Raw genomic sequence first — 72,089 nt, 5'->3', positions numbered from 1 at the left:
GAACCCAATGCATACAACATCTGCAATGTAAAATCTTAGAGAAAGAGGGAGATAATTGGGATGAAGGAGAGGTGAAAGGGTGGAGACAGTGTGGTGAATCAAATTAACAAAAATATAAAGAAATAAATTAATTAAAGAAACAAATTACTTAAATCAAAAAGTGATAGTAGGTAAGAGATATAAATAAAAAGTTAAATTAATTAATTAATCATAACTCCTCCAAACATCATCATCATCATCATCATCATAACCCTAATCACCAACCACACTGTCTCCAGTTTCTTTCCACCAGAATCTTTTCTCTTTCTGCAGTATTTTATATTACAGTCGTTGTATTTACCTGTTTCTCTAGAGATTTTCTGAGTGTTGTGCCTTCATCTTTAATGTTTCCTCATTCCTTAATATCTACTCAGGACTTTTGACCTCGCGACACGTCCTTCCAGACTAACCTTCTAGCACAAGATTCAATATGGTGATGGTGACGCTCAACTGGACTTTTGTCTAGTATTCTCCCTTCGTCTGTTTTGGACACATTCTGATGACGAGATACCCAATATTGAAAGCTAAGTCCTTTATTCTTTCAGTGCGCTTTTCTTCATACGCATCACGTACAGCACCTTTAATGTCACAGATCGCACACAAACATTATTCACACACAGTGGTGGCTCGTGAGGGAAGTCACAATGGTAAATGTTAAAGTTTTATCGCTTGAAACTGAGATAATAAAATTTATCTAATGTATTAATTGTTATATGCAACAATTAATACATTAAGAAAGTTGTCTTCTTTTACTTTCAAGCCAAAAAACTTAATTTTTACCGGGGCGACTTCCCTCACGAACGCATCCAAACAGTTAGTATTTCTTTTTCAGTTGTTTGGACGAAGAAGAAAGAAGAAGAAGCCTTACCACGACATATTATCTGTCTGTCTGGTTGGGTGTCTGTGCTTCTGTCTAACCTGACGCTGGGGTTCTTGATATTTGTCCTGACGCCTGAATCCTAAATGTTGATCCCGACCTGATGCCCTCTGTGCCCTTATACCCGCCCCGATGCCAGCCTTCTCTTCTGCCTGCTTTCCTCCTATTTATCTATTCTTTCAGCCACCCTATAAAGCCGGTGGGTACTTGGGGTGGAAAGCTGGTAGGGAATAGGGAGGGAGGGAACTGGTCGGTGGGACTGGTGAGGTGGGTGGAGGGAAAAAGTTATCCCTGAAAAAGGAGGGAAATAAAAAAATACATGAGTGTTTTCATTTTCTGATGTTTTGTAGTTAATGAATTGATATTATTAATATTAATTAATATACATATAAAGTAAAATAGGTAGAGTAACTGAGTAATACACAGAATTCGTCAAAGAATGTATGCACAATTTAATAACGGTATCTGTGTATTGCTTTCGGAGTTATATTGTCTTAGAATTTATAGTGTGGTCTTTCCTCAACAGATGTCTTGTAACATGTGATGTATAACAGTGAAATAAAATGGCAGGTGCACGCTTGATATTTGAGAATTGGAAGTCCGTTATAGTGGGATTTTAATATCCAAAATGTCACTAAATGTAACACCTGAGTTTAACTTTTGGGAACGTTGATGGATGTTGTGTATAGTAAAAGAAAAATACTTTTTCGGAGGGGTCCTTCGTGAAACCATTACAGGGGCACTTGCAACAATGCTTGCCAACACATTGATAGACATTGTTCAAATAACCGCTTGCCATTCTGATCTGTGTCTGACATTTAACGGCAACCACTCTGAGCACCTTTGGTAACTTTACACATGCAGGAAGCTTGTTTTGTGCTTTGTTATAATACGCATATGTACTTTGTGTTATGTGATGCATTTGGGTACAAAACAGCCTGAAGCTCGATGGCCACAATCTTGCCTGGCCAAAATCTCACAAAATGTCCTTATCGTAAGCCAACTACCTAGTGAGCTCCAGTTGGAAGGTAAAGTTGATTTTTTTCCTTTCTCTGTCCATAGTAAATTTTTGATATTTAGTATCTGACGTTACATGTTCTTATTGCCTTTTATTTAGAGTATCAACTGAGAGAAAAACACTGAGAGAGACTTTTATCCTGAAAGTTTGTCTAGGGGGGTTAATCAAAATGTGAGAGGGGATGATTTTCTGATATATTTACTATATATACACACACACATTGAAATACGTTGGATACTATGTTCGAACAACGCGGTTTTGCTCTAATAAGGCTTGAATTATTACATATGCTGTATTTATAAACTAGTAATATGCTTTCAATTCAATATTTTGCATAAAAAATGTTGTGTATGTTTTTATTATTGTTAGTTATCCCACATTTTTATAAATAGGCCTCAATCAACACAATTTTGGGTATCGCGGAAGCAATTAACTTTGTTAAGCAACGTATTCCTGTATAAATCGATTTTGGGCATTGGAGCTCCTGGGTGTTTGTGTATATAGACAGGATCCTTCCTTTGATAAAAGATGTTCCCTGAACAAGAGTAAGATGTAGTAGCAATGAAATTTGACATAGCTCAGTGGAAGCAGTGCAAAGATTCCTAAAGTACGTCAGAGAGAATCATTACTTGATAGTATATATATAAACCGGGTTCGTCATTTAGCCTATAATGTCAAACCTTGATGACGGAGAAACCAAAAGAGAGAGAGAAGCGAAACTTTGCACGAAGCAACTATACAGAGGGGCACATTGGTAGACGTATTATTTGATATCACTGGATTAACAGTGTTGCCAACCTAATATAAAGTTATGATTTTTTAAATGGAATGACCTAAATTGTATTTCATAATTTAATTCAACACTAAAAAGGAAGACGAAAGATACGCCACCCGCAGGGCAGTGTTGCAAACTTCTCGAGAAATAACGTTAAATATGTGTCACATTTAAAGGCCTTTTGCACATACAGGGAGTGAGGTACACACTAGTTTTGCACAATAATTTAAATATTGACCAGAACGGTTTAAATTGACACCAAGTTTAGATGGGTCCGTTAAACAGTGTTGACATAACAGAAAAGACAAAAGTCGAGTTTGCATATGGTGCAATAACTCGAAAAAGGCCATAAGTACATTACGGTTTAAAATTTATAGGACAATTTGTTATGTCATAAGAAGCATTCTCACGTTTATTTGAAGTCGATAAGTCAAGTACTTACCGAGATATTCGAAATTTTGTAAAAGCTGAGAATTTTGCGCTGTAGAAGTTGGTAACGCTGTTTCAAATTCCCACTTTTTCCCTCAACGTTGAGAAATTCGTAAAGAAGTGGTTGAAACAAAATATAAACATTAATAAACACACATACGATGAAAAAGAAACTTTTTTTCAGTACTTGAAATGACTAATTAAACGTAATTTACTGGATATAAAAAAAAAAGGTAAGGAAGTAATAGGACTGTATTGGATTGTTTTGATTTTGGTGTCCCAAACTTATAAGAGGATAAATAGTTTCATCGTGCGAAAATAGCTACTAGGTACCTACATGTCTTCTACGTCTTTGTATTATCTTGTCATATGAAGTCCTATTACTTCCTTACGTTTTTTTTCATATCCAATAAATTACGCTTAATTAGTCATTTCAAGTACTGAAAAGAAGTTTTTTTATCGTATGTGTGTTTATTAATCTTTATATTTTATTTCAACCACTTCTTTACGAATTTCTCAACGTTGAGGGAAAAAGTGGGAATTTGAAACAGCGTTACCAACTTCTACAGCGCAAAATTCTCAGCTTTTACAAAATTTCGAATATCTCGGTAAGTACTTGACTTATCGACTTCAAATAAACGTGAGAATGCTTCTTATGACATAACAAATTGTCCTATAAATTTTAAACCGTAATGTACTTATGGCCTTTTTCGAGTTATTGCACCATATGCAAACTCGACTTTTGTCTTTTCTGTTATGTCAACACTGTTTAACGGACCCATCTAAACTTGGTGTCAATTTAAACCGTTCTGGTCAATATTTAAATTATTGTGCAAAACTAGTGTGTACCTCACTCCCTGTATGTGCAAAAGGCCTTTAAATGTGACACATATTTAACGTTATTTCTCGAGAAGTTTGCAACACTGCCCTGCGGGTGGCGTATCTTTCGTCTTCCTTTTTAGTGTTGAATTAAATTATGAAATACAATTTAGGTCATTCCATTTAAAAAATCATAACTTTATATTGGGTTGGCAACACTGTTCATCCAGTGATATCAAATAATACGTCTACCAATGTGCCCCTCTGTATAGTTGCTTCGTGCAAAGTTTCGCTTCTCTCTCTCTTTTGGTTTCTCCGTCATCAAGGTTTGACATTATAAATGACGCACCCGGTATATATATCGGGTGTTGCAAAATAAGTGTTACAACTCTTGGGAGGTGACTCCTGCCACTGAGACAAGAAAAAAAGTTCTCTTCAACTTTCTGCTATCGGACATAGTTTCAGATCTACAAGGTGCCGAAAGCGTGGGAAAATGACTTTCGGATGCCAATAGTTCGGAAACTATCCAACATAAAGAGGGCGGGTAAAAATTCACTGAAGAAGTCATACCTGCTCTATTGAATTTTGTATGTTTCACAATCCTACCGTGCACGCGCAAGGGATTCCCCAAAGGAACGTAGGGAGTCCCGGATAATCTGCCAAATGAAACTTCGTCTAAATGGATATGAATTGATAGGCTTTCTACCAGGTAACAATAATTCATTTGTTTCAAGTCGATATCTGGAACAAATACAAAATGGCGGACACCTTTATGCCCGTTGTGTGTGGTTGCATAATCACCAGGTACGGATGCTGGCCAACAGTGACGTTCTGAGTATTAATTATAGCGAATTTGTACTCAAATGCTCTAGAAAGACATCTGGAGTGTCGGTAGAGCATAACAGATGAAGCAGGGTGATTCACATTGTGGAAACACTTAACGAAAAATGCCCAGAAATGCACTCATACTCAGTAAACGTGAGTTCAAAGCGTCGGAAATTTAAGGATTAGCGTCAAGAACATGAAAGCCATTGTCAATTCACCAATAATATTTCCTCAAACCGATGCAATATGATGTGCACGGTTGCATACCAATAAGGATGCAACAATTGAGGCCAAGTTCAAATTGTGCAATGGACTCAGTAAGAAACTGGGTAAACTAAATGAATGTCACTAGTCGGATCGCATGATCGATATTGAAATGTGGCCAATGTGTGTGTTGATATCAACATGTAGCTACTGAACAAATGTCAACATGTCGCACTACTGCTGGGACACCAACTCACGTGCAAACACTAGGAAAATAACGTTGTACATTCTGCTATTACATCTGGTGCACCTTTTGGTAGAACGTAACTAGAACACGATTGTATCAATGTCCCTCTTTCTTTGGGACATTGTTCCAATGTCAACACATATGAAAAGAAATCTCTTAATGCATGGTTCAAATTGTGATATAGCGTGAAAATAACAAACTTGTATTATGTCCCACGTCGTCTGAGACATATGACGTACTCGAAATATAGGAAAATACCTCCAGAAATTCGAATCTTACACACAGTGCACATGCCAAGGCAAAGAAAATGAACCGATTTGGCACATTTAACACTACAGCTGGAACACCATACATATGGAAAATAAAACGACATGAGAAATAGGAAGAAACGTCTTAAAGCTCTGTTTATTTACAACTGTGCAGTAGGAGTAACAAAATGAAACACACAAGTATGGCGGGCGGCTGTACAAGAGGGCTTGACAAACAAAGTGGATACTCCTCAAAGAAATGAATACAGAGAAAGTGAGGCTCCTTCGAACCTCAGGGCTAGAGCGCTCGCTTTTGCTCGCGTGGTCGCAGTTCCCAATTCTACTGGGAGCCCACAGCCTCAGATTCAAGACCCGAGTAGTTATTTTCCTATTTTTCGCACGTGGGACAATGTCCCGGCAGTAGTGGGACATGTTGACATTTGTTCAGTAGCTACATGTTGATAGCAACACACACATTGGCCACATTTCAATATCGATCATGCGATCCGACTAGTGACATTCATTTAGTTTACCCAGTTTCTTACTGAGTCCATTGCACAATTTGAACTTGGCCTCAATTGTTGCATCCTTATTGGTATGCAACCATGCACATCATATTGCATCGGTTTGAGGAAATATTATTGGTGAATTGACAATGGCTTTCATGTTCTTGACGCTAATCCTTAAATTTCCGACGTTTTGAACTCACGTTTACTGAGTATGAGTGCATTTCTGGGCATTTTTCGTTAAGTGTTTCCACACATGTGAATCACCCTGCTTCATCTGTTATGCTCTACCGACACTCCAGATGTCTTTCTAGAGCATTTGAGTACAAATTCGCTATAATTAATACTCAGAACGTCACTGTTGGCCAGCATCCGTACCTGGTGATTATGCAACCACACACAACGGGCATAAAGGTGTCCGCCATTTTGTATTTGTTCCAGATATCGACTTGAAACAAATGAATTATTGTTACCTGGTAGAAAGCCTATCAATTCATATCCATTTAGACGAAGTTTCATTTGGCAGATTATCCGGGACTCCCTACGTTCCTTTGGGGAATCCCTTGCGCGTGCACGGTAGGATTGTGAAACATGCAAAATTCAATAGAGTAGGTACGACTTCTTCAGTGAATTCTTTACCCGCCCTCTTTATGTTGGATAGTTTCCGAACTATTGGCGTCCGAAAGTCATTTTCCCACACTTTCGGCACCTTGTAGATCTGAAACTATGTCCGATAGCAGAAAGTTGAAGAGAACTTTTTTTCTTGTCTCAGTGGCAGGAGTCACCTCCCAAGAGTTGTAACACTTATTTTGCAACACCCGATATATATATATATATATATATATATATATATATATATATATATATATATATATATATATATATATATATATATATATATAATTGTGTACCCAAACAAAAGGTTTCTGTTTGACATGCCTCCGGGAGGTTTCTAACTGCCTTTTGAAGACAATTAGGCTATGTGCATTGTGGAACATTTGGACTAAAAAAAGGGAAATTCTTATGTTCTGAAGGGATTTTATGCTGCTTCAGGTTAGCAACACTGACCGGAGATCAAAGACAAAAGTTTTTCCTTTTCAGATCTCGAAACAGATCTCAAGGCCAAAACAAAAACATATGTGTTGTAATTGAATGCTCCCTTAGGCCTACCATCTACTGAGACAAAACTTTTTTTTCTGTTAGTAAGGTGCTGTCCCCTAAGGCGAAACCGTAGAATTAAGTCTTGCCTTGAATCCACTAACAAATTGCAGCATCTCCATTATTAATACGATCCTTAATAAGAGATATGTTTTCATGATATCCACATTTATGTCACTGATACGCAAGGCGTTAATCTAATATGGCTAACGCGCGTTTCGTTCAGGGTTTGATTCCCATTGAGAGAGCATCGAACACACTATAGTGGTTCAGTTCCCTCTTTTAAACTGTAGATCTCGTCTTATAGTTTCGCGTGGTGCTGACGAAGTATGTAAATTAAAAATCAATCAACCCAAAAGTGTCAAATTCTACGAAGTTTTCGCTAAAACGAACTAAATACTTATTTCTAAAAATGAAGGTTCAAGTAATTGTAGCTTTTATGTTTCGAGCCTTGCATCCCAACTTTATAGCAATCCAGATTGAATCATCCCTAAAACCAGATAGTGCAATTAATGAAGAAAGGAACAAATTAGTAAGAAGCTAAAAACTTGTATAGATGTTGAGAATGGTGTTTTAAACAACATATTTAAAGTCCCCTGAAATCCCACCTGACCTTCGCCCGCCATATTGGAAATGGCCGCTGGAATTGACAAATGAACAATACCCAGCTAATAATAGCAATATCTTCGTTATGGTTGAACATAAAGAGATAATTTTGGTGTTGTTTTATAGAACATAGATCACAATATTTTTTAAAAAGAGAAACAATTTTTCATAGAAAGTATACTGTTCTATACGCATAACGCATACTGTTCATAGAAATATTTAGCTCTAAATTATTAAACTTAGGAAATAATTATCCACAATTGAAATTTGACATAGATGTTAGTAAAAATTATTTAAATACGTAATAAAATCCCACAACTTCTTCGTTCCCCATTTGATTAAAAAAAAACTTTACCGTAGGATTTCTCGGTGCTGGGCAAAATATTCGGTACTGGACTAATACAAATCTTAATTGGATAGATGCATCAAAGATGCAAGATGCAAGTAATATAATAATGTGGTGTGGAATATAGGGCGGAAAACTTATTGGACCTGTTTTCATTTATAAGACCTTGGATCCTACACAATATAGAGATATGCTTGAAAACACTGTCATGCCAGTTTTGTTGCACAAGAAAGGGAGATTTCCTCAATATCGGCAACAAGATGGGGCACCGCCGCAGTATGGTCGTAATGTAATCGATGGCTTAATGAACAGTTTCCCGGTTGCTGGATAGCTAGGCATAGACCAGTTCTGTGACCAGCAAGGTCCCTCGACCTAACTCCGTTGGATTTTTATCTTTTGGGGCACCCTAAAACTATTGTCTATCAGTGTAAAATTATTGACATTGGCTACTTGGAAAGGATAATCATTACGACCTGTGATCAAATATCACCAACTATACTTCGCAGAATACACAAGTGCTGGGTCGCACTGTTTAGGGTGTGCACATAAAAGAACGGTGGACATGTTGAACATGTCATGTGATTGTATTTGTCTCATGTGTGTTATCTCTCTCTCTTTTCCTGGTTATTAAAGAATATGTAACGTGAAATGTTACAAAGCTTGTTTTCACCTTATCCTTCAATTCGAAACTACACACAGCACATTTCATAGCATTTCATACAATAACGTGAATAACCTATCATAAATCTATTCACAACTTCAAAACCGTTGCAGATTTTGGAAAAATAACCTTACCGTTGGGTTTCTCTTCGAAAGAAGATGTTGTTTAATACGTCATACGACCATGTTGCTATTTAATATAAACAAGTTGATTCGAAGATAGTGGCCACTATGATGGCGGACGATAACGTTAACCACGTTATAATGTTTCCCCTCCCACCAACATTTATCCCCACTGACTTCGGATCGACTGCATTTATAGTTTCTCAAATATTTAGCCCGGTCCAGATTTTGTATTTCACTTTATATATATATACACAGTGAATCTTCCCTTAACGGACACCTCTATAATACGGACAGATTTTTTGGACCCGGCAAAAATATATGTTCTCTCACAGAACAAAACCCTCCCTTTTACGGACACTCTCAGATACGGACACGGACAGTCCTTTTTTCCCAAAACGTTTCAATAACCTCTTCATAACGGACAGTAATTATTCTCGTTTCTGCGATATATTTACAGTAGAGAGAAAAGTCTTTTCCCCACAAGTGTACCTATCATGCGTCTAGACTTGAAGTATCAAACAGAGCAGCTTCAAGCTGAACTTGAATTTCTTCTTTTCTTTTCTGTCCGCAATAAACTGCTTTCTGGTGGAAATATACTAGAAAACCTTCAATAAGCAATAACACTCATGCAGGATCAGTCGTATGGCCAAGAATTCTATGCGAAAGATCTCCCTCCCCTAACAAATTTAGTTCTCTTTCTTCTGGGTCTTTCACCTTTCCCGACAATTTCATAGATAACAAAACAAAAATTGTTTCTTTTACAATAACATTTTCAACGAACAATGTTTCCTCTTTTACTTTTTTTATTTTTATTTTTGAAAAGCAACAATTTTATTTTCCTTGTTATACTGGAACAAGTCTAGGTTGGAGTTCTCCTGGCTTCCCATTTCTCTAAGATGATATTCTTTGTGATTGGAGATGGGTCAATAAACATATGCACTCCTAATAACTTGGCTTTTCATCCATTCCGCCAACGAAGATACCGCGCCAGTACACAAACACACACACACACACACACATGTTTCTTCCGAAACCGTACTGAGGATTCTCAGAGGACACTTGCTAATGAGTTTTATTACCCTTGTAGAGAAAAAAAGTATGTCTTTTTCACTAAACAAAAGAGTTTAACCGGTTAGTTGGTTCCTAATGCATCTTTTGAGAAGGTTCTGAGAATTTGAAATAAATTAAAAACGCCTTCCCCATTTGACTATTTCCCAATTAATATTATTTAACAGAAATGAATTTCTCCTTCATCCTCCCAGTAATTCAAATACGTACTAAATGGAGTAGTTTCATATCGACGGATAAAAGTTCATGTCCCATTGGTGTCCGTTATGCAAAGGTTTCACTGTATATACATATATATATATATATATATATATATATATATATATATATATATATAATCTTTCAATTACGTCGGACATTTGGACATTTTCCAATATGGCGAACGAAGAAGTTGTGGCATTTTAGTACGTCATTTAAATAATCTTTACTAACATCTATGTCAAATTTCAACTTGTTAGTAATTACTTCCTAAATTTAATAACATTTTAAATCAATTTGACGGTAATTTTCGGAATTTTAGAATTTAGAGCTAAGTATTTCTAAAAGTATGCGCGTTCTATGAAAAATTATTTCTGTCTATATATTCATAAATATATATAGAAAACTTGTGTTATGTATGTACTACAAAACACTAAATTTCTCTCTTTATGTTCAACCATAGCGAAGATATTCTTATTGTTATCTGGATATTGTTCATTTGTCATTTTCAGCGGCCATTTTCCAATGCGGGAGGCGGAGGTCAGGTGAGATTTCAGGGGACTGTAAGTGTGTTGTTTAAACATCATTCCCAATATCTGTACCAAGTTTTCAGCTTGTTACTAATTTGTTCCTTACTTTTTGGTAATTTGCTTATGATTGACAAACACCGTGTGTGTGGGTTTTCTTGGGGTTCTCCAGTTGAGTTCCACTTTCTTCATTCCACCATTTCAACCATTTCTCATAATCACCGTCCCCTTTAGCCTCGCCGGCGTAGTGTGGGACGGGAAACTGAAACCGCCTTATGCAGAGTCGTTCTGATGTATGATTAGCGCCATACTAAAGGCCTGACTACTGCAGGAAGCATATGTTAGTCGAACTCTTTAGTATGGTACTAATCACGTGTCAGAACGGCTCTGTAATATGAATTTCCTAGCGAATTAATGTTGCAAATAGAAATAGGAACCTTTGGGGGAAGAGGTCGTCCCTTCTATCTTCATCACTATATTAGAGCGAGGAATTATGTTGAATTAACACAGCTAACCACTAAAATGTGTCTTTCGTTTCTGAAAGTATCGTTGAAGTTTATATGTATATTATTTTCTCCTTTATTGTGTAATGTTTATTTCAATTGTCTGCAGAAGTTTATTCTTAAAATATGGATGTTTCGGTGTCAACTATTCAATTGTTCCTGTAATTAATCAAATTCTGGTGTACTCTTAAATTTTACCTGCGCTTCTGTTTTAGACAAAGAAAGTGTATCCATATGTCCTTATCATGCATAAATTTCTTGAATGCAAATTGTGCATGTAAGTCAATGAATGACGAATCAATTTTATGAAATGTGAATCTGCGTCTTTATAAATTATTGTTCCAAAATATAAACAAAATATATGTCTTTGAATAATACACAAAAAATTGAATAAATTCGACATGGTTCATCTTAAACGATCCGTGTTTGGCCATCAATACGTTTTAACGTCTGATTGTTTTTGTTTTGGAATGGAAACATTTGTTTTGTTACGCAGGACGCCATGATGCAATTTGCAAGTTGCTAGAAAAAAACTATGGAAGTTGAAAGGAGGATGTACAGTCATATCACTCGGGTCCAAAAATAATTAATCGAGATACTCAGACCTAGGGAAAAATTCTGTTTAGCGTGCAACAAATCTATAAACAATTGTGGTGTACTTATGTGATTAGTAAGTTTGATATCATGCATATAATGTAATTTTATGTAATTAAATTAATGCTCTTGTCAAGAATAATTTATATGCAACGACAAGGAAAGCAATACTGATGTTTCGTAATCCGTCTTGATGTGTAGGAGTTTTAACAGTGAAAAGTGCGTGATTTGTCATGATGTGAAATTTCTAAAAAGTGGTTGTTTCATTTTAGTGAATGAGCTGTTGTAATTTTATTAGAAGTTTCGAAGACAGATTTCTTCAGGCACCGGTATTGAATTGAGTTATTTTAATAAGCGACTTCATATTATTATTAAGTAAGGTCACTTTGTTATTTTATTAATATAGCTGTTTATAGTGTACGAGAGGGCACAGTGGTATGGCGCTTAACTCTGATGCGTGGGTCCCTGGTTCGATCCACGACCAAGTAAGTTATAGGGATTATTTATTGAGTATGTACGAACTTACAAAGCGCGTGACAAAGCGACTTTCATTTATTTATCGACTGATATGAAAATAAAAAAGAACGTAGCTGTACTTTACATCTGCATGTGTAGTGCTCTTGTACTTTATCTATGACTGTGTGTGTGTGTGAGGGGGGGGGGGGATTTAACGCATATCGCATGTCTGGTGCACATGGATACTTCTTACTATTGCACTATGTAGAAAATTTATGGTATTTCATGTAGAAGTGGTAATAGAACACAGAAGAAACGCAGATCAGGGGGTTCTCATGTGTACTATTACCAATTGTGATTAAGTATATTTCAAGTTCCGAAAATAAGTTTTTGTTTTTTATCTTTTCTTTTCTTTTTTTTTTATACCCGATTGTATTTCTCTCATCGACCCTATAATAACTAGTATGAAAAATATGTTTTATGTCTCAATGTATCTACAGTAAAAGCTCTAAAAATTTGAAGTATCTCAAATCCCGAAGGTCGGAAATTTTGTATCAGTGTGTTCCTCTCATCGAGAAGCTACATTTTATATTTACAAGTGTAGCGTAACTACAGTTCGTTTTGTATAACTTGTCCTTTATGACAATTGCTTTCCTCTGTTTTTTCCTTCCTGCAGTTGGTCATAACAATCAGGCAAGAATAACCGTTTCTATGGCAGCAGGACGTTCAGCCAATTATAGTGGTTCATTTCTCTCGCTCTGTAATGATAAACATTCCACCCTTTCTTCACGTTGCCAATTTGAATATAAATAAATATGCATTGTTTTAATTGAATGCCAACTTCAGTAGTGTATCTGCTGGTTATTGAAAGCATTCTTTTTAGTTCTCTTTTGTGTCTTAATTTTATGAAACAGAGTTATTTGTAGTAAATAATTTCGTGTTTCAATATCCGACTCAAAAGCTAGCAACACAGCATTGAACACCACGTGCACGTAGCGAGCTATCAGAAAGGACAAATAGTATTAATTGCAGTACAGTCTGAAAGTGTGTAGAAACTCGTTTCACTGCGAAAACTCAGGTGTGTTCACACTACCCTTGCTTACGCGTATACTACCTTCGCTGACGCCCCTGCTCCCTTCGGTCGCAATCTCGTGCTATCACGAGGGCTCACCATTTTCGCACTGCCCCGACTCGGTTATATAACAGTAGTGCTTTATAGTGGCCACCTAGTATAGGTTGATTTGTTTCTCACTGTATTTGTCGCATATGTTTGGACCCTGTATTTATTTTTAAATTGTGAAGGAGTTAGAATTTTTCAACATTGAATTATATTGTTTCCCCTGTCGTAAGTCGAATATTGTCATGTCGCCCAGTGCTTTTTTTTATTTATTTTTAAATTAGTGAAGGCATTATGCTTTTTCAAGAATTATTTCGAGTGGTGTGCCTGAACTTGACCTGGATTTTGAAAATTAGTTTTGATGCTGTAAAGGTTCTCAAGGGAAAGTAAAACTGAAAGTTCCAAAGAACTGTGATTGTCTGCAGTTCCGAAAGTCGGGCCACAAAATTTGTTATACCATTGTGTTCCTGTCATCGAGATCATAAAAAATATTTGTGATGCCACAACACTTCACCTTAAGCGTCATTACGTCATTCGGGCAAGGTTCTAGAACATAGGTGCCCTTTCGCATTTAGCTGTAATAAAGACAAATTACAACGTGCCCTGCGGGGCTCTAACCCGCCTTCACTCGCTCGGCATCACTATGTGAATTACATATTAAACTTTGAGGCAGAAAGGAATCAACCTAGCTACTATCCTATATGGGGGAAACCTGTGTTCTAGAACCTTCCCCGTCATTCGTCTCCCTTACCTTAAAGTGCGTAGGCCTAATCTTGGACGTTAAACTGAAAGATTTCATTTATAGTGTACGTACGTACTGGAATGCAGATTTACAATATATCGTCGTTAGAATAGTAATTTTACGGTTAAATTACGCTGTTTCACGTGAAAGAGAACTAAGATAGTATATTCTACTAGCAGAACATTTCTGCATGATATAGGAAACCAGTATTTTATTAATGTCAAACCATTACAAGTACTATACTATGATAAAAGTACGTGAGTGCATTTGAAAGATGACTTTGAAACATTACTTTCCGCCGGCGGTGTGTTTCTGCAGAATGTAGAGAACGTGTATTTTATGTTTACAAATACAAAACAATTACAAGAGCACTGTTTTTAAGCGATAAGTCTTCTAACCTATGTGATTTTTCCGATATATATATATTTTGTTTTTCGGTATCATTTATGGACATAATTTCCGTTGCTCACGCGTCTGCTCCCTGCGATCGCATAATCGCGCAACCTCCTGCTGCGCTCCTACCCTCACTCGGTTAGGTAGCATTCTCGATTTAGTGGCTGCCTATACAAGTTGATTTGTGTTTTTTTAGTCCTTTTTATGGTGAATGTCCTGACGCGTATTTATACTCGTAAAGGGAAGTCCTCATACATTTTATCTGCACATATGAATGCAACTCCTACCCTAAAAACAATTTCTTAGAGACCACGAATGAATTTCGTGAAGAAATAATTGCATATAATAGGATAGCACGTAATCAGTTTGCATGCATATTATTAATTTGTACCCAATTATTTGGACATGTGTCAGATAATATAAAAGTCCAGAACATCTTAAGGTATCGTTTCACCGTTTTCGACCCAGTATCATATTTAGCCAATGGGATATCAGCAAAAATAAATGACACTAAATTCACCAAGAATAGGTCGGAAACTATCTATTTTCCAAAATAAATCAAAATACAACACAAAAAGATAAGGGCTTACATAAGTTAAAGTAAGAAAAGTGAAAGGAAAGTGAATTTTTAATTTGACGGACCATTCTTAATCTGCATCACGTACTATAAAGACAGCATTTTCATTTGTTTGTGGTGGCGGGGGGAAGCGATACCGTTTCCTTTATGATTTAATAAGTACAAAATCAATCACTAACTACCATATTTATGAATTAGTATGGGTATAAAAGTATGGGACAAAATTAAACGACCAAAATCGTCATTAGTTTTAATGACGTTTTATTCTTTGACTTTTGTTCCGTACTTTATAGAACAACTTGTTGTACACCGGCCAAAGTGTTGTTCTGAGAGGTACTGGGTTACATTTTTAATTTATTATTTTGTTCTTTTATTGTAATTAATTTGTTTATTCATAGGAAGAATTAGATATAAGGTCACTTCCAAATATTAGTTTACTGTTGTATTACGCAAACTTTAAACTAAGATTTCTTTTTCCGGAAGAACACCTTTTTCAATAATGACTTTAGACTACAAATCCTGGTTAGACGAAGGTCATAACACTTATGAACGGTATTACAAGTGCCTTTTTCTAAGTACATGTAAATAATCATTTTACTAGTCAAGAAAGAAAGAAACCGTAGTTAAATAATTATTAAGAAATATACAAAAATGTTGTACTAATTACTTTGTTAAATTACGAATGCGGACTTCGAAGAAATCTCCATTTATTAAAGAAATTGTATCAGTGCATTGTAGTTACATAGAGGAACATCAATAAAACATATCACTAGTGAATCACTAATACGACGGTTTCTGTTTCTTCTAAAGCATGAAATATTAATTTTAACAGATCATGCATATTTCCAGCTTCTACATAGGAAATATTTCTTCAACTTACACAATGACATGGAAAGAATTCTAATATTTAACATACAGAACAGAGGAAAATGAGAAAAGAATTCAATTTCTTGTTAAGATTTCAGTTTCAAATAAATTTTGTGATCATCTTCAGTTCTTTTGAAAGTTAAAAATGTATCATCTTTTTATCAGTAATCGTTTCGGTCATGTTTTCTACCAAATAGAAAAACAGAAGACAGTTTAGAAGCATTGGATATGTTATCCTTTAACTCCCTAAATTTGCTGACTTGAATTGTACAAAATGATGCACCACCGTACACTTGCACAACCAGAAATTGCAATAAAGGATTTAGAATCATGAACGGGAGTTATTTAGTATTTGTATAGATCTGTATTATTGTACTATCAGTTACATAACCATGATCATGGTTAAATAAATACACCACTATCCTCGCCCGACGAAACAGAAATCCCAATAACAGGAATAGTCGTGCACACAAACAATATTAATTAACATACTTCTTACAATATTATTGGGGTACATAACAGATCCAACACACTTTAAAGATTAGAGATGCAAAAAAGCCGGCTTTTTTGAATCGATGGTTTCTTTCACATAAAAAGCCGGCTTTTTTGGGAAAAAAACGAGAATTTTGGAAATTTTGGCTTTTTTCAACTTCATGATTTTTCTATCTAAATAGCTTTCTTATAGTATATTCTATAGTTAGATAAAAATTCCATGACCTGAATGTGATATTTCGCTCTGAAATTCACCATCAAGATGGATGGAGCACATGTTTTACGAATTAAAGCTAACATGAAGAATGTAGTATTTGAGGGTAATTTTAGAGGCTATTTAACTTTATTTTAACTTTTGAGTTATCGACATCTTTTTTCTTCTCTAGTTTGTCATCCGTGTTTCATTTCTAAGAGCTTTTAGTACTCTAGCTTCTAGCGCAAAAGTTAAACTTGCCCGTTTTTCTATTTATCCGTCAAAGCGTACGTTTTTCAATATATCCGTCAAACCGTACTTCCACATTTCTGTTATACTGTAGCTGTGAAGTGATTTAGCAATAATTTTCCGGACACAATCTTGAATACCAATTTATACAAATAATCAGTGGCGGATTTAGAAAAGTACTTTAGGAGGGTTTTTTCTGATAGTTTCGTTTCCTAAAAAGTCCTAATTTTATTTGGGAAGTGCTTGAAGTTTATGAGTACAGGCATAACTAATATTTCGTTTCGTTTATATGTTTAGCAATAATCTTCCGGATACAACTTTAAAAATCATTTTATACTGAGAATCAGTGGCGGATTTAGAAAAGTATTTTGGGAAGGATTTCTTACTAATGTTTAGTTTTTTTAAACATTCGTAATTTTTATTTGACGGGAGCTTAAAGTTTATGAGTAAAGGCATAAATAATAGATATTTCGTTTGTTGCAGACATTCCGTAACTTTGGGGAACGGGTTTCAGTCCGAAAGACCGCCCCCCTAACCTTCGCAAAATCATCACTGCTGGTAATTAGTAATAATAACGATTTAAAAACAATAAAAAAGGAAGTCGCCCAACTCACAGTACACGCACTATTTCTACATTCACAGATGGAATGAAGAATGGTCGAATGCTGGTTGAATCCCGGACTTCCCGATAGAAGCGCACAAGCTAATCACTCAGTCATGTTTGTTGTGCAGTTGTATTTAGCTTAACTTGAATATATTCCGTAGTCTTTTTTTTTTTTTTTTTTGGGAGGGGGGGAGTTCCGTAATGATATGTTGAATCCCTCTTGTTAAAAATTCAGAAAACTTGAGGATTGGGTAAACTGTGATGGTGGTTCTATAAAACTTAACTGTAGAATTTCAAGAATATACAGAACCAAAAGCTCTAGATGTGCAGCCTTTAAGTGTATCATATAAATCGAAGTATTTCTCTTATGTTTTATTGTAATTTTATTTTGTTTCAAAAAGAGGGTATGGAATATTTTGAAGTAGAAATACTACATACTATTTTGCTAGTTATTTGTGTATTCTTTAAAAAGAAGTGTTTACTTTTAGGGTTGGCTGGTTTACACCAACTTTTTTTTTTAATAACTGGTTTAAACCACAAAAATAAAAAGAATGAAAAATGCTAATCGTGTGAACTTCATGGTGACGTTTCCAGATATCAAACTACCTGTAATAGTTTTATTTCCCTTTCACCTTTTAATCAAAGTGTCCCATGTTCAATTCTCGGTCGAACCACAATCCTTCTTTCATGCGTAACCCAAGTAGCAGTTCGGATGTCAGTTTAAGCGAAAGTCTTCTCCTTGATAACCTCGGTATTTCGTAAGGATGTTAAGCCTGAATATACGAAACAAACCAAATTGTATACTTCTACATGCCTAAATGCGTGCTGTTTTATAAAGAAGCCAATATTGCTTAAATATATTGATAGAAATTGGCAAAATTTATCGATTGCCTACGTAACTTCCAACATTAGCTTGGATTGGACTTTCAATGATATCTACGTACCGGTACTAAATTTGTAATTTAATACCTCAGTTTTAGCGTACTGATTATGGTACGTTGACCTTTAAATTTTACATGCAAAGCAATAACAGGATTTTCCCGTTATTGTCTTACATTTCAAGTAATGACGGGATTTTCCCAATGGCTAGGGCGGGAGATTCTCAAATTAAGAAATTTACTGACCGCACTTCTTTAAGCTTATGGGAGTTCTTCCGGCATAACCCCGCTGTTGCATAATAACATCAAGGCGAAACAAACTTAGGCTATTTCTGTGAATATGTAATATAAATACATAAAGCAAAAAATCTAAGTCAAAAAAGCCTGGTTTAAACATCCCCCAAAAAACGGGTTTTTGGCATTTTCAAAAACAACCACGGTTCTTGCCAACTCTGCTTACTTTTGTATATAGGAGGTTAAAAAATTCTTATTATGTACATTAGTTAATCCTGTGGAATTCATAATGTAAATATGTTGAAGAAAAATTGTTTGAAATATTTTTTCGAAATTCATAGTTTATTTTCGATGTTTTATATTATTATCAGCATCAACCACTAATTAAATGATTTTTTGTGTTATAGAGAAGCGATACAAAGTCTGTTTTATCAATTTAAAGCAGTATTTTGAAAAAAGCCCAAAATTTCCGAAGCAAAAAAGCAAAGCAGAAAAAACCGAGTTTTTTTCCAAAAAAGCCGGTTTTTTTCCGAGCCCTTGCATCTCTATTAAAGATCACTCAGTAATCCTGAACATAAGGCCATCATTATTCCCAAATGGTTGTCAGTCAAGCTTATACACTTATAAAATAGCAACGTAATAACTTATAACACATTATAATGCAATAAATATTGACATATTTATAAGTATTGAAAGAGATGAATAATAAAAAGATCTGTCAGGATTCTCTATTCAGTTGAAATTGGTACAATTATTATTTAGAAGGGAGGAAGCAAGAATTCATATGAGTTGGTCATGTGAGATCTGACAATAGCGAAGAATCTTTTAGGACGGACAGTCATGCCGTGTGAGTTGCCTGGTGGGGACAGATACACTTCAACTAGTACCCGATTTCTTTTATAAGAACTAACACAGACTTCATATCAATAAACAAATACAATAAATAAAAGAAGAGGATATGTAATATTTAACACTAGTTGTACGTTAACGATGATAACTGATTCTTCTAACATACACAAGGTGGGGTTAATAAAGTAGCTATTATCAGAGAAGATTGGTCGCTAAGTTTTAAATATTGATCAGTTTCCGAAAATCAATAATTATTGCGTTGAAACATTTAAAGAAAATTCGATTATGAAAGGTAATAAATCAAAGATCTGGTTCCCTTTTAGTATGAAGGCACAGGCAACCACGAAATGCAGTTATCCTCGAACAGCTAAACATCCTAAATAGTATGTGATATCCATAAATTATTTGAGTAAAGAATGCCTGAATGATGACCACACGAGGTAAATTTCAAATTAATAAATAAAAATAAACCATTCTAACCAGTTAGTTTTTTAATATATTTACAACTGTATAACTTCTTTCGTTTTTACAGCCTTCCTTGTATATCATGTAAGAATCCGTGCTTATATTTGTTGTCTAGCTACTGCAGATGCCATGTATTAAAATATAAATTGAAACTGTTGCTGTTAACCATTTAAGGTAGATTTATAATTTTTGCCTGGCGGATGCAAGCTTTAATCAGTACATGTTCCTTTATGTGATTATAAATTTTCAGTAAATTTCTGTAGGTTGTATGTATGGAATGAAATGTGCAGCTTAAGTTTATTTTGTTCTTTTTGTGCAGGTAGATTTTGAACATGTTTTGCTTCGAGGGGGACTTTCGCCGAAAGCCAGAACAAAATTTAGCTGGGTCAAGTAGAAATCAGCAGCGGGATATATTGCTACAAAGAGCGCAAGCTGAGAGGCAAAAAAGGGAGGTAAGTGTAGTGATAAAATATGATTAGAGTAATAATGTTTCAGGATCCTCGAGGGGCCACGGTGGCTCGGTGGTAGAGTGTTTACCTCTGGTGCTAGGGGTCCCGGGTTCGATCTCAGCCCCCGCCAAGTGAACTTTGTGGTGGACAAACACCGTGTGCGTGGGTTTTCTCGGGGTTCTCCCGTTTCCTTCCACTTTCTTCATTCCACCATTTCATTCATTACTCATCATCACCGTCTCCTTTAGCCTAACCGGCATAAGCGTGGGACGTAAAATTCAAAGATTTCATTTAATTTTTTTTCAGGATCCTCGAAATCTTTGGTGTCAGGCTACATTTTAAATTTAATTTAATGATTTAATATATCAGTGGGATGTATTTTAGATGAAGCTTTAAGTTACTTATCCCGTTCTGTATTCCATGTTTCCTTCAAAAATTGAAGCTCGTAGAAGATAAAGGTGTTATGTAACAAATTGCATATTTCGGTAAAATTGACTCACAACTATTTCTGTTAACATACATCTTTCATCGTTTCCAAATCTCTTCACTGGGACGTGGACTCACTAAATGATGCGTTATATAGCATGAATAACATAAAACACGTGCGCAAACCGTCAGAATTTAACGTTTCGAAAAATATAACATAACACCTTTATCCTCTAAACGCTTCGATTATTTCTCTTATCATTCAGTAAAAGACAAGTAAAAAAATAAAATTATGCGTTTGAGCTGTGGATTAAATCTATAGTTTAGCATTATGAGATTTCGTACTTTTCTAACCGCATGTGATCTGTCCCTGCTATGCTGTTTCATCAAATCACATGATATTTAGCACCAAAAAAGAAAAAAAAGAAAATCTCTCGTTTTCTGTTTAGAACCGGTACTATTTTTCAAGGACAATACAAGTTATTTATTCTCTTTCCAGCCTTAAAAAAAGTAAATGTAAACAAACGCACCTGACTACCAGTGGGTCGATGACCAGTGATTGGTTGTTGGTCTCACTGCACTAGTAACCTACCGCAATATAATCCCTAGTAAAATAATAATTTCAAATAAAGATATCTGAATTTATCCTGCATTTTGTGATAATAAACGCAATATATATATATTTTTTTACAACAGATGTAGCATTATTTCAACCTCACGCGTATTTGGACATATACTATTTGCTGCGCATGCGTATGCGTTCGCGCCCATACCTCACTCATTTAAAAATTATTGTAGAATGCATAGTTTCATAGCGACGATGTGTGACAATAATCCATTTTCGTCTCGTGTTATAAAACACAAAAGAGGACAACAGGAACAGAGGCAATTTCGTTTATATAAGGATTTAAGAAAATACATATTTCCAACATAGCAGTAGTCAGTGTCAGTGCGTTAATTATTTACCAACCAACTCTAGCCTTACACTTTGGAAATTATGCGACGACAGTAAGCAAGCAGACGATCTTGCTGTTCACGTCTCTCGCTGCCGAAGCACGTGAGACCCGCGGAACAATACATTTCGTTTTGTTTACGTCTACTTTGTTCTAAGGCTGGAAAGACTTTAGATCTCAGCGTCTTTTATTGTTCTAGAAAAGAAGAGGAATTAAAGGACAAGCCGTAAGTGAAAGGGCTCGTCGGTAGAGCGTTCATTTCTAGTGCGAGGGTTCCATGGTTCGATCCCAAGCCATAAGAGTTTGTGGCGGACATCTCCTCCGAGGGTTTTGTCGAGATTTTCCATTTTCTCCCACTTCTCATTCCCTTAATTCTTTCATAATCATTCATTTTGACGAGGGAGGATCAGAAACTAAGGTTACAAGGCCGATATCGTATTTCTAGAGTTTCACTGTTAAAGAGGAATGAGGGGCGTGCGGTAATTTTAATAGATGGAGTTGGCAACTGTGCAAGGTTTCAGCCACTATAGCACTAGTTGTAGGTAACCACAAATGGCGATTTGTTTTGGAAAACGGGCCTCGCGAAGAAGTCCGCTCAGTTATTCGATTTCTGTGAGTAAAACGAAACTGTTGCTGAAATTTATCGGCAGCTGGTAGAGGTTTACGGAGAGACTGTAATGTTTCGTCAGCATGTCGCAGAATGGTATCGAAAGTTTGCAGAAAAAATGTCTCCGACGAGGAGCGCGGTGACCGACCCAGCTCGGCATTAAGCAGTTTCGCTGGGATATCCGATCATCCTCCGTACAGCCCGGACCTCTTTCCTGTTAGCGACTTTTACCTTATAGGAGCACCTAAGAGGCCATCGTTTGTCTTCAGACGAGGAGAAACACTTCGTGACAATGTGACTGATCACGCAAGAACAGGATTTTTAGCAAGGGGTATCTTCAAACCCGTCCCATGATGCGACAAGTGCTTCAACCGATATGGAGACGATGTTGAAAAATAACCTTGTTGGCTGTATTGGCTGTATGAAATAATATACACACGTTTCAGTGCGGGCTTTGTAACTTTACTTTCTGATCACTCCTCGTATTATTCGTCTCTTTTGCCGAAAAGGCAGAAATGTGGGGAGTTAAACTACAAACTTTATTTCATTTCAAGCCATAATACATCACATTCCTCGTTGTTCTAATAAACAGAGCATATGTCCTTTGTGTACAGAATCATACTGATAATATCCGTGATAGAAAAATGGTTAGGTTACTTTCCAAACGTGTTTTGTTAGATGTACGTATTGCTGTAAGAAATTATTAAATAAGCAAAGTCTTGCAATTGGTGAAAAATAAAATAAATTAGAAAGGAAACTCGTATTTGTGCGAGGAAAGTGCTTTCAGTTACCGAAGTAGGCTGTTTGTTGGAGGAACTTGTGTACAGCCGTTTTTGAGCAACTCTGGCTTTTAATTCTGTTTAAATAGCTTTGTACTCGTATCCATAACTGAAAGTAATCTTTTTAGAGAACCAACATTTTCTTCGTCCGATTGTAAGAGTATGGTCTGTTCAAGAAGTTGGCGGAGAAGTCCAGTTAATATGCTGTTCTTTACGTTTGTTTTGTGAATCATTCGGCTGTATAATTAGAATTTAGTATCGTGTTTTAAATACAAGGTTAATAGAATATGCCATACACATAAATTGAAATATACATTCAATATAATGAATCAGAAGATGCAATTAACAAATACTGTTGAGTTAAGAAAAAGATTGCTCACGTTCATGTATTGCTTCATATTATTATTAAGAGCACAATATATGCTGTTACCTTCCTTATTTGAGGAATTTTATTTTCATCATGTTCATAATTTTTATCATGTTTAAAAATATAATTCTAAAAGTGGAAAATACAATCTAAAACTAACAGCAGATCGGAGATAAGTTAATAACATTGCCCAACAAATAAAAACTTTTTTTTATACCTCCGAGATCAAAATAGGTAATTCTTAAGGAAACGGTCATGCTGATTTCGAAAATCACCATAAGAATGCCCTGTCACATCAGGGTCAAAAGATATGAACAGATTTATTATTCGCATTATAAACAGCACAACCTCGATTATCAGACACACTTTTCGGAATATTTCTCATCCCCTATTCAACCGATTTATAGCAAATTTGGAGAGTAAGCTTCTATTGCTATCTAGTTACGTTCCCCAAAATTTGAAGATCGGTTGAACAGAGGCTGAGAAATAGCTCGGGAACTGTATCGGATAATCGAGGTCCTACTGTATTATACGTAGATTACAACGTTTCGATACAGTTTCTTATATGGTCACGCCTATATGGTTTCAACACACTTATAAAATCATGTAACTCTCTTTGTAGATCAGATTACTAATGTAAATTGATATGCATGCAATCATTCGTAACAATGGCGTAGAAAAGAATTGAAAAACTTCGAGGTTCACGAGATAAGATGTTTATAAAAGGCCTTGGAAATATCTATTCAAACTTTTGATGATAACTTCATTATTAAGTGTCCCTCTTTGTCAGGCTATATCTATACCATTTTATATTGTAACGAAATATGCCTCTTACCAGTAGCGTACGCAGGAATTTATTTCGGGGGGTTCCAAACTCAATATGAGGGTATTTTATATTAAAATTCGTAAAATTGCCCCTAAAATTAGGCTAAATTTAAACAAAAGTCGAAATTTCGGGAGGTCCAGACCCCCAGGATCCACCCCCTGCGTACGTCTCTGCCTCTTACCTTCCTTACAAACGCTTGCGTTTGTGCGGCTTCTTGTAATCCTGTTTACTCTCGCGCAGAGGAAACTAACAATCGTCTCCCATCATTGCAGGGTGAAACCTTTCCCTTTGTTCATCACCAACATCTAAATTGTCACGGGGAAAACTCAAGATGTAAAAGGTGGAAGTGAATTTGAAGGACATACTGCAACCCTTGTTTTTGTAGAATTCTAACAAATTTCTGACCAGTCTTTCGTAATTTTCTTCTTTGCTGTTTCCAAGACGCTTTTAAAGGACCGCCAAGCTGCTAACTCAGCACTCTGTCGTAGATTTTGGGCTATAGGAACGAATATACATAGTGATATGCGACGCGAGTAACCAAATAAATGAAATGTTCACAACCTAAAGGGTTTCCAATTAGTGTTGCTAATTTAGGGATTTTGTCGCTAAGTCTAGCGATTTTATAAAATATCTGAGAGACAAGATTTGTTTCGTAGAGATTTAGTGACTTTTAAAATGTACAGCGAATAAACTAGCATTATTTCCATTATGATTAAGGTTTCTAATGATTTTTTATAGTACGTTTAGGGACATTATTGTTAACGTTGTTGGCAACACTGCTTACAATTGTTATCTATTTGAAAAAAGAGATAAGAGGGCTCTGAGAGACTTAATGAACTTATGGCAAAGTATTTTAAACTTTCACTTTCGATTCTTGACAGTTAACTGGGCTTACTTTACGTTCTTCATTTCAATAAATTACATGTATGAGCAAAATATATATATCATGCAATATCTCAAAACTGTGACGTGATGTGCAAAAATTATCATTTTCGTTTTCTACGCGCCAAAATCATTCAGAATCACCTATTATTTTCCCGGAGGTAAAAATCATGTTGGGCAATGTAATGTTTTCTCCACATTATTAATATTAAAAGTAGCTATAGTGTAATGTAGTGACAATCATACATTTTTTTTTTTTTCAGGAATGCAGAAGAAAACATACGAGTGCTGTTCTTATCCAGGCATTTGTAAGGGGATGCTTAAGCAGATTGCACCTGAGGAAGACACTGAGAGAGGAATTTGACAAGTTACGGGCTGCGGTTATACAAAACAAAGTTCAAGATGAGAGCACATTGTCGTCCCTTATCCAGAAGTTACTGTTTTTCTATAAAGAGAATACAGACGATTCACAAAGATTGGTAAGTTTCTGACGAGTACATGTTCCCGGCATTCCATATTATGTATTTGGTACATTAACGTCTTTGATCCAATGGGAGGTGTCTTCCTCGCTGGTTTAATAGCTAACGGGTGTGCATTTGGTTGTCCCGGATAGGAAATTTAGAACAAATGACGATTGGATACATGTTGCAAAGTGTTAAAAAGAAACACATAAGATAATAGAACAAGTCATTCTTCGTTATTTACTGTTCAAGAACCATTTTCCGGATGCATAGTCGGTCGCTTTTGGTGTTTCACGAGGCGACTGACAGGCGAGAGAGAGTGAATATTTTGAGTATTTTCTGGAACTGACATTTTATTTTATTTCATTTCATCTATCTTTGTAGGTAGAGTAGAAAAAAAATGTGGTATGGAGTCTTCGGGCCAATTAGCATGATGAAATTACGTCAACCCTTTAACTGGTTATGACATAGCGCTACGTCGTGGTATATGTGCAGTGGAAACGGCTACGACGTAGTACTACGTCTTGACTAAAAGTCACTAATGTTCAGTGGCAATGACGAAGGTCTCTCTTGAAAACTTTTCTTCATACATTTAAATACTGTAGTACTAAATCAATAGATGGCTCTGAATGCCCATAATGTGCAAACGACATTGGGTTTTGGAATAACAGATGGCAGATTGTTACACTTAAGAAGAACATTGCTGCTGCTGTAATAAAAGAAATAGAAACTGTATTTAAAAACAGTAGCAAACGTCTTGGTGATTCGGGGACGTCTTTGTAACGTTTTTATTTTTGTTTTTTGTTTGTTTGTTTTGTGTGTGTATGTGTGTTTGTGTTTGTTTGTGTGCTTTCTTAGATTTTCAGGAAACTGTTCCAGTTACAAGGTTAAAATATAGTGTTCGATGAGATACATATTCATTTCGTAGAATATTTTCATATTCAGAAATAAATTTTACCATGTATTATTTATAAAATACAAACTAATACAAAGACAATAATTAGTATCTGCACTGAAAATGCTTATTACGATCTATAATAGTTTTTGTTTCTAAAAAAAAAAAAATATTTTCTGTAATTTTGGCCGTCTATCTAAATTCATCATTTAGCAGTGAAATCGTTGGCGGCCAACATGGACAGGTTTCACTATAATTTTTTGCGTTTCTTCTATCTTATTTGTTGTAGGGTAAAGACCGTTTCTGAAGTATGGTGCAAAATGAATGTCAACAAATTTTTCTGTTGCTTTATGATACGTTACATGTTGAGATATTGAGAAAAATAGCATCTTTCCTAAAATACAAGCGCTGTATAGACACTAAATGTAACAAACAACTTGTCAAATTTTTGCGTATTCTCTTGATGTGAATATTATGAATTTAATCTATACTTATCTTTGTATTTAACAGATATGGCTATGTCAACAGTTGTTGAAGAGCTACGAAGCCGTTTTCCAGCTGACAGCCAATGTAGGCACTTTATGGAGTTGGAGAATACAGAAACTCTTACATATTTGTCTATCGCATATGGTGGCTTCGTTCGATACTGGTGGGCGAGATCTAATAGCTGTGCCTCTTCGAACCGTAGAAGTATTTACGTCATGGGAAATGGCATATAGGGTCTTGGGAACCTCAATGGCTGCTTGTCAGTTGACGAAGACATTTATTTATTTAAATAAAAAAGGTTCGTGTTGTGTTTTGATTTTTTCAGCCCGTATGTAACAGATAGACAAGGAGGTTTGATTGAAATATATAGTCTCTTGTGTGCACTATTCAATATCTTTTTAGAAGGAATAGTAAAAGATAACTTACATAGAGAGCGATAGCATTTTGGAAAATAGTTTAAGGGTAAAATGCTTTTTGTAGATGATGTGACGTATTCCAAAATCGTACGAACTATTGAAAAGTAAAAGTTGTAATTGTGGTATATTGAAAGTTTAGGTAGTATATGGATAACTGCACAAAATTCATATTACGGAACTAAGATAGACAACATATTGTTTGAATCACTTTACTAAGTAATAACTTATAGATGTCAACCTATAATTACACAATCTTTCTTTGACTTATTGTTTCTGACTATACATTACTCCAGTCAAACAAATATATAAAAACAGATATCCATAAATATAAATATTCATATATAAGTGATCCCTTCATCCGAATATCCCTAAAACCACTGACTATAGCCTAAATATTATCAGACTGCTGTTTTTTTCTTACTTTCTTTGTTAGCACTCTTAACCCAAACCTCGGAGCCGCGGTGGCCCAGTTCACCTCCGGTGCATGGGGTCCCTGGTTCGATCTCAGTTCGCGCCAAGTGAACTTTGTAGTGGACAAAACCGTGTGCGTGGGTTTTCTCGGGGTTCTGCCGTTATCTCTCACTTTCTTCATTCCACAATTTCATTCGTTTCTAATCATCACCGTCTCCTTTAGCCTAGCCGGCATAAGCGTGGGACGTAAAACTCAAAAAAAATCTTAACCCAAACCTATTACAACTTCCAACAGTAATATGAGGCGAAAAAGAGTGGTTAGGGTATTTGGTTAAAGCAACTTTGTTTTGTAAACGGATGTGATTGAGTATATGTTAGAAAGAAAATGGAAGGAGAGAAGACGGAATCACTGATGAATTAAACTAAAGTGTGTCTTAGTACTCGTCTCCGTGCTCTCTGAGGACAGATATTTGTGAATAATCATATGCAATATAATTGAAACACTGATTAGTTTTTAGCCTTCAAAGAAACCTCTAGAATCAGTTAGAATTGTTGACACTTACATGAACTATTCTCTGGCCACATAAAAAGGTCAGTGGTTGTAAATGACAAAAGTATGGCAGTTTTTATCTATGTTAAAATGTATGTTTGTTAGTAAATTTGAAGATGTAACTGTATTTATTATTGTATTTTTTCCTATTAAATTCCAGGTTACTTTAAGCAAGTCCGTAGCTTGATAGACCAGAAGATCCCACCAATGCTGGAGAGTACACCGCAGCCACCAACTCCTCTTTCAGGTTGTATTTTTGAAATGCTTAATCGGCCTTTACAAATGATTCCACATTCCTCAGGCACAGAATATAGGTACGTAATTTTCTATTCATATTGTTGATGGTTATATATTTCGAAATAAATAAATAAATAGAGTATTTTAATGAAATTGTAAATGTTCTTTCGGGTTATCAAATGTAGCTGAAGTATTGAATCAAGGGAGGTAATAAGTTGAAATCGAGTGAGTTAAACATAGCTGAAATGGGAAGAACGACGAACTTCACGAGAACATGAAATGATTTACGGCGGGAAATGTGTGTTGAGTAGCACATGTGTGTCATTGCAGCTAACGTTAGAATTATATTGGAAATTAGTAAACGTATAATTTTACTTGTCTAATATAAATAAGTTGTCTTTGTGCGGCCTGGGGACCAGACGAATGGACCGAGTTACCAATTTGGGTCAAAGGTACCTTGGTCTAGGCCCCAGACCAAGATGAAGATTTTTTTTTTTTTTTTTTTTTTTAATTTCGAACCAGGGGAGAGTTTACCGGGACATGTAAAAGTAGTAGAAAATGACCGATATGATCGATATTATCGAATTCATAGTTTTCGCGGTCGCTGAGATCAATGTTGAAACTCCAATCGCATTAACTTCCAAATTCACCGCATTGATTGCGGGCCAGGGGTTACCGGGGGAGGGGGAGTACCAAGACATGTAAAAATAATCCAAAATGACCGATATTAGTGTCAAATCCGTACTTTTTGCGGTCGCTGAGATCAGTGGTAACACTTCCATTAACGATGACTTTCAAATACAGCTACCATCGCATGCTGCTCGGGCTCACATGCGGAAGGAAGGGGGTACCGAGACATGTAAAAATAATCCAAAATAACCGATATTCGTGTCAAATCCATATTTTTCGCGGTCGCTGAGATAAACGGTGATACTCCCATGCGTTGAATTCCAAATACAGCCCCATGCGAAGAATGGGTATTTCAGCTAGTTGTAGGAATAAATGTGAAAATTGCAGAAGTAATACAGTGAAACCTCTGAATAACGGACACTAATGGGACATGAATTTTTGTCCGCTATTGAGAGGTGTCCGTTACAGAGAGGTTACAGAAATTTAATTTTTCACAATGGTAATTGTATGCAGTAATATACAGTAACTGCATTATGTATGAGCGTAGATACGTAAAATTCAATATGAAAATATTCTATTTAGTACGCATTTGAATTACTGGGAGGGATGAAGGAGAAATTCATTTCTTAAATAATATTATTGCTGGGGAATGTGTTAATATATTCGTTCTTTGGATGAAAAGGCAAGTTATTGGAAGTACATATGTTTATTGACCCAGTCCCAGTCACAAAGAATATCCCCTTAGTGAAAGTGAAAATAAAGCCGGGAAAACCCCAAACCCAGACTTGTTCCAGTGTCATAAGTAAAAGAAAAATGTTACTTTTCCAAAAAAAGTTAGAGAGGAAACATTGCTCGTTGAAAATGTTATTGTAAAACAAACAATATTTTGATATTTAAGAAATTGTTGGGAGAGATGCAAGGCCCAGATGAAAAAGGGCTAAATTTGTTAGGGAAGGGAAGATCTTTCGCGTAGAATTCTTGGCCATACGACTGACCTGCATGAGTGTTATTACTTATTGAAGGTTTTCTAGATTTCCATCAGAAAGTAGTTTATTGCGGGCATAAACAAAGAAGAATTTCAAGTTCAGCTTGAAGCTGCTCTGTTTGATGGTTCACCAGGTCTAGACTCATGATAGATACACTTGTGGGGAAAAGACTTTTCTGTCTACTGTAATATATTGCGGAACCGAGAATAATTCCTGTCCGTTATGAAGAGGTTATTAAAAGTTTGGGGGGAAAAAGGACTGTCCGCGTCCGTATCTGAGAGTGTCCGTTAAAGGGAGGGTTTTGTTCCATAAGAGAACATATAAATTTACCGGGACAAAAAACTGTTCGTATTATAGAGGTGTCTGTTATTGAGAGGTGTCCGTTAAGGGAGGTTTCACTGTATAAGGTTCATCGCTCTGCGCACTCCTTGAGGAAAGAAAAGAAAAATTAAGTTGAGTTGAGTTGAGTTGATTTTGAGTTTAACGTCCAATTCAGGAGCATGGCTATATGAGACGGGACCTACTGATTAACATGGAATCCGAATCACATGAGCTACCGCCGGGAATCGAACCCAAAGTATTGCTTGCATAGAAAATACATATGGAATATATAGATCTCTAATAAGAGAACAGGGAGACATGGTAGCTCAATGGTAGAGCGCTTACCTCTGGTGCGTGGAGTGCTTTATTCGATCCCCGACCAAGTAAGTTCGTGGTGTACATCATCATGTTCGTGGATTTTCACTAGATACTCGCATTTCATCTCATATTCTGATTCCATTGATTGTTCCATCATCATTCACTTGGCTTAATCGTCCGTCTCTCATAGTCTAAAGGACATATCGTGGGACGTAAACTGAAGATTTCATTTCTAATAGTGGAAGAAAGTGTGAGGACAATATAAACAAATAATAATCTTTGAACAGGATCTGTGATATACAAAAAGTGCTCGACAAGACCGGATTTTTTTCAGTCTTTGTATTTGATTCAATTCGCACCTAATAGAAAAATTCGTGTGATATAACATAGTTATTTTTGTGGCAGTAAACGTTCGGGTTTGTCGATAAATGAAATATCTTGAGTGAAAACGTTACCCATGATCCATGAACACTACAATACATTTGTGAAAACGAGAGACTTTTCACTTGAAGCTTTTTACAAAGTGTTCTGTTAAGTTTTTGACATACATTACGAGACAAATTTCTTTTACTGCAGCTTACTTTTCATGAGAGGGGCAGGACAATAACCTTATTTGTCCATGTGAGTGGTAGAGCGTTCACCTCCGGTGCTTGGGGTCCCTGGTTCGATCCCAGCTCCCGCCGTGTGGACTTTGTGGTGGACAAACACCGTGCTTGTGGGTTTTCTCGGGGTTCTCCCGTTTCCTCCCACTTTCTTCATTCCACCATTCACTCATCTCTCCTTTAGCCTAACCGGCATAACCGTGGGACGTAAAACTTAAAGATTTCATTTCATTTTTTGTCCATGTGAGTATTGCAATAACTATCCTCCGTTCTATTACTATATGATCTTTGTAAATAGCTAGTAAAGTTCATTGTTATGATTGTTTCGAAACTGTCAGTACCTGATAAATTTCTTCCGTAGTATGAGATTGGTCACTCTGTCACCATTTCTTCTTTACGAAGGATCTGGATTGTTCTCAACACGACTCTAAAAATGCACACATACATATATGAAGAGTGTAAGCTTCACTAGGTTTTACAACATGCGAAAGATCGTATATTTTGTCAAATATGTGGTGTTCGCATAAAAAACTATAACATCACTCGTGCATTTAGTCTTGAACCTATATGGTGTTGATTAAACTGGATTAAAGCCATTGTTTTGATAACTGAAATTCTATATATATTTTTTTTTCAGTCTTATAGATACGGATAGCTACATATAAATCAATTCTTACTGGAAAATATCGTTATAGAATTTATACCAATTGTCTATTGCTTTCCCATTTTCGGAGTAAACTGGCTAAAACGAAAAACACAAAAAAGATGTAAAATTAAAGTCTATGAGGATACCAGATTTGTATTGAACCCGAACAGTGTAATTTGTTAAACCTCTCAGGCCCTTTGAAAACATTGGAAAGACTCGAAACACCGAACTTTTATCGTTAGGGTAGAGACCAATTCAGTAATAGAAAGTCAACTATTTCGGTCATTCTTTATTAAACATAAAACTACAAAATTGAATCTTGATGGGAACAAGTGATACAAAACATAGCTTCGATTGATTTATAACATCTGTACTTGTGAAAAAGAGATCAGCATAGGTAATATGAAACATAATGCAAATACCCAACACACATTATAGTGGGTGAAATTTATAAAGTGCTGGTAGGCTTAGTGTGTTTTTGCTGTATTATTCCGTTTGGGTTCTAAACAAATCGTAACAGTATGGTGTACGTTTTTCCTGCACATGGTTTGTCCTTTTAATCAGTTTTTACTGGAGATGGAACCAAAACGGTTCTGCATATTAGAAAATATAGAGGTTGTAAGCGGAAAACTTGAGGGGCAAGTACTAAGTGTCTTCAGTTTAATCTCTGTGTTGTTTCCACAGAATTATTTGATAATTTAAAAGCTCATGTAGAAGTCATAAGAAGAATGTTTATGTCTTAAGAATTAATAGCTTGCTCAAAAAAACCTAGAGTATACCTGTTGAATAATATCTGTCAGCTGACAATATACCGATCACTAATTGTAGAATACTAAAATAGTATGCTGTTTTAATTCACAGATGTTATAAATCGGCTTGTAACTAGCTGTGAATGGGAGAAAATGAAAGAAAAGCCATGGAAGAGTGGGGAATGAGGTAGAGAAATCATACTTTTGGTCTATATTTCAGAATTTGTTGGGATTCAAAGATCAATGCTTGACAGAATCTTTCTAGATGGGGAAAAATATGGGGGGGGGGGGCGATCTCTCTAGCATTACCCATACTGTGTACCTAGTTACGAAAGAAAATTAGTTGTAATTATAAATCAATAAATTGTTTATAATATTAACACGATTTTAAGCTAGCTTCAAATAAATAGAGGATTAATCTGAAGCTTGAACATCTTTCGCTTATTTTCTTAAGTGTTTTACAAAGAAATCCTAAAATCCAAAGAAATAATTATGAAGGACTTTTGAATTTTGATTTTGGATGCAAGAAACGAAACAAAGTTTAGGCTGAAAGTGATATTGAGAAATTTCCGTCAATCATTATTTTAATGAAAACCATTATCAGATTATGTTTTATTAAAACAACACATCGTAAAGTAAGATAAAATATCTATTTCAACGAATAATCATTGTGAAAATTTAGTAAAGGAATATTAGCCCAGAGGTTTTATCAGTAAATGACAGTTAAATGCAATTTTGCTAAATTTATTTGTATTTAAATTTTTCTTCATGTATTGTTTATAAGTTTTTTTTTTCTTTCATTCCAGTGCTGTTATATTACGGGGTCTTTGCGAACATATACTGGCACCACAATTTACCGAGCCAGTGTATATGTTTGTGATTCCAGCTTTGGCCAATTTGCCTCATTTCCCGTATCTGCAATTGCTGGATGCGTTGCGAATTTCCGGAGAGAACCATGCTTTTGAATTAGCAGTACCGTCAACTACCTGGTTACTCTTCTCTGTGTTGTCTTTGTCAAATAAACATTTTGGTAAGTTGATTGTTTTTCACTTGCAGAAACGTGCTTTTTCTTTCTTTCTTTCTTTCTTTTCTTTTGATTACGATGGTAGTATTATTTTGAAAGACATACATTTCAGATTTAATAGAAATTTTCCTCTCCAATGACTTCCAGAGGTTGAGCTACAGCCGTGCCAGATATTCCGAGGTCTCCTTAAGCTTAAGTTTACCGTCCATTGTTTTCATGTTTTTGCGTAATATATTCAATTGATAATTCTTTCTTCTTTACTTTCTTTCTTTCTTGTTCATTTTCAAGGCTCTTATTTCGTGAACAAAACTTTTGAAATTTCAGAGTTTAATTTGCCTTGTAGCTTAATTTAAATCAGTACCATAAAAGGAATCGATAACAGAATTGTAAGGTTTCATTTTTTCTTTTTTCTTCTTTCATTATTTTTTCTTCTTATTATTTTAAAGTGACTTAACCAGGGTTTTCCGAATTAGAGGCGAATATATTATTAACTGTTATATAAAAAAAAAAGTAGCTGTTCAAATTTACCTTCTAATACAGATAAAAACTGAATGTCAGGAGAAAATAAAGCACTCCTTTCGGGTGACTTCAATATTTATAAACACTGCTTCTTTCTGACTGAATGGTTAGTGCAGTGATATTGGTGCGTACATATTCCGAGTACGATTTGCGCTGGGGCACAAATCCTCTGATGCAAACTCGAATGTTGGTTCGGATTCCACTGTTTGTCCATTTCCATAGATTTGACCACATGTTCAGATACAAACATAAAATGTAACTTATCATAATTTTTGCCATATTTTTACGCGAATCAGCTTTATGGCAACAGGCGAGAATTGGTATCTGGCAGCAGTAAACAAAAATGAACTAGCATAGTTAAAGAAAGTAATGATTAGTTCTTTTGGTGATGCATATAAATATATAGATACAAATGTAATTGTTGTTGCATTCTGAAATTGTGAATAAATTTTCGAAATAACGAATCCTAGAAGTAAATAGTGTAACAGAGCTTTGATTCGAGTGAGGCTAGTGATCGCAAATGAGAGCAAGACTTATTAAAAAGTAATGAGCCCGAGCTCTTAATGAGCATGAGATCGAGCTACCACGAGTCTCACTGATGTTAACGAGCCCGGGCTTCAGCATGCGAGAGTTTGATCTAGTGTGCCTCGATATATTTGAGTGAGCGCAAGTCTAGTGCAATTTATGAGCGTGAGATCAAGCTGCCATGAATGTCATTGAAGATAGTGAGCCCTAGCTGGAACGAGTGAGAGTCTCAAAAGTTATCATAAGCATGTATATCGTTAAATTCGCACCTGTGGAGGATTTGCTGCAATATAAAAATCAGTTACTTCCTTCATTTACCGTGTATAGCGTGAGTCTCACTGAGATTACTGAGTGCGATTCCAATTAAAGATAATGAGCATGAACCTGCGCGAGCCCGAATAAGTCTCGATTGAAAACTGACCATAGCTTGTACTGAAAATTTATTCAGTTAGTTTGTTCAGAAGTTATTAAGAAAAGAACTTGTAGGATATACCAACACTGCAATATTCTTTCTCTGTGACTGTAATATTCTTTTATTATAAGGATTTAGCATTTGGGACAATGTATTTTATTTCATTGTTTCTTTCTCTGCAGGTATTATTAGAGACTATGAAAGTCCAGGTGTGCTTAATTATCTTCAGATTTTAGCCATTTTAACTGTAAATATAAGTAAAGTTGGAACGCAGAGTAGACATCATGGAGGCGCTAGTTCAGATAGTGATAGTGACCCGGAAGACGAAGATTGGAGTTTTGCTGCAAGGGAAGAAATGCAGGTACATAAACGTGGTAAATTTGGGAGTAATAAAAACAGAAGCCCATATAAGTTATATGTTGATTAAATTTAGGTGCCAAAAATAATAATCTAAGTTAACGGTAAACAGTGCTTAAATCGTTTTGTACGTTTAGAATATGTTGCTGAGAAAGTTACAAAGGAAACCTTATTAAGTCTTCCATTTCAGCACGTGACATCCAAGTTAGTAAAAGCTTCATGCACATTTATATCTGTAAAGAAATAAACAGGATATTCTTGGATTTGTTATGTTCTCATGCCGGCCCCAGTGGCTTGGACTTTTAATTTAGCTCTCGTGGATCGGGAGCATTCGATACTGTGAGCGTTAATCTTGCATAATATCCTGTGCACCCACCAACTGCATTGATTCAAGTCCCGGTTGTTGTTCGAAGCTCACGTTTTATCAGTAGATTCCGTCGTTCATAACTCAGTGTGGCATACAGACGCAAAACACAAACTAAAGCTTTTATTTAAAAAAAAAAGTATTTTAATGTTGATTTCTTAATGTTTTCAGTATAAAAATTAAATTTAAACAGTTTTAATACCTAAGTTCTATTGCAAGAGATTTATGTTATGAAATTAGTGAAGAACATTATTCAGATTTAAAAATGAGTTTTACCTTCGACTTGTGCAACTAACAGCAAACGCTTTCCCGGATTCAATTTCTGGTGAGGAGGCCGCGGTGACTCAGTGGTAGAGCGTTCACCTCTGGTACATGGGGTCATTGGGTTTGTGGTGGACAAACACCGTGTGCGTGGGTTTTCTCGGGGTTCTCCCGTTTCCTCCCACTTTCTTCATTCCACCATTTCATTCATTACTCATCATCACCGTCTCCTTTAGCCTAACCGGCATAACCGTGGGACGTAAAACTCAAAGATTTCATTTCATTTTTACATGGGGTCCTTGGGTCGATCCCAGTTCGCATCAAGTGAACTTTGTGGTGGACAAACACCGTGTGTGGGGGTTTTCTTGGGATTCTCCCGTTTTCTCCCACTTTTTTCATTCAGCATTTCATTCATTCCTAGTCTCCTTTAGCCTAGCCGGCATATCCGTGGGACGTAAAACTTAAAGCATTCATTTCTTAAAGATTTTCAATTTCTGATGAGGCACATTGATCATCTTGAGTCATTAGCTACTTAAATGAGAAATGGTGGATTGTAGGACAAGGATGCCAGAAATAATGGCATTGGAAGCCTATTCGATGGCTACTAGCGTGGTGCCAGTAAGTTTCTGTCTGTTTTTTCCTACTATATTCATTTTATTCTCTAGTTTTATTTATTTCTTCACTAATTCTTCCGTTACTATTTATTTTAGTTTGAGTCCGAATTCTTATGTTCTACATCCCTACGGAATACTGTGGATATGAAGTACGGGAACTATTATTAACGTGATCTCCGAACTACGATTCCGGTGCAGTTGTTGGGTACAAACCATCAGGCAAGATAGACTGTCACAGTATCACTTTCCAAGAGAACTGGTTTATAGATCACGCCACCGGTCCCATCTATTTATTTTCGTATATTATCTGTCTCCTGTAACAACAAAAATAACAGCATCCTGTCAGCAGAATTCATTATGGATTGAAAAACTCTAGTGTTCACTGTTATTAGTCCATTATCTTTTTCTTGACTTCAGTCGTTTTTGCCTTAACAGGTTTATCGCGCTGCAAGAAAGATAGATAATTAGTTTGTGCATTGAAGAACAGGATTCAGCCCTTTCTTATCAAGTATCCTTTCCTTTTCGACTGTCTTTAGTTTTGACTTTCCATGTATAGAAGAGAAGAAAATAATTTCCCTACGAAATATCAATAGGATAAGGGTCATTCAGTGTTAGTTTTCACTATTAGATTCTGATTTGAACTTGGAGTGTTAGTGAGCCTAAACTTGAAATCTTTCAGTTTTACGTTCCACGGATATGCTGTGTTGGCTGAAGAAGACGGTGATAATGCGATCAATTGAAATAGTGGAATAAAGGAAGTGGGAGGAAACGAGAAAAGCATATATATGATGCTTGTCCAACACAAAGTCCACTAGGTGCGAGCTAGAATGGAACCATGGGATCTTTTCAGTAAGCCTAAAGACGTAAGCACATGGCAGTGATCAACAGAAATACTTTACATTAACGTTTCACGTTTTACCTGTAAAGTTTAAGGAGATGATAGTAACAAGCACCAAAGACAAGTGAATAATAATATGTATTTAAAAAAATCTTATAAAAGCTGTTACTTATCTACAGCAAACAACAGAAACATGGACACTTGTACTACAGATACAAGCACTGCATCACGAGGCTACCATAGCGCAAAATCCATATAACCTGAAAATAATTGTTAATGCATTTACCACAAATTTTCATATATATGGAAGAGGCCATCTTAAACATTGCCATTATTGAAGGAATTTTCGTAAACGTAGGAACTCCTGTGTGTATTATTGTTTCGTTTTACTCTCAAAATGGAAGTGCAGCTGTCTTTTGTGTAAGACAGTGTGAGGTTCATTATGGTATAAAGCTCAAATGTATTAATGTACCATGAGGATGAGCTTTTTGTATTGGTATTGACAGAAAAGAAATGAGCGTGCAATATGAAGTTTTCGAATATAAAAAGTATTTCATTGCAAGGTAGAGAGGTCATCTTTCCTGATCCAGAAAGCAAGCACGGAAATTGCATACAACGCTGGGAGAATCGATTGATTTTCGCAACCCAGATCAATGTGTAGTAGGCAAGACGTGGAGAACAACTTGATTCGGCCGGTACATTGTGACACATTAGTCTATCGCACAGTTCCATAGGGTGTGTCGCAAAGTATTAGGATTTTAAAATTATGAAAAATTGAATAATTATCGTATTTACGCGATTCTAAGATGCACTTTTGTTGTTGTTGTTGTTTTTTTTTCCTCCAAAATCAAAGTGCGTCTTGGATTTGAGTTATACAAATTTAGCCCTGATTAGATAGAGTTTTGTCAAAAATTGCTAATCCGTTAGTCACGATTCTGTAAAGAATGTGTATTTTGTGTATACGAACAGACTGCAGAACTGAAATCGTGCATTTTACGCGAAATAAAAACCCTTTAAAATTAGCCCGCATACCAGTATAATACACATACTGGTATAATATGATACCGATAATGGATTGCTATAAAACTAACGCAAGCAAGTGATGTACCGTAATTAAATTAGGAAAAAAAAAAAAAAAAAAAACTACCAGCAGATGCACATGAATGTACCGTTAATTCCAGCATTAGGTTCAATGTTTCTTTGTTTTCCCATATATTTTTTTTTTCATTAAAATCAATGCAGTTTTTATTTATTTATTTATTTATTTATTTTCGCCAAGGGTGCGTCTTACGTTCGAAGATTTATTTTTCAATTTTTCCTTCAAAAAGTGGGGGTGCGTCTTACATTTGAGGACGTCTTAGATTCGCGTTAAATACGGTAGTTAAAATCAATTTTGAGATATAAGTGTACTTGTAAACGCCTCCAGTTGAAGCAACAGTTCTCAGTACTACATAGAGTCACTACTTCATAAAAACTTTAGTCTTACACTACTGTAGTGTATATTTCTATTAATAGAAAATGAAGTAAGTGTGTTGGGATAGGGTGGGCATTCAATAAAGTGTGTCACCAGTCAAAAAAGATTGGAAACCATTCCTCTAACTTACATCTCATGATAAACACCATGCTGAAGGCTGTTGCGTTTAATCAGAATAACACAAATGAAAATAAATCAGTTAATTTCTGTATACAACTAAATATTTTGCTGTTTACTTGTCATTTTTCTTGCAGATATTGGACGAATGCATAGAAATGCTCAACGACCCTTCAAGAGTACAAAGCCTTCTGTTGGCCGTGGATCATTCTACAGATCCTCAAGTATTACAGGCGTTGTGCCGAGTTTGTCACAGTTTATTAGTGTCCCAAAAATTAGCCATCCATAAATATAGGTGAGTAATAATTTCAGTTTGAAATTATTGTTTCAATATGGCGAGTGAACAGATGAAATAATATATGGTATATTTTAATATTTTAAATAACTTTAGCAGATTGCTTGTTTTTTATGTGCTTGATAGATAAGACTTTCGAGTAGTTAGCAAGCGTGCCTTGGTGCTCATTATCCCGACTTTGTTTGTTATTATTGTTATTTTCGTTGTTGATTCATAATCATGAACAGTTTGGAACTACGAACTATTATCCGTTTGGTGTATTTGAGCATTCAGCAAAAACTGAGAACTGATTTCGTTGTTTCCAAGTGCGTTATACATTTGGCAGTGTTGTCAGAGGAACTGTTTTTCACGTGAAATATCTTAAAAAGGACACGTTGAACCTATCAAATTTGTTTAAAATTAGTATTCTCTCAGTTGTATTTCGTTGAGTATGTAAAACGTTTTTTAACATAGAATCAAACATTAAATCCACCTAGATGGCTGTCAACTTAATTGTCCTATATGGAAAACAACTTTGAACATTAAAGAATATTAACATTAGTAACATCTGAGGTGTAGTTTTTTCTTCTCCACGTATATACTTTTTTTTTTTTTTTTTTTCAGTAGAGCTCTCTCGTAGCTGTATGGTTAGCATACTACGCGTCTTCGACGCAGGAGGCCCGGGTTCGATTTCCGACGAGATCTCATGTGATTTGGATCTCACGTTAAGCTGTTATGTCCATGTCTCATATAGCCTTAGTGCTGAACTGGCGCTAAAATCCAATATAGTTTTTCCAATATTGGACTGGATTTCTTTGTATTACAATCTATCTGACACTTCCAATTTTCTCTTCAAATCGCAATAATCGTATACATTAACAAGACCGCGGTGGCTCAGTGGTAGAGTATCCACCTCTGGTGCATACGGTCCTTGGTTCGATCCCAACTCGCGCCAAGTGAGCTTTGTGGTGGACAACCACCGTGTGCGTGGGTTTTCTTGGGTGCTCCCATTTCCTCCCACTTTCTTCACCATTTCATTCATTTCTCATGGTCACTGTCTCTCTTAATCTAGCCGGCATAATCGTGGGACGTAAAACTTAAAGATTTAATTTGATTTCATTTCAATAACAAAGCCGAACGAGAAATGAATTATGTATGTTGATATATATTGCTTTCATATTCTGACAACTCGGTAAAGTAATGCTGAATAACTCATCTCATGTGCTCCCTTTCAATACCTTTTTTTAAACAAATAATACCATGTAAATACAACAGCAGTGACTCCACAAAACAGATGCAGTTATTTATGAGGCACATAGTACCTGAAGGTGTAGGTTGCAATTTGGTTGAGAAAGACAGAAATAACCGACTTGAAAATTCCACTGCAAAGTACCGACCATCACACCACGTCTTGGGTCCCACCCACACTTAGGCCTCGCTCTAGGCAGTTTTTATTGTAGTTGTACAGTCAATAAAAGTTATTTTTAAAAATTTTCCGATGGTGAAATTGACAAAAATTTTTGGACTGTGAAAACTGAAAAAGCTATGAATTCCGTTATTTAGTGGAAATCTGAACTTGCGCTATCTGTTCGGCTATAACTTTTCGTAGATGGTAGCACCACTGAATTTAGAGCTATTAGTTTTGTGAAAAAAAGTAACTAATATTTTGATTATTTTATGATATTATAATCTGATTCTGATTATTTAAAGATAATACCCGATACCTCCATTAATATTATTTCCACATAGACTACTATATTGAAGTTCTCTTACATAGGACATTGAAGGAAACTACTGGATATAAAAGGAATTGGTTTGCAATCACACAGGTGGTTGGCGTTGGTGATTTGTGTTGTTTTAATAACATTTGTGGCTATGAGTTGAGATTTACGATTTATGATTTATAATAGTTCAGTGTTGAATTTGAAACTGGTAATTATATAATACATCGTAGCTAGCGTTAAATTAAAAAAAAAAAAAAAAAGTGTAAGCTATTATTACAAATGAAACTCAATATTACTCCGTGAAATATAGTGGAGAGTGTTTAAATAATTTTATTATAGTTTTTTTTTTTTAATCAATAATATGATTAATAACTAATAATATCGTGTAGATAGTTTTTATTAGAAAATTGTATCCCACGTAATACGAAACAAGCAAAAAGACTAATACTCACCGCAAAACCGTCTTTTACACTAACGTGTCGATTACGCAAACAGTAACTTCATTCACTTATGTTGTGGGTCCAGGTAAATTGTAATGTTGCATTTTCATGTAACATTTGGCGCATAAAGAGTGTACACCCCAAACGGCTCATCCAATTTAATAATAATAATAATAAAAAAAAAAAAAAAAAAACTTTCATTTTAGATTGAAAACATCATATTTGGAGACGGTTGCCCTTCTTACATTTTGTTCTAACTCTGATAATAATAGTTACCCTATGTCAGGGGTCTTTAAGACACTCTGTGTATATGAGGCGTGTAAATAATAATAATAATTATTATTAAGTAAAAGATGGATGGAATATCAAGAGTCTTGTTTATTTATTGAACTTTCTGTAATTTATTTTGTTTCTTAATTTTGTATCTTTTTATTTTCCAGGCTCTTATATATGTTAGCATTTAAACCCACTTTTCTTCGACACTTATGGACTACAATAGTTTCCATATCACAAACATCTTTATTTGGTAGTGCGACTCCTTTGTTACAAGTGATATCACGTGGAATTCAAATGACGCCAGAAGAAAGTGACAGAATAGTGCCATTGTTAGCAGTGTTTTGTTCCCTTTTTAGTTTGCTGATTGTGACCCTTCACGACGCAGAATTCTATGGAGATGAAAATCTTCCTGGTAAGTCCCTTTGAGTTTTTATATAAAGAAGGCGACATATGTATGAAATAAACAATATATAATAAGACAGCTTGTTCTTCAATTGCAATTTTATTTTCTTCGTAGTGTATAAAGATTAAAAACAGTATATGAACAGCTTAAATTCTTTCTAAATACCATTGTTACCACGTGATTCGCCGTACATTGAAAAGTTTCTGTGCAATGCCATTACCACTTAACTCTGTATTGTGATAGAATTAATAATTACTTTTACACTAGTAGCGCAAAGTTTTGTAACCCCATGGAAACACGATCTGATTTCTTTTTATTTATTTATTACGGTAGTATAATCATGGTGACACGGAATGACACTTTTTACTGATACTTTGAATGAGACATATCTACAAGTATACCTAGAAAGCGTTACATTCTTTGTTGTACATCAATATGCAGCATTGATTTATTTTATTAATTAGTGGGGACATGGTGGCTTAGTGGTAGAGCGCGTAATTTAGGTGCGTGGGATTACTTCTGGTTCGATTCTCGGTCAAGTAAGTTTGTGGTAGACAACATCATGCCCGTGGGTTTTCTCGGAGTATTCATGTTTCCTTCCACATTCTCATTCCACCAATTCTTTCATAATCATTCACTTGTTTTAATCATCGTCTCTCTTAGCCTAAAGGGCATAATTGTGAGATGTGAAACTGAAAGATTTCATTTTCGAATAAAGAGTGCGTATTGTGCTAATGCTGACTCTTCTGGGTGATATATATCGCATGTTCCTCGCATTCATATGGGATATAGGATTGAATAAATAGCGGATGTGTACTCGTTCTGGGTCTGAAATTTAAAACGGCAATTAAAATAAATAGAGTATGGTGGAACTCCGAAAGTTTTAATTTATTTAATTACAAGTATCTCCGTGAAAATTTTGGGGAATATATAATCCACACTCTCTTATTTCTCTTATTTTAACACTGCATTGTGAAATGAGCTATTCTATTAAAAATTAATAGCTGAAGAAAAATGTACTCTGCGTTCCACTTCATAACACATGTTGAAGTATATTAGGTACTGTGTTTCTCTACTCCACAAAATAGTTAATTTTTTCTTATCTTTATTTCATTTTTAATGTTTATATTTCACCATTTCATTTTTGTTTGATTTTATTTAGAAATATATTCATTTGAAAATAGGTTCTGGGACTCAATCAGTTAGATAATGTTGTTGCTAACACTAAAGGCCTGAGTTGTAGCTTTTCGTAATAGAAATATGTATATAATAGAAATATCTTCCCAGGAGGGACGCTACAAACGATGCCATTCCAGTTATCAGAGCTAGTGTCTTTAAGTCTCACCTTAAAAGAAGTCTGCTTAGGCTTAGTGGAGTTAGCGTTTCCTGATTCTCGACCGAGTGTAAGAGACGATTATCATACAGCAGTGCATGGAAGGGACAAGCCGTCTCCAAGTACTCAGGATACACAGATGTGGTCTCATCTGTTTAAGGTGAGTAACTGATACATCTTAAATAACAAAGATGAGAGTTGTAAAGTAGAAAGATGGTGGTACCGGATTCTTTTTTACTGTTGTCCAAAAGTTCAATATAACTAATATATGGAAAAATATTTTGATAATGAAGTGTCAGAAATATAAATACCGTATTGTACTTAAAGTAAGTAATAAAGGTTTCTTCTCGTCCTTTGGTTAAATGTTTTGATAGATATTTAAAGGTGAATAATTAATGACCATTGACTTAGGACATTTCATAGTAAGAGAAAATTATGTCTTCGCTACTACGTATGACCCTTACTTTTTTGAGTAAAAGTAATTCAAGCCACCATAATATACCAAAGGATAACTTTGGGGTATATTAAGATACGTTATACAATACAGTATACTAATTATACTGTCACTTGTTAACAGTTCTTATTTTTTTGAAACGTATTTGTCTCAAGTTCATCTGGGACAATTAATCTTATCGTGAAGTAAATAAATGTGTTTCTGTTGCGTAGAATTTATAGAAAAAAGAAAATGCGTTTTAATATACAGTATCGCTCAAAAGTTTTCGAACACCTCCAGATTTTTGTAAGCATCTACTATGATCCCTTTATTTTGGCACGAGAACTTTACCGCCCTGCGTGAGAGGTACTCCTGCCTATAGCATCAAATTTGACGATAATTGAATGGAGGTCTGAGAGGTACTGTAGATGATATGTCAAATCATAATTATTAAAATTCAAACTAAACAAGACAATTTGATATAGATATTGCATAGTATAAACAGAAATGTGGAGGGTGAGGCAGATATTAGTTTTGTTTTTAAAGTATAGACATAGAGGGTCAATAAAGTGACAAAAAATTTGAAAGAGAAAGTAGTTTTCGAAATCTTGCAGTTCGTTGTAGCTTGTTGATATACTAACATTTAAAACGAAAAAAAAAAAAAAAAAATGAAAAGTGCTTACGATTGTTCCGTATGTTCCATTGTTGCTCGTTGAAATAGTGACGACGAGCATTACATATACGCTTCCAATGAGAGACAACTGAACAGAGAAGGATATATATTGACCGTCCTAAATATTTTTCAAAGAATGGCTTTTTTTTAAACTTTTTTAAAGCCAGCATATCTATAAGGTATAGATAACTGCGTCTTTTTGGTTCAATTTTAAGAATTATAAATTGACATATCATGTCCAGTACCTCTCAGAGCTCATTTCAGCTGTCGTTAAATTCTATGCTTTAGGCAGGAGTACATCTGATGCAAGATGATAAAAGTTTTCGTGCCAAAATAATATGATCACAATAAATGCTTGCAAAAATCTGTGGTGTTCGAGAACATATGCGCGGTACTGTATATATATATATATGTAACGAGGTGTATAGCCTCATAGACTTTAAAATCTCTAATTGTTTAAATGACAACATATTCTAATAGGACTAAGTAAAAGCTGTAATTAATGTAGAATTCTATTTTGTATCTCCTATTCAGAAAGTGTTATTTTATTTACAGGTAACGGTTGGTTTAGTGAGACAGCTACATTCAAGAGATATTAGACGTCCTTTCTGTCCAGAGGACCATTGGATATCAAAGCAAGTTATTATTCCTTTGGATAAACCCTCAGATTTTTCGTTACGAAGAAGTAGATTGCGCACATACAGGCCATTCCAAGGATTGCGAGCGTTTACGCGAGAAGAATTAGGTAAGTTTAATTATGATTTAACTTAAGATCAGTATTTTAGGAGTGAATACCTACGTATCACGGCGTGACTTACGTGAGCGAAGCTGAAAGCAAGATTAAGGTATTAATATTTGACTACCTGTTTACAGTGATGAGAATTCTCGTAATATGGTGCAAGTGGAAGTGCATTAAGAAAACCAGTAGTTTTAAAATCGACAAATTGCCTGCACAGTTTAACACAAGTAGACATCTATCAGGGTGACGCACAGACTAAGATGTTTTCCGTTTATTATCAAGATAAGACTCTAAAAAGTGAAGCAAAATAAAATATTAGACATGATAAACGGAGAAATAATGAAATTTATATCACACCAATTCTATCCAGCAAAGGGCCTATCCGGTTTACCGTAAGGACCAGACTGTCACGTGATCACGTCAAAAGTCACGTTGCGTGTTAAATCGAATCTGAAGGTTCCAAATCCAGATGTGAGATATTTCAAGCACGTAACCTCAGCCTGGGCTGCCCTAGGTAATTCGAAGAAGATGCATATACTTAATAATTGTTGACGATGTTCTACCCATATTTACCTTACGTGCTATACAGCGTTTCTAAGCTCTTCATTATGTTTTTGCAATAAGCTTTCAATTAGCCATCTCCCTCCTTTGATTATTGAGATAAGTGGAGAAATTATTTTTTCACTGATTTTCCATTGATATTAATGTTAATGTTACGTGTGTTTTGTAAGTGTTCCATGCATTTTAGGACAATTTGCTTTTGGAAGATAGAATGTACATAGTCTCTTCTGCATTTGACCTGAATTTCAGCCTGAATCTCCATCAAAGTCTGTTCACATCATTGCAACCGGATAGGCTCTTATATTATATACAAGTTGAAGTCGACCCCGCGTCTCTGGCTTTCTGTACTGATACGTTAACCATACACTACCTAGTCCTCTTCTTGAACAGGTAGACATTGGGTTGTCCAAGCATCCATGTGGTCTGAGTGAGCACCGGCTCTTAAAAGTGAAAGAATGTATTGCTGTTCAGGAAACGGACTAAATAACGTTGTGGTTAACGCATTTGGCACGATAAGCCGAAAACCTAAATTCGATTCTCAGTCCGTTCGTGCATTTTTTCACTCTTTGCGTATAAAATAAAATAGATAAACAAAATTGAATTTTAAATTAATAGATACATCGGTTGAAATCTATCTGACAATCAACTTAATTAACATTTTCAATAAGAGGGAGATTTCTCTACCAAGCCAGTCTCGTTGAAGTTAGTCGTAGCATTTGTTTCTCAACCTCGGAGCACCTGTCGGACATGACAGAATGGCGTATCTAATCTCTTGAGACTTCCTCGCGTTCCATCTCAGCATTGAAGACCGCATTACACCCACCTTAGTTGGCTATACTAGCAAACAACTACCAACATTTCATTTTATTTCCGTTACGTTGGATCATGCAATTATACTGCTGTTCGGAAAACGAAGGGAGGACCTACACGTGTTAGATAGGTAGGTTATAATTCAGTGATTGAGTGGTGTAAAATTAGAGAAGTGTTTTATATTAACTGACTTCTGAAGTGTATTTTCAATATTTCAATGTGCTAAATATTATCCAAGATGAATAGAATTGGTTATAAGTGAAAATGAAAGATGTCAGTTGATATTTTTAACACGTACATTATACTTAAGAGTTCTAAGATTCATTTACTTGTTAATGAATTAAACTTTTACCTTATTTTTCTTAAGAAAATCATGCATAACTGAGTGCCGCTTTTATTTTAAATAGAGGAAGGACCACCGCTGTCGACAAAAGAAGTGCGGACGATGACCATACTGCGTGAGCTTCCATTTCTTGTAGGATTTCAAGAGCGAGTGCTTGTATTCCAAAATCTAATCATGAAAGATAAAATGGAGCATCAGGGAGAGCGTAGTCATTTTTTACAGGGACCCTTTATACAAGTAACGATTAGAAGAAATTATTTGTATGAAGATGCTTACGAGAAATTGTCTCCTGAGAATGGTAAGTTACTTTTTTTTTTTTTTTTTTTTATCATTTATTCTTGTGTTACACAAAGGGTTAGTATAATGTCAGAGCCCTCCCCACTGGTCTAGTAGCTAGCACTTGTGACTTTGGTGCTCGTAGTCCCTGGTTCGATTCCAGACGAGAGAGCACAAAAGAATTTCAAAATTATTAACTACTATTAATCATCCGTCTGCTTTAGCCTAAAGGGCCTAAAGTTACCTTATTTATGTTTATATGTTTTATTTTTATTGCCAATTGCCTATCTCTACTTTTATACATTTTTGATCTACTATTGATTAATTTTATCGTGTCGGACCCGTGGTCATAATTGTCGTCTTTAAGATTATACACATCTATAAAATTGGCATAGATATCAATTTGATAGAAATCTAAATGAGTGATTCCATTTCAAATCGTCCAGGGTGGTCCACACGACTGTCTCAGATTTAGTTCATTTTTTAAAATAAGAAACTACATACAAAATTATTAGACCCATATTTTTTCTTTTTGCTGAAAAAAATTTTTTCTTCGATATACAGCCTTCCAAAATGGCTGCCCTCCTCTCAGATTGCTCGAAAAACTGAAAAACATGTCAAATTAAAAATTTTATTGTAGAGAAACGAGTGTACTTAGTAACGTAATCGCAATAGCAGGAAGAGTATAAGGTTGTATGTTTCGTTGGAGGGCCAAAATTCGTCTATTGGTCCAATAGGAATCGCGTAATTCACTCGCAATGTTGCCAACTTTGATGAAATTTTTGCTAACTTCAAACATTTTTTTTTCTGTCCTCACGAGCAATATTAACCATCTGCTTCTAGCATCGAAATCTACTCCATAAGGTCTCTTGAAAATGTAAAGGACTTACGTTTCTGATTATTACATCCCACGTTATAGCATGATGAAAAGCTGAAAATTGCATTAAGACGCCATGTTTGGACGCCATTTTCTCAAAAACCCCACCTTTTAAAAATCTGAATTTTTTACATGTATTGGAGAAGTACCTAAGTATTTAAAATCCGTTAACCGTTCATGCGGCTGCAGCCCCTAACATTCGCAATTAATTATTGAAATTTCGATTTTTGTACTTGCAATGTAAATATTTCGTATGGGCATTTAGGTCCTATACCCAAGGCGATTTGAAAGGGAGTATGAAAATTTTGAGAGTAGAATCCTGACATCAAATCCAGTAGAAAAGTTCCTATAAACATGAGTCGAATTCCGCTTCGTTTTCGAGTTACAGGGTTTCCAACTCGGGATCCAAAATCGGTTCGGGACAATAGAAAATGAAATATATATTTCGCGTTAAATCAGAAACTGTGTGTTAAAGCTTTGATAAAGTTCAGAAAGTTGATCTGTATCAATATGATGATTTTTACGTGCGTTGCAATTCAGTTGGCAGTGTTGCGAACTTGCTAGAACTTTTATTTGTTTCCAAATGATACTACGTGGATTTTATTTGATATTTGGTATTCATTACTGATTGCCAACATCACACGAAACACAATTTTCCCTCATATCACCACAGTTTTCGACAACTTACATGTATTTCATTAAAAGGTTTTATCTCGTGCGTTATTGATAGTTTGTGTGATTCGGTGTCGTGAACATCGTCCTAGTGTTCTCTGAAACCATGAAAAATTGTTTACACTGGTAGCATGACATTGTAGTGCACTAGTTAAGTGTTTGTGTGAATAACAATGGGGAAGTCCTATTACAGTAAGGACCGTATTAAATGTGTTGATTATGCTAAAGGTCGTAAGGTGATTGTGCACAGAAAGAATTCTAGACAAAAAATTTATCTTGCGGTAAAATATATGGATTGCGTACAGCGTGTCAGCCTAAACGTACTATTAGGGGAGGATGATTATTTGTGTCTTGTACACAAGGCTATTTGAAAGGCAGTATGAAAAATTTTGAGATGTGAATCCTTCACCGTAGTCTAGGTTTCACCGATAACGGCCGTTTTAATGGGGACACATTCATGTTTAGCATGTTATGGTTAATGGTTTCCAAATCTACATTCAGAGGAACAAATTCTTTATCTTGCTGGTGCATAATTTCATATTTACATCTTCTTTCGTGATCACCAATATATCACACACTTTCACGTTGTTCACGGTAAATATTCAAAGCACCCTTTACACGAATAATCATCCTCTCCTAATACTACGTTTTGGCAGACGCGCTGTACGCAATACATATATTTTACCGCAAGATAAAATGTTTGTCAAGAATTCTTTCTGTACACAATTATCTTATGCCTTTTAGAATCATCAACACATTTAATACGGTCCTTACTGTAATACACTGAGAAAAAAATTGTAGGTGGTAACTTAAAAAGATAGGTTACATGCGTAATTCCTGTATTTTTTGGACAACGTACAGCAGACGTATAACTGAAAATGCATGTTTTATAATACTTTCTGTATAAGTGTTCCATCTATACGTACTTTCTGTATGAAATAATGTAGGTGCTCAGGATCTCAGATACAAATGGACGTATATAACATATAACTGGCGAAAGTAACATAAGTATATACATGTGATATACGGAAAACTGTTAGATGTCAGACATCCTGCAACAGCATGATGTAACATCTAAGGGCAGTGCCTATGTAGCATACGGATAGCGTATACTCCGTACTGATTTCTATAGTAAGCAAGAGGATACCGTATATTTGTACAATATACTGCTGTACGGAGAACGGATTTTTCTCTGTGTAGGACTTCCCCATTGTTATTCACATAAACACTGTAACTAGTGCACTACAATGTCATGTTACCAGTGAAAACAATTTTCATGGTTCCAGAGAACACTAGGACGATGTTCAATACACCGAATCTCGTAATAAACTGTTTCGTGGTTGCAGCAGAACTTCTTGATTAAGTTCGAACTTGATGCGTGGAGTTACGAGAGGTTTTGCGATAATAAAAAATATTTTTCTTCTTCATCTTTATTATTATTATTATTATTATTATTATTATTATTATTATTATTTTATTATTATTATTACAACTTACACAGACGTAGTTTTTATTCGACATTTTGGTTTTACTAATGATGGCATACATCAAGTGAAATTCACACGTAATGTTGCAAACTATCAATAACGCATGAGATAAACCTTTTAATGAAATACGTGTAAGTTTTCGAAAACTGTGGTAATGTGGGGAAAATTATGCTTCATGTGATGCTGGCAATCATTAATGAATACCAAATATCAAATAAAATCCACGTAGTGTCTTTTGGAAACAAATAAAAGTTCTAGCAAGTTCGCAACACTGCCAACTGAATTGCAACGCACGTAAAAATCATCATATTGATACAAATCAACTTTCTGAACTTTATCAAAGCTTTAACACACAGTTTCTGATCTAACGCGAAATATATATTTCATTTTCTATTGTCCCGAACCGATTTTGGATTCCGAGTTGGAAACCCTGTAACTCGAAAACGAAGCGGAATTCGACTCATGTTTATAGGAACTTTTCTACTGGATTTGATGTCAGGATTCTACTCTCAAAATTTTCATACTCCCTTTCAAATCGCCTTGGGTATAGGACCTAAATGCCCATACGAAATATTTACATTGCAAGTACAAAAATCGAAATTTCAATAATTAATTGCGAATGTTAGGGGCTGCAGCCGCATGAACGGTTAACGGATTTTAAATACTTAGGTACTTCTCCAATACATGTAAAAAATTCAGATTTTTAAAAGGTGGGGTTTTTGAGAAAATGGCGTCCAAACATGGCGTCTTAATGCAATTTTCAGCTTTTCATCATGCTATAACGTGGGATGTAATAATCAGAAACGTAAGTCCTTTACATTTTCAAGAGACCTTATGGAGTAGATTTCGATGCTAGAAGCAGATGGTTAATATTGCTCGTGAGGACAGAAAAAAAATGTTTGAAGTTAGCAAAAATTTCATCAAAGTTGGCAACATTGCGAGTGAATTACGCGATTCCTATTGGACCAATAGACGAATTTTGGCCCTCCAACGAAACATACAACTTTATACCAGGGTGTCTACTGGTCATGAAAGTCATGAAAGTCATGAAAAAGTCATATATTTTGCTTAGTGGTCATGAAAGCCATGAAAAAGTCCTTTATTTACCCAACTGGTCATGAAAATCTGAAATCTCAGAGTATATTTTTATACTTCATACTTTTATACCTCATACTGCATGTACTGAAACAGTTGTATCAGGTCAGTAATTGTGAGAATTTCCCCCACCAGTTAGTACTTTACTGTCTTCCTAGCTGCTTCCCATTTCATCTTCTAGTCTCTGTAATATAGTAACAACTTTTTACTGTCCAACTTTCTGATCTGCTATTTCTTTACTTCTAAGAAATGTAAAATGTGTATTTTTGGGCCTTTAGACTTATGCAAATAATATTATTCGTTTGAGTTTGCAGATTTTAAATTTGATGATTTATTTTTTTAAAACGAATTTCTTTTATAATTTGTTTTGTCTTTGGGCAGTTCTCAGTGCTTAATTTCAGACAAATTTCTGCTAGATGGATAATTATACTCAGAATTAGAACTTCAAATACAGTTGATTCACTGGTAAGAGCAGGCCCGTATTTAGGTAAGTGCTATTCTGTGCTCGAGCACAAGGCGGCAGAATTTTAGATTCTTTCTTTAAGATTCACAATAAGTGATATTTAAGACTAGCAACCGGCATAGTTCCGATGCACCACTGATGGTAGGGGTTTATTATTACTAATGGTAAATTTTTACCGCCATGATCATGAAAATTTGAACAAAAAGGTCATGAAAAGTCATGAAAAAGTCATGAATTTACTTTCTGGTATTCCAGTAGACACCCTGTATACTCTTCCTACTATTGCGATTACATTACTAAGTACATTCGTTTCTCTACAACAAAACTTTTAATTTGACATGTTTTTCAGTTTTTCGAGCAATCCGAGAGGAGGGAGGCCATTTTGGAAGGCTGTATATCGAAGGAAAAATTTTTTTCAGCAAAAAGAAAAAATATGGGTCTAATAATATTGCATGTAGATCCCATATTAAAAAAATAAATGAAATCTGAGACTATGATGGGGACCAATTGTGGTTTGCCTGGACGATTTGAAATGGAATTGGTCAAATATATAATTCAGAGCGCTTGATTGCTCACTAAATTACCAATTTTAGACAGGTAAACGTGACCGTCGTGCACAACTTTTTATATTGCTACTGTGTAGGATACTGTGTGAAATTGATATTCAGAAGCACTTACATGTATATAAAAAAAGATGCTCAAACGACAAATGATGTACTTTGTTACTCTAAAATATTGGATCTCATTGAGAAATATATGTGATTAAGTTTCATCAGAAAATACTCAATTTATTGTAATGAATGGATGAATTTACATAAAGTTAAAATTAGAATACAGGCTGTTCGTTTAATACGATAACATAATGGTGAAAATAGATTTGAAATTCATACTGATACCCACACACAAACATACACGTCATGTCGAGAAATATCGTGAGCAACAAGAGAATTTATTTACTTTGTGTAATTTAAGCTAGAACATTTGCACTATTGAAATGTGTCATTATTCTGTACCTATAATCTATGATTGATTATGTTAACGGATGCTTATCTCTTCTCGGGGCGCGGTGGATCAGTGGTAGAGCGTTCACCTATGTTGCATGGGGTCCTTGGTCCGATCCCAGCTCGCGTCAGGTGAGCTCTGTGGTAGATCGTATGCGTGGATTTTCACGGGGTTCTCCCGTCTCACTTTCTTCATTTCACCATTTCCTTCATTTCTCATCACCGTCTCCTTTAGCCTAGCTGGCATTATCGTGGGATGTAAAACTTAAAGTTTTCATTTTTTCATTTTACGTATCTCATCTCTCCATCTACTGATTTGCTGTTCTAATTATTTACTCCCATGCATATAGCATTCAATGTGCAATAACTGTAGAAACTGCATGTTCAGATTATATTTGAGTCTAAATGAATAAGTTCTATTTCGAGAGCTATCTCGTGATTATGTAGTTAGCGTACGTCTTTGGCGCGGGTTAGGCGGGTTCAATTTCCGTAAGAAGTTTATGTGGTTCGTGCTCTACGTTAAGCTGTAAGTTCACGTCTCATATAACCTTGGTAATGAATGGAACGCTAAACCCCAATCAATCAACTAAATTTTATTTCGATTGAGTACCAGGTTATTTGTATCTGCTTAAAATCCAAACCCTGTTCTTGACCAAGGAAACTCTTACGGAAGGGTCCCAACTTGCACCACCGAGTTATGGAATTTCCGACTGGTCCATTGAACTCGCGAAGCGTATTCGACTCATAATATCATAACATCATCTTAAATCTAGCATTAAGAAGCTAGTCGAGTGTGTTATCTTATAAAAGAGAATGTAGTAATTTTCATTTGCTGTTTTGCATTCATCCTTGGTAATAAGAAATTAGTGTAGATTTTTTAACATTTAGGATGAATAGCATGAAAGTTGATGAAAAATTAGGAAAAGAATAATAAAAGAAGAATATATATTCCCTGCACATTCAGATATACATGATATAGGAAAATGTAATTAATATATATAGTTTACAAAGACATTTCTATACACTTTCCTTTAGCCTTCCATTCCTGATTTATCAGTTTCCATGTTATTCACCTTCTTGTTAGTTTAAACCTAAATCACTTCTTTCTCCCAACAGCCTACTTCTCGTCGGATCAGGGGCCACTTTTACGATTATGTACTTCCTGAGAGAGAAAGAATGACAGTTGAGAGAGGAGTGTTAGCGACAGTGCGTTCATTTTCCGTTCCTTGCCCAAATGTAATGACGTTATTAATGTGTGAATTCTTCATAGTGCACTTCCATACAATCCTGTTTAACAACCAATGCCTCCTGATGGTCTGAGTACCCCAGACTGTTGTCGGACGTTTACAGAGTTCGTGACGTTAGATGCGTGATTTTAGTCATCCTTGATTTGTTTTAATTTTAAGTTTAGCGTACCTTTAAGCAGTGAAGCTATATGAGACATGAACCTACAGTTTAACGTGAGACTCCAACCACATGAGCTCCACCGGAAATCGAACCGGAGTCTCCCACACTAAAGGCGCATACTCTCAACTGTTTATCCATGAGAAGCTCTTTAGTCCATCCTTGACTTGTGTTGCTGAAGTGAGTTCCCACCAGACGTCAAAGTAGACACGTCATTAGCATCACCCGAACAAAGTTAATTGTAGTTTTTAAAGATATTAAACCAAAAGAAAATAGTTAAGAAAACATTACATCTGTATATTATGAAAAAAAAAAAAAAATTACATTTATATGTTGTTGTCACACTTTGTATTCCTTTGTGATTTTATGAGTAGGTATCGTTGCCAGCAATTGATGTTCATTCATGAGAAATAATTACTAATCAATCGTAAAAATTCTACTTTAACTATCTATCTATCTATCTATCTATCTATCTATCTATCTATCTATCTATCTATCTATATATATATATATATATATATTAATTCTCTAGAAAATCATTGCAATTTATTACTTCTTATATCAGTTCATAAAAAATCTCTAAAGTTTATTGTATGCATTTTCATCCATATTCTGTGATTGTTTGTAAGCAAGGATTTTACTTTAACAGATGTCGAATAAAAAGCGTGGATGTGAAATACCAAATTATATTTCTGATTTTTAATGGTAAATTTTCGTACACGCATTAATACGAAATGTTCAGAATTTCACAAGGTCTGCTACATAAAAATTGTTATTTGAATCCCGTACTTTTATTCTTACAGAACCGGAATTAAGGCTGAAGATGCGTGTCCAGCTTGTAAATGTTGTTGGTATGGACGAAGCAGGCGTAGATGGTGGAGGTATATTTCGAGAATTCCTGTCAGAATTACTGAAGACTGCCTTTGATCCAAATAGAGGTTTTTTCAGGTTAACGAAAGATAATATGCTATACCCCAATCCAAATGTTCATCTCCTGGTAGAAGACTTCCCGAAGCATTATTATTTTATTGGAAGAATACTGGGGAAGGTAAGTTAAAAATAAATAAAATTATCAATTTAGTTAAAAGATATATATTTAAAAAATATAAACAGGGAAACCAGGGAAATATAATTTTAAAGCAACGATTATGAGGGATAACCAATGGAAAATATTCCTCGGAAATCATCATCACCGTCTCCTTTAGCCTAACCGGCATAACCGTGGGACATAACAAAGATTTCATTTCATTTTTCAAATATCTAGGATCAAAATCAACAGACCAAAACCATATCTACGAAGAAATTAAGTGCCAACTGAAAGGAGAGAAGTTGTGTTATTCATTTCAAAATACTTTGTCTTTGCGAATTCTGTCGAAGAATTTAAAGCTTAAAGTATGTAAAATGATAATCATGCCTGTTGTGCTGTATTGTTGCGAAATATCGTCGGTTACTCTGTAGGAAGACTGAAAGTATTTTGAGATCCTGAGGCAAATATTCGGACCCAAGAGGAACAGGAATGGAGAATGGCGGAAACTTTATAATGATGAACTGCATAATATATGCCGTCTATCAAACATTGTTAGAGTGAAGTCTAGGAGGCTCAGATGGCCAGGTGATGTAACCAGAATGAAAGAAAGTAGGAGTGCTCTCAAAATTTTAACTGGAAATCCAGTCGGAAAACGACAATTAGGAAGACTTAGGCACAGATGGGAGGACAGTATTAAGATGAATCTCGCAAAAATAGAAATACAAAGTAGAAACTGGAACCGGTTGGCTAAGAATAGAAGTCAGTCGTGAGCTTTTGTGAACGCGGCATTGAACCTCCAGGTTACACAGGTCATAGAATGAGTGAGTTAGTTAGCTATTCATTATAGCAAGAATCAGTTAAATTATGCAATAAGTATGCTGCTGTGATTGCGAAGTGTTACTTGATTCAGCCCTTAAATTCTAGAGTTTACCGTTTGTCTGTTTTTAATACAAATTATCTATTTGCAGAGACAGAAGTTAATAAAATAATTTGAAGTCCAAATTTAGATTATTCGTCATAAAATTCTGTCGATTGCCATATCTTATATATTTTTCCTTTCTTTCTCAAAACTGAAATTCCACGTATAGTCTTGGTAAACGTAACACAAAATTACAAGAACATCGGACATATTAATGTGGCAGCATAAACTTATAAATAGAATACCTTATTTTCATGAAGTCTGCACAACATATTAATGATTAACATAATATAGACATAACATACAGCAAAGAGTACAAATCACAAGTCAACGAACAATTTAATACCAATGCTTTCGTAAATTCTACATGATTACAATTTTCCATAAAATATTTGTGCATTAAAATCTGATCTGTAACATTGCAACCTTTAGTGGGCAAATCTACACTTGATTGTACTCATATTGCAGTCAAGAAACAAAGAGTTGCGGGAGCAGGATTACATCTGTCACCTACTATGATAAACAACTAAATTTAACACGCTTTCATGAAATCAATTGGTTATATTTTCTCCTTTCTCCCCCCACCCTTGTCAGATGGATTTATCTCTTCTGCATAATTGTAAAAGTGTTATACCTCTGGTCGGATAATACCCGCTACATCCAGAAATTTCCAGTCTTACAAATAAATACAGGGCGTTCCAACATGATCTTTCCAACTTTGGTCGCGTATAAGTTAGAAATGGAGACAAATAAAAAGTTGCTGTTTGCGGCATAATGTTCACACACACCTATAGTTTTACTAGCCGTTTAACATAGTTCAGTGTGTGCGCAATCTAAGGATATCTAAGCAATATTCCAGTTCCACACATGTCTAGCCTAGCATGTCCTCCGTAACGTGTTCAAGTGCTGCGCCGATGCGAGCTTGCAGGTCTGGCACTGGAATCTTGTAGACTGTGATGTTTGCCCTATAAAATGGAAATCCAGATAGAGTAAGCATTACATTGGATAGTCATTGATCGAATATTTCGTCCGAGCATTAACGACGAAACAAGTTATCGCTAGAGTAATAGCTTATTTCACCGCTAACAACAAGTAGGCAAAGATTCAAACAACAACCTTAAACTTACAAATAGGATAAAGCTTCAGCATCATTTAAACTGAAAGAGAACATAAAACAATAAAGTATTTGTATCAATATATTGCACCATGCACAACACTATGGAGGCACACAAGGCAACAATACTCAATCTGACACTATATGATGATCATAAAATAAGTGCTCTATTTTCAAATCATATTATATTTACATTAATTTTTACAGTAAGGAAACAATTTTTAAGAAACTAAGATATGTAGATAACTAATACAAATGAAATATACGATGGATTCACATAATTGCAAAGTTTAATATGAATTGTCCCGAGCAGCTGAAGTACAGAGCTTCTCTTGATCATATATCCGGCGCCAAAGTGCTGATTACATCATGCATTTCCTTTGTCCCTGCTGCTCACGTGAATCCCACCTACCAGACTGACGTAAGTACATGTGGGACTGTGATTGGTTGCTCGCGGCGGCCAAGGCCGGCGACTGCTCTCGTCTGCTTTGCTGCAGATATATCCGTTATGAGAACATACAACGATTAGTTGCGCTATGCGCAAGGAAATAGCAGCCTTTAAAATAAAATGATCAAATGTCTGAGCTGGGCACACCAAAAATAATGCACAAATAAGTTTATTACAAGACCACATCCTTCGCAAAGCCTAAAGAAGAAAAATCTAGTGGGGTGATATTTGGAGACTTTGGGGACCAAGCAATGGGTCCTCCTTAATCAATACAACAACCTGAAAATGTGTTGTCCAGAGCCCTCCTAACGATCGCGGCTCAGTGAGAAGGGGCTTCATCCTGCTGCAGTAGGACGTCAGGTTGCAGGTTTTCGACCTGTGGAAATGCAAATTGTTCCAACATGTCCAGATAAACAGTCGCAATAATTGATGCCTCTGTAAGAAAAAATAGTCATGATGCAGACCACACGTTTACCTTTGGACCGTCGCGCACAATTTCCCGGCTTACCTGGGATTTTTCTGAGACCCATATCCGCACATTGTGTCGTTTTACCATCCGGACACATGAAAACACGCTTCGTCTGAGAACATCACCTTTGTCAGAAAGTCTTGTTCCTCGATGCGATTTAGAATCTCAGTTTCAGATGCTTTGCGCTTTGACCTGTCATCAGATTGAAGTGTATGCAGCACCTGCAACTTGTTGCATGCAAAATCAGTCGCTGTGCACCGTGGTCGATGGTAGCTACAACTGTCGAGACGCTTGACGGACTGATTTGGTTAGGCTCCAGAGAAATGCCTGTTCCATCCGTTCCACATCTGCTTCACTCATGTTCGGATGTCCAGAACTCGTTCTCTTCACGGCACTTCCAGTTTCCTTGAACTTCGTCACTGGCGGATGGTCGGACGTGATGTGAGTGTGCATCTGTAATGCATCCGGAAGTTCCGCTGGACGTGGGTGGCAGATTTGTTCTCTGTTCATACTCTGTGCCATCTCCTGAGGAGAGAATGGGGTATTTTTTTCAATGTCTCACCTGCAAAGACAAAAACAAAAGAAATTAGAGAAGAGAGATTTGTTGGAAGTGTTGGTATAGAACAAAACTTAAGGTGTATGTGAACATTATGCCGTAAATCGCATCTTTCTATCTATCCCCATTTCTGACTTATAAGTGATCAAAGTTGAAAAGATCATTTTGGAACATTTTATGTATTTTCAATTGCCAGACAAGTGCTAAGAAGAGTGATTTGAATAGAGATTTTGACAGTTTGTATTGTACTAGTATGTTTTTTTCTAAAATCTGGTGAGAAATAGTATTTGACACAGGCTGTAAATAAAATATATACTTGTAAAGCTTGTAAAATGCTGCAATTAATTCTATTATTATTACTATTATTATTATTATCATCTTTTTTCATTGCAGGCGATATATGAAAACTTGCTAGTAGAACTACCGTTTGCAGAGTTCTTTTTATCGAAAATTGTTGGAAGACATTCAGATGTTGACGTACATCACTTAGCCTCTTTGGACCCAGTCATGTATCGCAACTTATTGTATTTAAAGAGTTACGATGGAGACGTGACTGATCTCGGTCTGGATTTTACAGTAGTGAATGATGAACTAGGAGAAACAAGAGTAAGTACTAATGTGCATCGGATGCACCAAAAACCCGGTTCATACGCTAACTTCGTTAGAGTAAAGGTATGGAAAAAATATAAGGAGAGGAAAGTTGTTAGAAATTGGTGAGTTTCAATCTAGAATGGTAAAATGTTCCCAATCGCATTAGTCATTTGGGCTTCATATTGGTAAGGCGTTCTATGTGAAATGAAAAAGCAACGTTGTTCGTTAAGCAGGCTCTTTCCTTGGGCCTTCACCATATCAAAAATACAGCATTATTGGGAAACAGTTTCGAGGTGTTCTAGGTTCCTCCATTCGAGGTGTTCTAGGTTCCTCATTCGATGTGATCTAGTTTCCTTCATTTGAAGTGTTCTAGGTTCCCCCATTCGATGCGATTTAGGTTCCTCCATTCGAATTGTTCTAGGTTCCCCCATTCGATATGATCTTGGTTCCCCCATTCGAAGTGTTCTAGGTCCCTCCATTCTACGTGTTCTAGGTTTCCCCATTCGAAGTGTTCTGGGTTCCTTCATTCGAGGTGTTTTAGGTTCCTCCATTCGAGGTGTTTTAGGTTCCTCCATTCTAAGTGTTCTAGGTTCATCCATTCTAAGTGTTCTAGGTTCCTCCATTCTAAGTGTTCTAGGTTCCTCCATTCGATGTGATTTAGGTTCCTCCATTCGAATTGTTCTAGGTTCCCCCATTCGATGTGATCTAGGTTCCTCCATTCTAAGTGTTCTAGGTTCCTCCATTCGAAGTGTTCTAAGTTCTCTAGGTTCCTCCATTCAGTGTTCTGGGTTCAGAATTATGACATTTATACCTAAAACCATCTACGTAATTTGATGATATTTACCTAAATGCTTTTTCGAAATGAAGTCCTTTTTAAAAAGTCAAATTTTCGATTCCTTGTAACTTTTTTTTACTTGTTCGAAACGTCGTATGACGACCGTAGTATTGGACATGAAGATATTTTTGATGTGCATTACCCTGTCCGTCTCACTAGCTACGCTTGCTGTTGTAGAACCGCCAAAAATTTGGTTATTTTTCGATGTTTGTGATACTGTAGCGTTCTTAGTTTGTAACACTGCATAAGAAGTGTGGTATTATATTTTCGAAGTACGTGTAGATTTGAATGAGTAATAGCCTGACATAATGTCATTTGACAAAAAAAAAAAAAAAAAAAAAAAAAAAAAAAAGAAGCAACTTTTGGGTTGGTATCACGGAATATGCCAAATAATGTCCCGTTCATGATAGTTGCATGGTGCAAAATTTCAGCGTTGTTTGTCCATTAGTTTAAAAGTTACATCAAGATAAATGGTCTACACTGTCTAGATACCGTATGTAGAAAGTTGATAGGATGAATAGTAAATAAACATCATAACTATTAGCATTAACTTTGTTATAAGTACCAGGTAAAAATACTAAGTAAATATTCAAATAATTGTTATAATGTGAATATTAGTTGAAATTTTAAATTTTTATTTTATTTTATTTTTTTTTAAATTAATATATTTATTTTTTCAGGTGGAAGAATTAAAACCTGGAGGTTCAAACATAAGTGTAACGGCCAATAACAGGATAGAATACATACATCTCATTGCAGATTATAAATTAAATAGACAAATTCGAGCCCAGTGTAACGCTTTTAAACAGGTACGTATATTGTAAAGCAATACTGGAATCGAGATATGAATTTTACGTACTGAAATATAATAGATAATAATACGATAAGTCGCCAAATTATTTATATTTGAGAGGAGAATGGTAGGACAGTGGTAGAATGTTTACCTCTAATGTAAGTTCTTGGTTCGATTCTGGTATGAGTTCATGAAGGACCTTTTTTTTTTTTTTTAATAGGGGAAAGGGTCTTTCATCATGAACTTGCAGTTATCATCCATCCCCTTTAATCTAAGTGCATAATCGTTTTATTGTTGTATTACGTTATTGGAGATTAACGTTCCAAGTCTGTGTGAAATGTAGAATTGTAGACTCAGTATAATATGAATTCTAATTCACATTTTCTCTTTCGGGAATCTAGTATGGAACCTTTGTGTATAGAAAGTACGTGTTAGCTTACTGGGGAATCCAGTAGGAAATTTGAATTGAAATAAGATGTTCAGAGTGAATATAATGTATATAAAAGTAAAAAATATTACTGTAACAGTATTTATCGTAGAATAGATTATTTTATTCGAAGATACTCAGTTAACGTTTTCTATAGTACTCAAAAGCCTCTACTTTTTGTATATGTATCAAAATGTACATTGAGAAGTTCAGATGAAGCTATTTATGTTTGTTGTGCAGGTCAGAGGTTACGTCCCAAGTCTTGGCGATGCACTGTATCTTCCTAATTTTATGGGATACTCCCATTTAACATACTTCAATTTAAATTTCTTACATACTTTAACTTGAAAGGTGTAATTTTCTACTAGTATATGTTACGTAAAAATTAAAAATTAAGTATTTAGTGTTCTTTTCAAGGTTAATATTTAATTTATTTTAAATAAATACTGTGTGTATATATATATTAGGTGACCAGAAAAAATAAGTGGAAGTTAAAAATTACTTTCAACTTCTTAAGTAATTAATGTAAATTATTAGTGAAACGACTTAAATAGGGCGTCAGAGTGGTACAAGTTTCTGCAAAAGTTTGGGAATAACTACTACTGATTTGGACAGGATATCTGGTTTTATGTTAAGAACACGTGTCAAACGTGATCTTCAGTTGATCCAGAATATACGTAACTGTGATAAAGCTCTTTCTTAGTCCAGCCCAGTGAAGTCTTAGTAAGGTCAGGACTTCCTGTTGGCTACTCAAGTTGGGACAAGCATTTTCGGGAATATTTGTCAGAGACCCTGTTGTCATCAGTTCGGAATGGCAATGCCTAACGGGCCTTCGTTACATTATATCACGAGGTTCATGCACAGTTCGCCACTATTTATGCACCTGGTAACAGATCCTAATTATCTGCTAATTAACCCAATCCGGAAGTAGTGGGTTTATCAAGGACAAATCTAGACATGCTGAACAGCCGCTGGCGTCGAAAGTCGGCCAAGGAATCGGGATAATTAGGTTGAGTGGGGGCAGAGGTCTCTGTTTTATTCATGATATAACAATATTACAGCATGTTACAAAAATGGTATTAGTCGAAGAAAAAAAAAAGGTATTAGTCGGTGACAGCTCTCATGCAAAGAAAGTTCATTGCTTGTTTCAGTGTTTATGAACAAACATACAGAGTACAATAAAGAGAGCAGGTTAAGTCCTTCCAGTCTTAACGGTTCCAACTTATAACCGATCAGTAATCGAAAGATGATCACGGTTTATAAGTAATGCATATACATAGATTACACAAACAAAAATAAACACTATCCATATCACACTTGGCTAATTATCGATGATTGGTAATAGCCAATAGTCTGTCGATATAACTTCTATCTGATGATGTGAATTACATATTCACATCTCTTTACGATAGCCAAGTTACGTAATAAACAGTACTACACGACTACATGAATCAATACATTGTATTGTGTGCAGGAGAGTAGTTCATATGTTGTTCACGATTGTTAAATACTTTTACAGTATTTTCATACAGAAACATATCTTGGATTGAACTGTGCAATATAATACAGGGTATATACTGTACAATACAATTTATAATGTATGTACGTACCTTAGCAGGTCGTTAAACAGTAGCGTACACAGTAATGAACACAAAACACCAAAATAACATTCAGAGGAAAATTTCGCGTTTCAGTATGTGGTTGTTTATCAGAATTTCAGTTTTTCGTGAAGATGGTAGTTACGCGGATTTCGCTTCTGTAACTTGTTCTTAATCCACACATTCTCAACCAACTTTCTCATACCAAGTACAACTGGCCATTCTGTCGATCCCGCTCCACCTGTTCTTGGAATTTCATCTTCGTTTTTCTATGCAAATAAGTAGTCTGTTCTGCTCCCTCATCCACATCATTATGTCGGATTCCACTAATCTTATCTCGTGAATCATCAGATCATAACTTCCGTTAATGGTTGATTCATTCTCCTTTATTTCTGTGATGTCTCTTTTAGGTGTCCAACTGTTTCAAATTTGTGTGTCGAAGGTACAGGATAGAGGGGTGTTCAGGTTACAAGAGTTATAATAACTAGAAATCAATAGGAGTTTTTCTGGTTCTTAAAAAAAAAAAAATGTTTAAGTTGAAAGGTTTTACTGTATAAAGTTGTACTATTGCTATAGTATGATGGATGAGTGCTGGTTGTAATAAGCTTTCATTTAATTGTATTGGTTTAGGGATTAGCAAATGTTATTCCAATGGAATGGCTACAAATGTTCAATAACAAGGAAATCCAAGTTCTCATTTCTGGTGCTCAAATTCCAGTAGACGTTGAAGACCTTAAACAACATACGAACTATACCGGTAAGTACTTAAAAATTTGTCATTTTGCTTGTTTTCTCATGAATTCACGTAAAGAAAGAGTTATTTTGTATTTATTTTTTTATTATTTTTTAAATTGTATTTCATTTAAATCTCCAGTATTCTCGTCACAATTTATATTTTACATAAATAAAATGAGATTGTGTCGAAAGCTTTGAATCTGACATGCTTTGAATTTAAATGTAAAGAAAAAAGATCTGAAACTTGTAGCATCCTTTTTCTTTTGTTTATTTTATAGTGGTACAGATTACTGAAATCCGTCCATAATAAATTTTAACCGACCAATTCAACAAAAAAAGCAGAGTTCAAGAGATTGAAGAATAATCAGTAGACGCGGCCTGGTATTGTTTCAAAAGGTCCGCTGCTGCAAAACTGACCAATCACTAAAGCTTTGAGAAATGTAAGTAAACATAGTATTGGGAACGGAGCTTTCCTCTGAACACGATTTTCGTAAAATTTCAAAAGATTTGAAACAAAAGGCTCATGAAATGGTAAACTTCCTGATTTAATCAAGACTAGACTACAGTCAAATCACGCAGAGGGAAAAGATACAACTGCTAACTTTGACACTTTCGTCGTGGAGTAGAGAACATATTACCAATGAACTTAATGATAAATTTAATATAATTTAATGAACATAAGAATATGATTCCCTTATTGCATGCACGTCATAGAGAAGAGAGATATCAAGACATGATCCATCACATGGTTGGTTCTGTAGGCAATCAGAATTGCATGCTGAGGCATTGTTCCGAGTGTCCCTGTAACGAAAATTTGATGCGGCCTTCTTGAGGAAGTTACATATTATCAGTGGGTATTATTCGACAGAGCAGAAGTATTGAAAAGTAGTGGCACACTGGACGAGTTGGAAACTTGAAAAGTTCGTGCAACATTCACTTATTGAAAATTATTCATACGTAATTCAAGACGAAGCTCAAGGGTATTATTGGTCTAGTGATTCCTGTACCCTACACCCAGCAGTACTATATACTCGTCTTTGACCTGCAAACCTGTTAATTTTTAGTTTGTGTGTGGTATCAAATGACTTGGAACATGATGTTGCATTTGATCATGAAATTCAAAAAGCAGTAACTAGCTTTATAAAAGAACATTTTCCTAACACACAAATGTAAATTGCATTATGGTGGATGCGCTGGGCAGTAGAATAATTATAAAAAACTTAATTGGGACAAAGCGAACCAGTGCTGATCCAGATTTCAGTTCCATTTTTCATTTCACTGCAGAAAAGGCCATTTCTCCAATGAGCATCGCTGACATCAACACTAATTCATATGTTACATATGTTTACGATAACCATTGGTTTGTTGGATTAGTATTATCTAAAGATGAAGAGGAAAATTATGTTGAAGTGAAGTTGATGCACCTTTTTGATCCGGCTGCATCCTTTCACTGGTCTTGTAAAGGAAAAGAAGACGCGTGTCATGTTCCGATATCTAATATTATTTATTCTATTTGGTCTAGGAATTAATTCGTGCGGGTGGACAAGAGATGGCGCAACGAACGGAGCGTCCCACAGTTCCGTGTATCCACACATGTGTTGCAAACCCCTGTCATCGCGTATCGCTCGTAGTATAGGGCAGTGGATTAAAGCGTCAACAACACCAGTTTGTAGTTAAGTGAACATGGCGCAATTTGTGCCTGATAAAGTGTTTTTGCGGGGTGTCCTGCTGCATTACTTTAACATGCAGAAAAGTGCGACTGAAAGTCATCGTATTTTGGTGGAAGTGTATGGTGACCATGCTCTAGCTGAGCGAACGTATCAGAAGTGGTTTGCACGGTTTAGAAGTGGTGATTTCGGCTTGGCAGACCAAGAGCGAGCTGGACAGCCAAAAAAATTTCAAGACGAAGAATTGACAGCATTGCTCGAGCAGGATTCGTGTCAAACGCAGGAACAACTTGCAGCAGCATTAGGCGTTGATCAAACAACAGTCTCCAAACGCTTGAAAGCCATGGGAATGATTTAAAAGATGTCACATTGGGTTCCACATGAATTGAAAGACAGAGACGTTGAAAGACGAAAAACCATTTGCGAATTGCTGCTTCAACGACAGAGCAGAAAGGGGTTTCTGCATCGAATTATTACGGGTGATGAGAAGTGGATCCATTACGAGAACCCTAAACGAAAAAAGGCCTGAGTGAAACCAGGTGAACCAGGTCCATCACAACCAAAACGAGATATTCACTGTGCAAAGGTTATGCTGTGCATATGGTGGGATATGAAAGGTGTGGTGTACTATGAGCTGCTGCAACCGGGTGAAACTATGAATGGAGAACGTTATCGACGACAATTAATGCGTTTGAAGCAAGCTCTGGCCAGAACACGACCAGAATGGGAGAACAGACATGATAAACTTATTGTTCAACATGATAACGCTCGCCCACATGTCGCAAAACCGGTCAAAACCTATTTAGAAAATGTCGGATGGGAAGTTTTACCCCACCCGCCGTATTCACCAGACGTTGCTCCTTCGGACTACTACTTGTTCGATTGCATGAACAACGATTTGATTGGACAGCGGTTTACTTCTTCAGAAGATATCGAAACATGGGTCTCTGACTGGATCGCTTCCAAGGATGAGGACTTCTTTCGCCACGGAATCCGTACATTGCCTGACAGATGGGCGAAAGTGGTGGCTAGCGATGGACAATATTTTTCTTAAGGTATTTATGTATTTTGTGTTTGTACTACAGCTTCAATGTGTGCGTACCAACCGCACGAATTAATTCCTAGACCAAATACGTACGTACCCTGTATCAAAAGCACTGTACGATTATATTATTTTTCAGACAAGGAGGTTCAGTTTATGAAGGACCGTTGTAAAATTTATGTACGAAATTGTGTTTTTGATCTGTACTAGATGTTGATCCTGTCATTCCTATTTATAAGCTGTGTGTTCATGAAGGTACATCTTTCCAATGAAAAAATAGTAAAATAATAGTAAATACTGAGAATAACCCATTAATGTCTGTCATGTAGTCTTCATGGGTTACCACACATTCCAGTACAAATAAAACGTATTTATTGATTACTTGCGACTGTGTATTGGCACAGTATCGAAGAAATAGTATGCCAATATCTTGCTCGCCTCAATGGCAATAATACTTGACAGACAACACAAAGCCTTAGCAGTGTTAACAAGTACACGATATTTCATTAAAATCTGACTCGGTGGGTGACATTTCGAATTTTCTCTGAGTAATTTGACGTGGAATGTGCCTCACTTTAATCGTAAAGTTATGCGCGCCAACATGACTTCTGACCAAAATTTGCAGCCATGAAATTTCAGTCGCTGCGAACCCTTGCGATAGGCATTGAAATTAAACCCACCTTCAAAAGTAACAATTTACAAATGGTTTTGAGAATTACGCAACCTCAGGCAAGGTGTGTTCGTTGGGCCAGACCTGGACAATCTACAACTGCAATGGGTCCTGAAAATATTCCTGCAGTCGCATAAGATGAAATCCAAGGCCAGGCTATCTGAAGTCGGAGGAAAAACTGAAGATTGGGTCGGCAGCATACTCCTTCCTGACTTCCCTGAAAATCTCAGTGAAGGTAGTTCCTGTGAAAATCAAAGGGACAATAATTGTAGTTTTGTACAGAACAATTTGCTTTCCCCAAGTTTCCAAAGAATTACCGTTGATAATATCAGCTTAAGATGTTCAGTGCTCGGCCTTTAACTCATTCGTATAATAATAATAAAAATCCCGCACCGGTCTAGTGCTCTACTGTATTATGTATTAATGGTGATTTATGATTTTTATTGCAGGTGGATATGCTCCTGACCATCCAACCATTCGTGCTTTCTGGAAAGTGGTTGAGAATTTTACTGATCTACAAAAGCGTCAACTTCTTAAATTTGTAACTAGTTGTTCACGACCACCTCTTCTAGGGTTTAAGGTGAGTACATAGTAAACAAATGTAAGAAATGTTACCAATTAGTGTATATCTCCACCTCAAAAAGTCAGATACGGTGATATTTATGTCGGTGTGTAAACAAATTTAAAAAATGGATTTTGTAAGACATTACTGGTGTGCAGTGATGTTTCGCAGATGATGACAGCTACCCGAACGTGGAAGAGTATTATTTTTACTGGTAGATGATGTAGGATAAATATCAAATAAATAATAATCTACCTCTTCTGTATATCGGAACAATTTTTATTATTTCTTATTAATCCATTTGTGTATATAGGACCGGTCTAGATCTTTTCTTCACACCTGCTAAGGTTGTGAACCTGATTTACTTACGTTGTTAAGTTATTGCAGTAACAGGTTCACAACCGTAGCAGGTGTTGAGAAAGGACCACCTAGCGTGCGGTCCAATATGATGCACATAGATTAACCAGAAATTTGTTACGAGATACAGAGGTAAGTTTTTATTTATACAATGTTTTACTTGTTTCATTTTTATTGTAAAACGGGTCTTACTTAAAAAATAACCCATGTATATGAGTATATATAACTTATGATCCCACCTTGACGAACAATGTATGCATTCCATCAGATTTTGTTGTCCAAATTATTATCAGATTTTATTGTCTAAATCTCGGTGTATTTTTCAGGAATTGGATCCACCATTTTGTGTGCAGCACGCAGGACCAGGTGACAGATTACCAACAGCTAGCACGTGCATGAATCTCCTTAAGCTTCCAGAATTTCCAGATGAAATCACTTTGCGAAGTAAATTGTTGTATGCAATCCAAGCTGGTGCTGGGTTTGAGTTAAGTTAATGGTGTCAACGCAGCGGTTGAAAATTACTTGTGATACCTGTACATACTTTGTATGTATATAGTCTGTGGCTGTGCCGTATGGTTTTTCTCCTTGTTAATTGTATATGTGGTTTATACATTATAGATATGAATGTATTCTCCTTGTACAGTGTTGTGTTATTTCATACGTAACTTCTTTGACAGAGTTGAATATTCTAAAGAAATTGAAAATAAATTTTATGTTGATAAAAACGAAGGCGAAAACGTTTGCATATTTTGATTAAGCGGAGATATTTACTATTATTTATTTGTATTAAGTTCTCGTTCTGTAGAGGATGATTGTATAATTACTTAACGATTTGCCTTGAGTGCTCATGTACAGAAGTCTGCAAGACTAAGAGTATAATTTATTGAAATACAGAATCACAACTTGAACCACGATAGATTGTATTGTTTGTATTCGTTTGGTCACTAAATACTGTGAAACTTCCCTCCCTCTTCTGCTTTCCATAAACATTTCAACAGTTCGTGTAGAGCAGTGGGGCGTGCTTGCATTAGCAAATTAATATTGACATATGACATAAAGTATATATTGTTACTGTCTGAAGTTGGTTCAGAAGAATCATATTAAATACAGAACACGGAATTTCAAGTCTGAATTGAGTAACAAAATCAGTTTTGTTGGTTTTCTTTGAAATGAACAGTAGTCTCGTGAACTAGACTTAAAACTCCTTTTTATGAATTATCTTTTGAGATTATGTAAGTTCAGCATAACGAACGGACGAATTGAGCACATGAATATATACGAGATGTGTATTCAAAAGTATCGTACCTTTGGTTGGCAAAAATACATTTATTGATTTGGAAATCCGAAACACTAATCCCCTTGTTCAAAGTAGTTTCCTTGGTAATGCACACACTTCTCCCAGCGCTCCCGCCATTCTTGGAAATACTTCTGGAACGCAGTTTTTGGATTGGTGAGCAATCATGCCGTCGCATTCTGCATAATGCCTTCTCTTGATTCAAATCAGGTCCCTTTTAGTGGCATTTTCAACTTGGGAAATAACCAAAAGTCACACGGAGCCATGTCGGGTGAGCAGCGAGCTTGACGACACACAGGAATGTTGTTTGGCGATGAATGCCTGAATCAAATTTTGCGGACACACTCCTCATGCCCAAATTCTCGTTCAAAAATTGAATGTACCGATCCGATTGAATGGTTTCCGCTGGAGTATCGCCAAGCTTTTGGCAAAATTTGATGTAATATTGCTGCTCAAGTTTTTCTGTCAATTTACAAAGAAACTGAAATCCGACAACTGCAAACTACATAGCTTCAATCGTTGGCCGACTGCCAGCGACTGACGTTTTCTGCTGGCGGGAAAAAATTCGCGACTGCGCATGAGTGTCTCCTCTACGTCAACACTGAAAAAAGTCTCCCGCGGTTCATTGGTTTACGCTGGAGAAAATAAGGTTCGATACTTTTTGAACATACCTCGTATTCTTAACTGTTGGCGCGTCACTGTTATCACCTCTCTGCATTTTACGAGCAATTCTTATTTTATTTATTTTTTAAAACAAAAATAACGTTCTAGCGTCAGTATGCAGCCTCTCATTATCAGGAAGCAACAGAACTCTGGTGGATAGTATGTTGTGGCGCTTATTCAAGTTTGCGCTTTTATTAAAGACAATCGTCTGTCAACTTTAATCGACAGCATTTTGAAATGGTTCCGAAAGCTGTGACTGCAAGTCTACGGAGATATTGTTACTGCATTTCGATTTAGTAATTTTCGCAAAATAACAATAGATGAAAAAAAAAGTTAGTTTATACCTTATTCTATTTTAGATCCACGGAAGCATAATGGTAACTTGTATATTTTGTTTATAACTGTTATATATTGTACATATGGAAATTGAAAAAAGAAAAAAAAAATCGTTTTTGTATAATGTCCTTGATTTGTATAATGTCAGCAGATACATCGTGTACTAATTGAAAATTAGTAATAGTGACATACATATGTTGCTAACCAACGTTATCCCATCTGAGTAATGTACGATCCTGATTGTTATAAATAATAGGGATCGTTGCAAAACAACACAAATACTTAGTAGGTTGGCTTTCATTTTCGCTCACATTTTCAAGAGACGCCTTTAGTACATTTTAATCGGAGTCGTCTATTTTGTAACCAATTGTTATTTGTTACTAGCCTACACTGTTATTGGCAGTTTCAGTAAGCCTTTCCCGCTAGATGTTTATTCTTTTGACTATGATGAACTAGCAACGAATATCATTGTTTAGTCGTGCTTATTAAACGAATAAAGCATAAACATGGTTGGAATTCTTGGATCAACGCCTCTAAAGAATTCTCCAACAAAGTACCTGAACAATATACATAAGTATCTAGTAGGTCATCGTTTCTCAAAACTTGACAGCACTTCACGATCTCTTGAATGGTCGAAAGAAAGAAAGGAAGATATCACCCTGGATCTATGGATACATGTGTAATGAATGACACATGAAAACGCCTTCGGCGCCCCAAACTTTATCTCCGCCCTGCCGCCAAACACCCCAAAGTTGGTTGGTTGTTTCATACCCGATTAAAAATATTGCAAAGTAAAACACTATAAATTCACTACAATAATACAAATTAATAAATATAAGTAATTAAAAACAACACAAATAAAAATATAAGTAATTAAATACAATAATACAAATTATAAATATTAACAAACATGCATTCAGGAAGAATATTGCAAAAAATAAAACAAATACGTACTAAATACAAACACAATAGTAGAAGAAATATAAAAATCTACAATACCAATATTAATTCTTATATAACGGCATTAAAAAGATAGAAGAGAAGACTGTAGGCAAAATAAATAGAAGCATCCTTTCGTGCCCAAGTCCCTTTTAATTTAATCTGATACTTGGCATTCCTTTTTTCAATGTTCGAAGTAGCTATGCAAGTTTTGCGAACGCTTTTTTCGACATACCCAGGAAGTGTTGATTCGAAGAATCTTGAGACTTGCACAACCACGCCATTACAAGCTGGTAGGATGAATGTCAGAGTGACGCCCTTAGCGCCATACTTCCCGATCTACCGTCAAATACGCTAGTTCAGCCTGATGTT

The 72,089-nt window shown here is 35.7% G+C and overlaps 1 protein-coding gene across 2 annotated transcripts; it reads left to right on the top strand.

Moving 5' to 3' along the window:
* The first annotated feature begins 11,659 nt into the window (after positions 1 to 11,659).
* On the top strand, positions 11,660 to 69,401 carry LOC145673018 (ubiquitin-protein ligase E3C). Of its 2 annotated transcripts, none has more exons than XM_081742325.1 (18): positions 11,660 to 11,849; positions 20,209 to 20,341; positions 25,442 to 25,657; positions 27,045 to 27,318; positions 28,558 to 28,711; positions 33,693 to 33,916; positions 35,549 to 35,727; positions 39,529 to 39,686; positions 42,270 to 42,517; positions 43,796 to 44,001; positions 45,503 to 45,692; positions 47,465 to 47,698; positions 55,479 to 55,723; positions 59,602 to 59,814; positions 61,315 to 61,443; positions 64,083 to 64,209; positions 68,016 to 68,146; positions 68,812 to 69,401. In XM_081742325.1, exons 2-18 carry the CDS (start codon positions 20,222 to 20,224, stop codon positions 68,977 to 68,979), a joined length of 3,216 nt encoding a protein of 1,071 aa, XP_081598451.1. In that variant the 5' UTR covers positions 11,660 to 11,849; positions 20,209 to 20,221; the 3' UTR covers positions 68,980 to 69,401. The 2 variants fall into 2 exon arrangements, with proteins under 2 accessions (XP_081598451.1, XP_081598452.1); XM_081742326.1 differs by lacking the exon at positions 11,660 to 11,849 and adding an exon at positions 12,084 to 12,102.
* Positions 69,402 to 72,089: the final 2,688 nt, after the last annotated feature.

The sequence above is a fragment of the Thermobia domestica genome, chromosome 16 (assembly GCF_964235325.1).
Source record: "Thermobia domestica chromosome 16, izTheDome1.hap1.1, whole genome shotgun sequence".
Taxonomy (NCBI): Eukaryota; Metazoa; Arthropoda; class Insecta; order Zygentoma; family Lepismatidae; genus Thermobia; species Thermobia domestica.
The sequence above is the reverse complement of the archived record's forward strand: the minus strand, read 5'-3'. Positions and strand labels throughout refer to the sequence as shown.

What these genes read in the sequence shown, in the direction of transcription:
- LOC145673018 (XM_081742325.1), top strand. Translation starts at nt 20,222, where the DNA reads ATGTTTTGCTTCGAGGGGGACTTTCGCCGAAAGCCAGAACAAAATTTA. An exon ending in TCCTCAGGCACAGAATATAG is followed by an intron (nt 28,712 to 33,692) that starts GTACGTAATTTT and finishes CTTTCATTCCAG; the next exon opens with TGCTGTTATATTACGGGGTC. An exon ending in TGGAGATGAAAATCTTCCTG is followed by an intron (nt 42,518 to 43,795) that starts GTAAGTCCCTTT and finishes ATATCTTCCCAG; the next exon opens with GAGGGACGCTACAAACGATG.